We start from the raw sequence: 70,523 nt of genomic DNA on the forward strand, positions 1-70,523 counted from the left end.
TCTCTGAAGGCTCCAAAGTTCCGGTAGAGGGTGAGGTTGATATCGATTACGTAAATCACAGTGAAAGGCGATCCGGAAAGCTCCTGAATATCGATTCCTCGCATTTTCCAGCGAATGAGGAATGCGCGGAAGCAGACGATTAAGCCTTCTGGGGGAGATGAGGATTGATCCAAGTTATTCTCACGCATGTTTTCGCTGTTGAGTTCAATCATCGGGCAGGCGCCGATTGTACATAGCTGGGCAACGGGGACTGGCCGACGACTCGGAGTCGCTCGAAAGATTATAACTTGAGTTCCCGTGTTTTCATTGGACCGTCAACGACTTGCCGCTCCAAACCGTGCTTGGGACGCCCTTCATGTGGAGAGATCATCCGACGTGCTCGAAACCGATTCCCGAACTCGCGCGAAATACATAGTTCATCGTTCCTTGGAACGATTTCCTCCCTTGCAGCCTGGAGCTGAAAGCTATAAGATGACTGCAGAGCTTCCAGGAGCAGAGGGAATGGCTCTCGGGTGTCTGTCTGTCGGTGACCCGCTGCGGATCGTGATTGCGTCCTTCTCGACAGATGGCGGAGTAGCTACGCTTTCCACCTCAACCGGTACCTCCGACAGCGTGATTGATTTCGGGAGGAAAAACCTCGAGGCCACGGGAGAACTTCACGGATATGCATGGACCGGAGTGCGGTTGAGTGATCAGCCCGCTCAAATGTGTCGCTTGGACGAGGCTTCCGCTCTATGGTAAGCCCCTTCCCTGATTTTCTTCTCAAGGACCGAACACGAACTCTTCGAAACGCAAGCGGAGTGCTCGCAGTTTTTACTCGTCAGGAAGGGGTTCGATCTCCGATGCCATCTTGTGTGCATCGTTCTTCATGCGATGGATGCTGATCGAGTCCTTACTCGTAAGCAATGCTCGTCCGCTGATGTCTCGAACCTCGAAGTCTGGCTCTCTGAATGATCCTGCTCAGAGACGGAATCTCTACCCGAGCTTCCAATGAATGAAACCCTTTCAGATGACCGTTCTATTTCGAGTACTTTCTGACTTGATATTCCGAGTTGTGCGGTGTTATTGCTTGTCTTGTTTCTCAGTGTTCGTCCTTCCTACATCGGTGGTCGCATTGTGAGTGTTATCAATCGTCTTAGATCGTCTCAACAACGGCAATCATAATGTCTGTCGTTCAATTGCGGTTCTGCTCCTAGCGAACGACTGCAACAACAAAATATACATAACTTACTTAATCATAATCTTGATGATGTAACAGAAACCACGTCTTCTCCGCGATGATCTCTATCTCACCGATAGTATGTGATACAGGTATATTGCGATTCTTATCTTCATCCTTAAGCATTCCGATCGGCTGTGCGCCATCGGCTCAAACGAATGCTTCTCCGGGCGCCAATAGAAGCTTTACTCAAGCTCTTCCGTGACCCATCATGAGTTGAGTGACTCTAACCTCAATTACTATAGCGCTTGTCGCGACTCAGGTGGGCGATGTCCACCGTCGACGATCTCCGACGACAACTCGGTTCTCTCTCGAGTCGGCAGCAGAGGATTCCTTACGATGGATTCGCTCAATCGGATGGGGCACTGCGTCTTCATCGTAAAAAACTTTCTTCCACTGATCCAATATCTGTCGTGGCAATGGCTTCGCGATGGGTATGGCGAAGATTTCCTTGCTCGACGGGAGCTCAGAGTTCTTCAGTCACTTACTCCGGCTACAGTAAAAGCTCGTTATAACGACCCCCATCACAACGAATTCCTCGGTACAACGAACAAGGAATTTCTCCTCCTTTGGCCAGCCCGCCATAGGGAAAGTGTTGAGCGGCATTCGTTACAGCGAAAACTCGGTACAACGAACCAGTGTCGTCGGTCCCTTCGTGTTCGTAGTAACGAGCTTTTACTGTATATCTAATTGTCGGTGTTCCGGTCTCTGAACTCGCATCGAAGTTCCGAGATGCATTTCAATCCTGACTGAATCTCCTGGATAGCAGAAAGTAAAAATATAACGTCGCTCCATCGAATGTTTCGTGTCAAACTCAACTCCTGTTGCTTCTAATAATTACATTACGCGTAGGATAGTCTTATCTTCGTTTGTGATATTATCTCCCCCGTATCTACACTGCGCTAGTCTGATAGCTTCCATTCTGCGAAGCGAACTCACTACAGCAAGCTCCTTATTTGTAAGGTTGGAATACATCGGGAAATGTCTTGTGTGCTGTGCTCGATGTTCTTCGGGTATAATTAGCTTGAGCCTCCGCAAACATCCTTACTACTCAGGAACTCCGGGACAGAGCAGTCGAAGTGATCGACGGTTACGGAGGTCTGGGTTTCGAAAGTGTCCGGTTCGAAGCGGGTACTGAAGGAGCTGCCTCGATTTCGGCCAGAGATCGCTTTTCTACCCTGACAGCTTTCTTACCCTGGCGAAAACCGGCGCTGCCGAGATTTGCAGGAGGAACACGGAATCTTTCCCGACGATTTGATCGACTCTCGGGAACTCCGGTACCATGAGATGCCCGAAAAAAAAAGCGCGGTGGCAATCTTAGCATCGGACGAATGTGCTTCGTTAGTCCTCAAGATCACGAGCGCTTCGCTTTGCGCCTGTTGCTGTTGTATGGGACAGGCTTCACCTCCTATGAAGATGTTCGTACCGTGAGCGGTCAAACCTACTCCTCCTTTGTTGAGGCTGCGAGACAGCGAGTGGTTATCTGAAAGACGATTCATATTCCCGAGACGCTCTTCAAGAAGCTTCCGCTCAGAACATGCCACGGTAACTGCGGAGCTTCCTTGTTGCCTTGATCGCCTTTGCGGATATACAACCACCGCATACTGTGCAACTTTGGGAGGAATATTAGCCGAATTTCATGGAAGACTTCCTACATGCGGGAATGTCGACCGAAGTGGCGGAGTCGAAAGCTTTTCACGATATCGTTCAGCGGCTCTCAGAACTCGGGCGGGATTATTATGCTCCCCTCCCCCTCGATATACCGCAATTCGAGGAAATCGAGACAGCCGTCAATCTCGAAGAACACCGCGCGTTCGGGACTGAACGATATCAGCAGCTGAATCCAGAGCAAAGAATTATTGCGAATGCAGTTCTTAAAGCGATTGCAGATCGACGAGGACAATGCTACTTCGTTGACGGTCCAGGTGGTAGTGGAAAAACGTTTGTTTACACGACTATTTACCACTTAGCCTCATCCAAAGGGTTTAAAGTGATGAATGTCGCATGGTCTGGAATCGCCGCCAATCTTCTGCCTGAGGGCCGAACTGTGACTTCTGCTTTCCGTTTGATTGTCCCGAACAATAGTCGTTCATCCAGCATCAAAGGGCAATCGAAAGAGGCAGGCTTTTACGTAGCACGGTTGTCATTATTTGGGACGAGGCTCCAATGGCTCCCGAGACTGCTCTTGAAACCATTGATCTATTGCTGCGAGATATCATGAAGAATACCGCACCCTTTGGTGGTAAGACCAGAGTTCTCGGCGGCGATTTCCGTCAAATTTTGCCCGTCGTCGAGCGAGGATCTCGCGGGCAGATAGTGGCCTCATGTCTAAAGTATTCAGATCTATGGAAACGTTTCCAGCAAGTCCGCTTATCTCGGAATATGCGTTTGAGCTCCGATGACTTAAGTTTTCGGCAATGGCTCCATAAACTAGGAGACGGAATGCTGCCAGCGGACATGGATATCCCGGAGGACATGCGCTGCCAAGGAAATCTCGCAGATGTTATCTATGGTGACATCGGCGCCGAAAATCACGGCATAGATTTCGCCGAGCGGACGATTCTGACGCCGAAAAATGCTCAGGCATTGAAAATTAATGATTATGTCTTGAACGAACTAGCGGGCGAGAAGAAGACTTTCCTAAGCGAGGATGAAGCAATCGTGGAGGACCCGAGTGACGCATCTCATTTCCCTACAGAGTTTCTGAATAAGATGACGCCGGCAACCCTTCCGCCCCATGAATTGAACTTGAAAAGAGGATGTTTCGTTATGCTGTTGAGGAATTTAGACGTGAAAAATGGTTTGTGTAATGGTACGCGATTCATCGTTACGGAGATTTTATCTCGAGTACTGATTTGCAGCTTTGCAACTGGGTATAACAGAGGGTCATCTGTTCTAATTCCGAGAATTGACTGTTACTACGCTCATGCGACACTCCCATTCCGACTTCGACAGAGGCAGTTTCCGATTCGTCTGAGCTTCTGTATGACCATCAACAAGGCACAGGGCCAGTTGTTCTCTCGCGTTGGAATCGATTTACAGGAACCGATCTTCGCTCACGGTCAACTTTACGTTGCGCTTTCGAGAGCAACGAGTCGAGGCGGGATTTCAATTGCCTCACCGAACAATCGCATGAGAAACATTGTCTATGACGAAATTTTGCGGTTTTCATCCTTCATTGTCGACTGATATAGTACACCTCAATTCTCGGCAAGCGTTCGAATTCCGAGCCATACTCGACGCTGCCATCTGCCATTGATCTCATGTCGTTTCGCGGTCCCAGTGTCGGCTCCCCCGCGGTGCGGGTACCCCACCTCTACCACTATCGGATGCCCCGGCTCGGTGGCCGCATCCCGGGCTATGGTTTCCGGCCCCAGTTCCAGCACTTGCCCACGTACCTGAGTCCGACATTCGCACAGCCCGGAAGCGGCGCAAACTCGTACGATATGCAAGAATTAAAGGATATCGCTGGGCGATTCCTCGATCCGGTAGACTACAAGGCGATCTCAGCGCGTCAGGAGATGATCGATCGCCACAACAAAATGCTCGACCGTGAGAGGGAAATGGCGAGGCAGCAAGGGTTACTCGAGAGACAGATCGAAGCCGCGGAAATCCAAAAAGATCTCGACAAAATGGACCAGATGCTCGCCTAGATCGCCCAGCAGATCTTATCGGAGATTGTGGGGTTTGTTGCATATGCCGAAGTTCCGAAACGATACTGAAATCAGACCAAAGATAACAGTCATCTCATCAAGAATAAAGTCTATCCGAATGTTCTGTTCTAACGCGCGATGAGCGGGCACTCCGAACACATTTACCGTTGACTATTTCGAATCGTTGGAAACCTGCGTTCGAGGAGAAAGAAGTACGCTCAAAGCACTCTGACTGTAACACTCGCGGAGAATTCCACACTCAAGCTCACCATTCACCTTGGAAAATAGAAAACGTTGGCAAAATTACCTCCGTTGGTCGTTACCAGACGAAGAAGTGAAGTGAGTACGCAGTAACTGCGAGGTGCTCGAACTATGGTCCATGTAATCATATCAAAGACGAAAATCTACCCCACGGAGGACCTTCTTTTCGGACTCTCAACATCTTCTATGACTTCAGCAATGCATATATACATATGTATATAATTTCGTAGGCAAAATGTCCCTCTTCAAGTCGCACTACGAAGGTGATTATCCGCAACCACCATGCTCCGGCTCCGAGATGAACCTTCAGGATCGCAGATTCGTGGAAGTTCCGAAGACGCTCCGACGTCGGACCTTCACGAAGTGCAATCAAGAGAAGGTGTCTAAGATAATGCTGAACTTTATCAGCGAAAGAAAAATTCATCGAAGCCGCGCTGATTTACTGAATGTTCTGCGAAGCCATACCATGACAACAACAATCCCATCGGTGCCCGTTATCGGCTGGTGAGATGATATGAGTGGGCTCAGTTTGCGGAGAGATGAGAGATGACCGATTCGCATGCTACTTTCAAAAGGATCGTCGACTTTATTCGAGCAAATTATCCGGCGATGAGAGCTCCGTGACCACGCATTCGCCTTTGGAATGCGGGGCTCCTCGTTTGACGAAGGCGCATGGGATGAATCGATAAAAAAATAGGGATACATTTCGATAGGGTCGGGCAATTCCCGATTATCACAGTCTGGCAAACATTAGGTAGTCCCCCATGAATCGAATCGTTTCACGAGCTTTGAAAAACCTAAAAGATGATATATCGTTCGATTCTACTCGGTCATTACAACCTGAACACTCTCTGAGAGTCCCCAGTCTCCCTAACCACGATGCAGTATGATCTCCCCGCAGCAGTCATCAGGGATTTGAGGTTGAAGCTTCGAGCGCGCTCGTTTCGTCCGGCGAGGGAGGCTGTACGTTCAGGAAATACTCGTGTTGTAGAGCCTCTCTCGCGGTGAGCCTGGAAGGAACACATGATAGTGTCAACAAGAAGCTCCAGGCCGCTCCACACAGGGTTCTTGTTGATCGCAAGCGCGCGTTCGAGGAGGGCTGAGGATCGAACCTTTCAGAATGATCATACAAGAGCAGGCGATCCACGAGATCGATGGCGACTTTCGTTGCCACGTCGTGGTTCGACTTAGTGACGAAGTCTTCCCAAGCACGTTTTTGCCGGCTAGAAAGGAAGTCGAAAGATCAAATCGAGGTCCAGCCTCTTGGTCAACCTCCCTCCCTCGTCTGCATTGACCCACCGTTCGACCGATTCCAGAACAGCCGGATCGACATGAATATTGTACTTCTTCGCGTAGATCCTCAAATTGCGTATACCGAGCACCTTGACGATTTTCACCAGCTGGTCGTTATTGTCGGCGCCTTGGAAGAAGGGTTCTCTCCGAAAAATTATCGCGGCCAGCATACAGCCGAACGACCACATGTCAATCGAGTAGTCATAGTAAACATAATCCAGGAGAAGTTCAGGTGCTTTGAAGTATCGCGATGCGACTTTGACGTTGTAGTCCTGGCACGTGTGGTAAAATTCTGCTAAACCCCAGTCGATTAAACGCAAAATTTTCCGTTTGGGATCAATCATAACGTTGTGCGGCTTCACATCCCGATGCATGATGCCTGTGGAGCCGAACTTAACTCACTTGAGGGAAAAGTCACCTTGATTACCGACGCATTGGAGAGCAGGGACGCATTCATTTCCCGAATAATAATTTTTCCGAATTTCGGGATTACCGTGAGAGTGTGCGTAATCGAGGGCTGTCAGGAGCCGAAACATGTAATATTGGATATCGCTCGTCCCGAAAGTGGGATAGAGTGTTCTATGGTCAACGCAGTGGACGAGCTCCACTGCTAGGGCCGTATATTCACTTGCGGGGTTTTTCAGGACTTCCTGCAGTTGAGAAAACATATCAATGCGAGCCTATCTCGATAACTCTTCTCGATAACAAGCCACGCTTCACGCTCGATAAGAGCTCCAATCAATTCGACTCACGAAGAACTTGATGATGTTCGGGCCGTCGCGGAGGTTTTGAAGGATTTTGACTTCACGTTTGATTTTCTTCTTCTTGACAGCCTTCAGGACTTTGATCACGCAAGCAGCTTCCGTCTTCACGTGCACTGCTCCGAATACTTCCGAGTATTTTCCGCGACCGAGTCTCCGCACGAGCTCGTAGTCGTCGTGGTTACTTCCAGGGTCAGGAATCAATGAATCAGTGTTCGGCCTTCGTCTCAGCTAAGTTTGACTTATCCCACTGAATACGTAGTTCAAGTATACCTATTTGTAATCATCGTCACTGTGATATCGTCCAGTGCAAACCAAACATTCGGCTCGGTTCACGCTTCGTGAGGGCCGCGTCCCGCTCACCCGTATTTCAGTTTCATCTGCTCATAGTCCCAGTAGATCGCGGGTTTATTCCTAAGAACTTCGGAATACATTCTAGGTACGCTCGGGACGAGTGTGTTGTTGTTGTTATTGTTCTTGAGACTCGAAGCCATCGTCGAGGTTTTTTTCTGTTCTCGAAAAAACAAGGCGTCGATATGACGAATTCGAACGTTGCGTTGGTGGGATCCTACTGATACCTGCAATGAAGATACTCGCCTTGGAACACGGTGTGGAACTCTCCCCCTGAAGGAATTCTCTCAAGCGAGTCGGATTATTTGTTCTCGGGACAATGCTGTACGATTCAATGGAGTCCTTTCTCACCTAGATTGGAGCAGAGACGAAACCCGCCAGAATTCTTCACCGCAGTCTGTCTCCCACAACCCCAGCTCAATCGTTCGCGTCATATGACCGCCACATTCACGTCCTCTAGCGAGTTGCGTGTCTCCGGGAACACGATGCTGTTCCAGATAAGAGGAGCGTTAGTAGACATCATGGGCCTTATGTCGCAGAACTCTGCCATAAACGTAGAAACTCCCGACCCACGGATCCTTGGACTCCCTCGATGTTTCAGCATGACGTCGAAGTATTATACTTCCGCACATTACTTGAGGAGAATAATCTTACCCAGGGACGTTCCTGGAGAGAGTTGCTCTATCCGAGTCTAGAGCCGTCGGTCAGCTCTCGGATGGGAACTACAGGCTCTGAACAAGGACGCGAGACGTGAGACTTTGGTTCACCGCCCGAAAGGCGATCCAACATTGACCACAAAACTTTTCTTCTCCCCTTCCCCGTTCTATCGGCATCGGAACAAATATAAACAGCTCACCAAGATCAGTCTAAACATCGATTTGAGAAATGACGTTTGAATCCACTACGCTCTAAAGCGCGGGGCTAAGCTGAGCTCCCGCTTAGATTAGCGAAGGGATAATTATCTCCTTCTGTTGATCGAATCTCGAAGTTCCGGGATTCCAGCTTACGCGACATGTCGTTCGAGATAGATCACCCGGGAGCATCTCGCTCTTTTTCAGCCTTATAGGTACTCTCGCCTCACTGCTGCCATCTCAGTGCATGTACTCTTCCATTGACGGTTCAGTTTTTGGTTCATCCCGGCCGTCGGTGTAACGGCATGCATGCATCCGAGTGTACCACTAGAGCTCGTAGCCACGGTGACGACGTCTCCAACGGATCGCTTTCAGATGAATCATTCCAGTGCCAGATTCAAGGGAGAGTAGTCCTGAACGAGTGAAATTCACCGTTTGGCACTCGAGAACGCACCGGTTGTCTCGCTGGAAAATAGCTATCGCATCCGATCTCGGAACGAAGACCGTATCGCTGTATGATATCCGGCGGCGCGACGCCGACGTCGCGTGAAGCTGACTCGGTGATACATCCGAATTCGGGAGCCGGTCCGGTGACTGTTTCTCGGACGGGGATCCCGGATGGAAGCTTTCCGGGAGAGAATTCCCTAAAAGCGAATTAGGGCGACCAAGAAACTCGGTCGACGTCGCGCAGAGCTACCGACTTTGATTCTCCGACAAGGTAGTTTATGGAAGCTCGCCTTCACAGAGAAGCCTGTCGGAGTCGGATGAGTCAGATTGAAGGAGCCTTGACGTCACTTTAATGGGTACGGAAGCCATGGCGCAACTAAATGTCCCGTTAACGATAAGAGCGGCAACAATCGATAGATTCAAGCATCCGCTGCTTTTATCTCCGTATCTGAATGAGGAAATCCTCTCGAGAGAAACACCACCGAATCTGCCCCAAGCGTTTCTCGCACAGGCGAAGCCGACCTTCCGCGGGATCAGAGCGCATCTACTGGTCAAATCCTGAGCGAAGTCACGAGGCTTTGTCCGGCGGAAGAATTTGAGTCTCTCTCTCGACGGACGGAGCGTCCAGGAAGGAGGAACACGTGAGCTCTCGACAGGGTAAGCCCTAGTTTTCGGTATTCGTCCGGTTTTCTTCTCTTTTGAGAAGTTGCGACGATTCCCTGCGCAAACTCCTCTCATTTCCTTCCAGTCCACTCCCGCCCTGAAGGTTCGCGATCCCGAAACTCATTTTCCCGCGAGTGTCTTGAGTCCTAAGCATGGCGATCTCGTTCCTCGCGGGAATTCTTTTCACGATCTGGTTCAGCGAACGGGCCCCGTCTGCCCTTTGCGGCGAGCAGAGGTCGCTCGATCGACTCCAGATTCTGGTCCGTCACGGTGAGCGGATCCCTGTTCTCCCGATTCCAGAATTACGTGATTCAAAGGTGACTTGGAAAGTTTCCTCGGCTCAAAGATTCGATCCTTCCGCCCTGTTCTATTCCCACACTAAGCATCGATGATTACGACAACTTGCTTTTTGCAGCCCGGCTCATTGACGCAGAGAGGCCTACTGCGGAGCAGAACTCTGGGCGAACAACTCTTCTCGAGATACTCCGAGTTTTTCAAGAGCGATCCTGACCCGCGGCTTTTTGCCCTAGAGGAGCCCCGGTACATCGAAACTGTGATCAGTGTCTTTGAAAAATTCCGCATGGAGAAGCTCCCAGACATCGAGATCCTGACCCCGTTCGACATGGGTCGAACCGCTGACCGGGAACTCGACGTCGTCGTCCGCAACATGAGCGATCCGGATCTACCAGCTTGTCTGGAAGCCGCCAAGACCGCCGAAGTTGAGCGCTTGTTGCAGTCGTTTCCCACGAATCGCACAGTGCTCCTTCAAAAGCTCGTCGAGAGTCAATTTTTGGATTCCATAGATTCTCTCATGCGAATGGGTTACGGAGGATTCGCGTTCGGGGTGAACGTCTCAGCCTGTGTTCCGACCGGTACCGCACTATTGTCCGAAGATCTTTTCAAGCTTTTCGTGGATATTTGTGCGAAAACGTTCTGTAAGGACTTCCTTCGAAAGATGATGGAGGAACTGCAGTCTTCTTCCAGAGACGCTTCACCCTCGCGGAATAATGCGAGAACGAGTGTTTCTATCTATGGTTTGTCTGATGTGACGATCTTTGACTTCCTCACCGCAACCCTACCGCATTTGAACCACACGAGACCAACACTCAACTCATTCCTCGTGCTGGAGACACGAGGAAACGATGTCTCGATCGTGAGTGGAGCTGATCCTGGAAGAGAACCACTGCTTTTGGATACACTAAATATCTATCAGCTGATCCAGATACTCCGACGGAAAATACTGTCGGACTAGTTTTCTCTAGAGCATGATTCGTCGACAGCTTTGACATTTCCTTGCTTCCCGATGCATTCCTTAAGGCCGAGCTCATACATGCCGGGGAATGTCTCTAATCTCCGGTCCCTAGATCGTGACGGATGTCGAGCCAAACCAAGACGCTCAATCTGCATAAAAAAGCCGGAAACGATCCAGCCATCGATTCCATCCAGTGAAGGTCTATTATTCGTTGAAAACAGTGAGATCATTGCGGTCGCGGACCCTTGTCTTTCCTCCCGCGAGACGACAGAACACTTGGTTTCAACCTGTGGTAGAATTATGGCGATCAGTATACTACGAGATAGCAAGTGCGAAAGTACTAGAAAGGCTCAGACCCTGCTCCCTGCATATAGAGAATCGACCGGGTTTATCACGGATGATATCCGGAGTTCCCGAGAAGCACTCAGGAGCTCGGAGAAGGAGCAGAGCTTCTAGCTCATTCAAGCTTTCTTGGCTACATAGCCGCTGCGTCGGAGGAGAATGTAAAGCTCCCCCTTCTGACAATGAGATCCACACCGCAGATTTTTCCCCGACTGTTGTCGTCGTGCCACTGCAGGTACCCATCCGGAGAAAAAAGTTGATTACGTGCATGCACGTCCCCCCAGTGAGCTCTATGACAGAAAATGCTGCTTGTATTCTCTTTCGCACGAACATTAGACGAACATCGGGGATGAATATCCAAAAATAATGGGTCATCTGACAATCCGCAAAGTCGAGAAAGATTCTAGATTCGAGAGCAAGCTCGTTCCTCCCCGCTTTCGATGTAAATCCTCAATAAGGAATTTCTGCCTCTCGGAAGAGAGACGTGAAGGAGATTCGCTGGGTGATCGGTCGCAAGACCAAGAAGCTCTGTTTCGGTGGACGCGCGGAGATCGCCATCATTCTCGCTCTCGGCATTTGAGCCGCGTGAGTCTCTGGCTCGCACGTGGCCCTATTCGAGAACTATGGTTTGGATTCGCATTCGACATATTCATCATTTTATTCATTCCATATATTACAGCGTTCGTGTGCCCTTTTCATTCGTCGGCGATAGCTGAAATCACTTCCTCTATCCAACAAATTGCAGATGAAGAAAAATAACCGTCAGTTGAAGATTATTATCCGCAGATCGTTGCAGTCCACGAGTTGGAGGTATTAGTCAGTGGTTCTCGCCGCCTCATGCTTCCAAAAATAGGTTCGATCTCTCAGGGAAAATATCCATCAATGAGACGAGAACAGCTTATTGGATGACAGTTTCTATGGCGGAGGTGGTTTCAAATGCTTCAACAGAAATTCTGCAACGCCTCGTTTGCGCAATTGTTCATCAACATTTCAAAGTCAATTTTCCCGCGTGTTCAAGAATCACAAGAACCGCAAAATCCCGGCTGAGGCTCGGCCCGCAGACCTTCCGCGCTCATCAGATTGAACTACATCGAATATCCAAACAATCACTCGTGATGACTCGCCTCTGCAACCTCCGTCCCATAATGGAGCGAACTCTTGGATTATGCCTCTTTACAAAATAAATCTATGGGGACAATCATTAGGAAATACACAACGAAAAGGCTGTCGGTTCCGCGTGTTCGGCATCATCCTCATCGAACACGTGTTCCGACGATCAGCTGACTATGGGACGGTCTCGACGTTCCATACGGTGGTGGTGAGAATAGCTGCTGAGTTCAGCCGGCCTCTTAGATTATCATACATATACAATACGATTCTCGAGGATTTTTTTCGTACCATACCTTGGAATGGAATTTCAGCGGCTCCCGGAAGACTTTCCGTCTGAATAAATTATTTCCGAAATCATTCATGTCCCGAGAACCGTAATCGCTGTGCTTATCGATGGTCTACTCGTATGTACAGGAAATATGATCTACAAGTGATCTCCCTCAAGTCGAGGAGGAATCAGAGGCTCGAGCATGCCGTATAGCGATCCCATTGATCTGAATCGACGCCTTGGGAGGTCCTCAGAGTTTTTCCTCCGTTGCCACATACATTCGCTGACGATGCGTCCTCGGAATCGCGATTTTGGTGGATGGGTTCCGTCAACTCGATCTCTATCGCAGATTCCTTTGAGCCCTAGCGAGAGGTGTCTTCGGAGAAAAAGTCAGGCGGAGGAGTTCGGCACAAATTGAAGCCAAAGAGAGTCGGTGACTAAATTTGCAGAGCTTGAACCCAATTTGGAAAACGATGCTTGACTCTGCTATGTGTATATCTCCAAGGAATCGACTCATTGAAACCCACCACTTGGCATAAGGGGCACCCTGATTTCGGAGCTTGAAATGTTTGAGAACTTGCGGAAACTTAAGGGAGCTCGGCCCGCTCTTCTGCTCCGCGTATCCGCAAAATGAGCTTAGGCATTAATGGACTGCTCGGCGGGATGGAGCTCATCCGGACGAGCGGGGAAGTTTGACGACTTAGGGGGGATCTGATCAAGGGAAACTGGTAACTACATTTATTCTCCAGAATTGCTCGACCTCCTCGACTCAGGAGTCATTTTCGTGACTATCAGAAAGTTACCAAGTGATTCTGCCTTGAGTTGCTGCCTCTTTCAACAACCCGCCATACTTCTCCAGATCACACACCACGAAACAACAAATCGCTCAACAGTCTTAGCTAGAAAATTCGGAGCGTCAGAGAGTAAGAAAAACCGGCGAAAAAGACTTCGCTCTAAATCGATCAGAAAAGGCTAAAGATCGCAGGGGATCCTGGCGCACCACCTCAACTGCACGGCGACTGCACATGAGGGTTCCGAAAATTCTGCTTCCGAGTATTGGCGATCCTCCACCTACAAGTGAGGGATGGTTCCCCGATCGCAGGAAGCGGAGGATTCTCATCAAGAGGAACTTTCCAAGTGAACTGCAAATAATCTAGAATTGGTTCCATTCAACACTGCACAACAACATCGAACAGTATTTCTCACTCTGGAGCTCTGAGGGGAGCCTTGCCACTAGCCCAGATTTTGATGCAAAGATCAGGGTCGTCCAACTCGAGCTTGTTGCTTGCACAGAAAAGGGGAAATAAGACGCGCGAGCTTTTCCAACATGATCTAGATATCACGGAATCCTGTCGGCTCTATTTCAGCTCCATTAAAAAACATTAATATTATTATTATGTCAGTCGATTTTTTGATGATTTCTAGGAGAATCAGTGAAGACCCGATCTAGAAGGCGGATGCATATCGATCAGTTTTTCAACAGACACACGGGTTCGACAATAATCGCACAAACTTATTCGTCGGGTCCACTCGGACTGGGGTCTATCTTGCTCGCACGCTCATGTTCCAACATCAATCGACAATTCGGATGCATTCAGAATGGATTTTCCCCGCGCGATTCGACTCACTGCATAATTGCCGCCAACTCATGATCGATAAGCCCCAAGATCGAATTCCAGAACGAATTCTTGTCGACGAGCTTTAAAAAAATTATTTCTCTGCCGAGATCTCGCCTCCGTTGTTCGTCTTCCTCTAGGAGTCAACTCCGTTGGTTCGTCTCATCTGCTTGCTCCTCCAATAAGACGATCATCGGTCATTAACAAACAGCTGTTCCGAGGCGAGCCGTCGAGCGACGGAAAGCGCTGAATAATTATTTTCTTTACATGCTCACGCATCCTTTTCTATTCTGGCTCTGTTCAGCTGTGGATGCACCTCGACCTCACTCAATCTTTCACTGGCCACTTCAATGAGGAGTCTCTCTGTACAGATTGGGCTACTTTGACACTAATTATTTCTCGATCGAGCTCCAGCCCGTGTCTGAGCTGTTGGGCTCCGAGAAAAACTCTTCGGTCGGAGGAAATTAACAATTTCTTCTCTCGCCCAGAGTCGAGCGCGACGGAGGGATGAGTCTGGTTTGCTGTGTCCTCGACGACCTGCGTCTCGGAGAGGTCCGATCAACGGATCTAATGCCTCACAGTCTCGTCTCCCAACACCGGTCCGACACTGGCCGAGCTGCTGCTGCTGCTGCTGCTGTGGCGACTGCAATGGGTAAACTCGACGAGGTATAGTGAATTCCGGCCTCCGCAACATCCCCCGTGCTAGGAGATCCGCGACCGTGGTAGCCATTTCCGAGGCCAGGGCAGAGGCCATTCGTACTGCCGCGGCACGGGGCCTGTGACATTCTTCTCGAAGTAGAGGAACAGCGGGTACCACCATACCCGGCTGAGATAACTGACGGCCGTTTGCGACGAGAGATGGGTCTGAAAAACGAATTCCCTCGTTAGAACATCGGAGGTGCGCTACTCCTACGGGAATTCGCTCTATTCGCTCCAGCCGATTGGTCTCACCAGCAATCACTACCGCGAACAGCCTCCCGGATGGAGAAATGTTAACAATTCCAAGACGAAAAATTCGCGAAAGTAATGCGGCATTCCCCCAATAGCTCCGCTATAAGATTAGGCAGCAGAACGTTTAACAAGAAGAGCATACGGACACCTCATGGCAGAGGAAGAAATTCATGTCCGACTCGAGGACCCCCTCCCCGATCACCCGAACTCGGGATCGAGGGTCTCGCCAGAAACTTAGGAGTGGGAAGTTGCCGATAATAACGTCATCGACTTGGGAATTGTGCGAATTAGGTCGGGGCTTAGTCTTCATTGTCATCAGAAGCCGAAGGCGTTGCGATTCCGCACGTGGAGTCGACCACGGAGGCTTTTCATGATGCGAACTCGAAGGAAGAAATAGGCCGGTCTGCCGGGAAGGGTGCAAAACACTGAGGAAGCATCCATGATTTCTTTCTGATGAAGCATGGGCTCCATCCACTCTAAGAAACAGTGGGTTGAAGCCGTCGGAGAAGTCTTTCAGTAGACTCAAGCGGATCCGCTCCACCCTACGACTCCGCCCTCGGAACAAAATCCTCTTGTGCCCCTCGGCCAAGGTCGCTACCATCCACTTACGGTACAAGTAGCAGCTTTTGACAAGGCTTTGTGCAGGGAAAGCCCCCGCTCAAGCGTACCAACTTTAAATTTGTCCGACTGTTTGTTCTGCTTGGAGCGCTCTCACAATTCCGCAGACGCATTGGATCCGAGATTCACGAACGACTCTACTCGAGGGTTCCGGCTGCTCCTGCTCATCGTATGAGCCTGCCCGATGGCTACCTCTTTCGTGTCGAGGCTCTTGCATCAATCTAGATCCCGGATTCGATCACGGAACTCCGACCAATCCTCTTGCTCACACTCCAACGGTGAAAACGACACCCTTCTCTCCTTTCTCGACCACCGAATATTTCTGTCGACTTCCGTTTGCTTTCTTAACATGAATGCCCTCTACCGTGCAGCTCGTTTCGTGCATTCCCATCGAAATCTGGAGCTGCCGTCGATGGTCCTTTGGACCCGAATCTATACCCGCAAACATTCGCTTACAACCCAGAGTCAGGCGGACAGGCATAAGGTCATCTCGTCCGATATCTACGTGATGACAGCCACAAATTCATTGTTCTCTCCTCAAGAGAGCTCAGCCTTTATCGAAGGTCTATCAACGGGGATCAGGCAGAGTCGTTACGCTCTCGCAGCATTACGCTTGGCGAATAGCTTCTCTGCGGCCATCCGTAAATGGTTCGACTTTCACCACGGTGGACTTGAACGCGGAAACTAAGGACGGCCCACTTCTTTGTATTGTTATACTGCCGGCGCAAGCGTCTCCTCGAAAGAAGGAGCGGGAACAGGTAGCTCCCGGCCAAGAAGAATCTCCGATTTTCTTCAATACACGGGTGTTGCCGCCTTAGAGCCTGATTATAATTATCTTCCCAGTGTGCAGCGACAACTGTAGTCCCCCAGGGAGGGGGGGCAGATCCTTTCAAAGAAATTGTTGCCCAGTCATCCATGAACTCCCGCAAATCACTTCAGACCCCAGGTCCCGTCAATGGAGGTCCCGAAGCGAGGCAGTCCAGAGAAACTCGGGGAGAAGTTTCGCAGCCATCTGAAGAGGCGAAGGAGGAAAGTATGTATTTCCTGGATCGCGGCTCGTGGGTTTCGCACCAGGAATTGTTCGCGATCAGATTCTTTAGGATAGGATGGAATCAGGAGGCAGGACTGGGCAAATTGAATTAAGACGGAAAGGTGCTGCGGGAGTAGAGCTTGAATATTCCCAACGGGTCGAGAATGCCCGGAACTCCCTGCGATATCCTCTGGACCGCCTGCCTCAGTTATTTCAGATTCACCCTGAGGATGGAGGATTCCGGATTCCTGAGGAATTCCAGAGTCCGGCTCATGGGACACTTCGAGAATGTAACGGAGGGAGGAGAGAGGCCGTACAGATTATTGGGCGGAAGTATTCCAAGGAGAATCAATTCAAAACCCAAGTATTTTGAGTTAGGAGGGGCAAGGGGGAGGTTGGACAGAACATCAGTCAATCAATGCACGTCACAAGGGTGAAACGCACTCCAAGCAACTTTACCTCGTCGTCGCGTTCCGACAGCGAGTCCAGAGCATTCGGTCTGTCGACATTATCTGCCGCTATTCGAGCTGAATCGTGAGGGGGATCCCGAGCCCCCTGATATGTCGCCTCGCCCAGATCAGGAGGCATCACCGAACCGAAAATCTGGTTTTCCGTTCTCTCACCGCCGTTGCATGCTCTCGGGAAGCTGCTCAAGCCCAGGCCACCGCTCCGCGAGTCGCTGCCTGCCGTCCGCTCTGCGGTGTTGGGTTTGACAGAGACCCGCTCTAGCTCACTCACCTTAGTCGAAAGCTGGCTCGCGCAGAGACTATGGTAGATCCAGAAAACCCTTGTCGTGACGTAGTAGCCCAGAATAACGTCGATCGTGTAGTGGCCTCGAGCGAGTAGAACGAGGAATACGCCCGTACAGGACGTGCAGAAAAAGAGAATGTGCAGGATTCGGCATCGCTGCGGCGAGTATTCCTTGACGATTAAGAAGCACATCGTGAGGATCAGTGTGTGTCCCGAGAAAATGTAGTCGCCGCAGTAAGTGTGCTGACCGTTGATCGACAAGCCGAAGCCGGTGTAGAGTTTGAGCACCCGCTGGAATATTACCGACAGGCTCGTCGAGTTCGCTTTCGGCGAGCAGAAGTACGTAGTCGACGCTACAGGCACTTGAGTCACCAGCATGGTTATGGCACGCATCGCATAGAGCGAGCCCATGATGATGGACACTCGGCGGAAGACGATCCATCGGTATCGATGCAAAATTATAAGCAGTATACATGTCCATACAGATGCGATGATGATGATTTCCGACACATCGAGCGCCCGATCCACGACCGGGAATATGTCGAAGAAGATGTCCGGCAGCGGAGCCACCGTTCGGGGCGGCACGCGTTCATGGATGTACGCGAGCACGAACAGGTTCGCTATGAGGCATAAGCTCGACCAGAGAAACGCTACGAGCGTTTTCAACTTCTCGGGCTTGTAGCGGGGCTCCGCGCGTTCCGGCGCGGGCAACGGAATCTGTATGATCGCCGTGGTTCCGTCTGAGGCGATGTCTCTACGTGATATAACGCTTGTCGAGGCCGGTTGTGGAACTTCACCACGGAGTAACGGCCGCTTCTCCTGATTGCCGTTACAACACAGCGGTTCTCCTCCAAGCGAATGGTTCGCGTTCAGAGACGACATTGGCAACTCTCACAGCCTACACCCTCTGCACTCAACAAAAAAAAGTCGAATGGACTCGACGAATCTGGCTTCCTACTCCTCGACGACATTACAGGGTTTAACCTGGAAAAAGGAAAAAAACGAGTTAGAATCCAGGTCGTGAATCTCGCCCCAGCGGAGCGTGTAGGGGGTTGGGGTTTCGGGCACTAAACGACCATGTTTCATCATCAGACTGTTCGAGAAAGTATTTTTTCAAGCTTCCATTTGATTCCGGAATATCCTTCCGATAAATAGCATAAGGATAAGATCGAGCGCTCGATCCCTTGAACTTTTTGAATGTCGCCTGGGTGAGAGTGAAATAAGTCTTCGCTTATCAGGGGAGCAGGATGATATCGATCGATGCCGATCGAGCAACCGTCATCCAAGGCGAGTATTAGCTAATATGATTTCAGATTTCGGAACAATCAAGGCGACTGAGCTATCGGTGAAAACTCGCAACATCTCTTTGGCGGACGGAACGGTACCATATTCCGTTCGAAGCATGTATGTGTTCGCGTCACTCGAGACTTCTGATGAGCTTATGTGTCGGATCGGAGCATGTCCACGGACGCCGTCCGGAGGCCATCGACGACGGAACAAGAAAAAAAACTTCAGACTGCCACGGAAGCGTCTGAGCGAAGTTGTCAGATGTCTCTAGGGCCGAGCCTGCTCCGACTGATGAGAGGAATGCTCCGTCAGCTCATGACGCGCTCTCGAACGCTCAGAGCTGACGTTGCAGGCGGCGCCAGGCAGCAACGGTTCTGCAATCCAGAGGGAGGATTGGAAAAAACAGAGCTCGCACCTGACCGAGCGCGGCTCAGAAACTGTGAGTACCCGCGTCGAGTAACTCCGCATCAGTCAGATTGAAGGAGGAGTTCGTCGCTTGTCAGCCAGTCAATCGGTGCTACGACTGTACGCCGATGTAAATTCAGGCTTTTTCCATCCTGTACAACCTGCGTCCGTACTCGGTGGCGAGTTTTTAATCGGAGTAGCTCCGCTCCCGGAAAACTAGCCGCAAAATTTTCCTATTTCTGACCCCGATATTCGGGAATCCATGATCCGGCGGGAGCTGAATGCGCTCGATCATGATCTCGTCAGAGGGATGTACTCTGGGCTAACAATACAACAGTTAGAGAAACGCAAGTAGCCGCTACGCCGCATAGTTTTCCAATCGGTACTCCTTCTTATCTCCGACCGCTGAATCAAATTTTCTGATCCGGGAGCTGTAAGCACGGAAAAATACGATACAGCTGTCAGGTGGAGGGAATGACGCATCACCGGCGTACTTTACAACAAGAGTCGAGTCGCTCTATCCTATTGTCACAGCACGGCAGAGCCCGTCGAAACTCCTTCCGTGGAAACGCCCGTGATCTCCGAAGGCTTCGATAAAGCCAGCACCGGATAAGGTTCGGATTTCGAGAATCATGACTGATAATAATGCGTCGAATAAGCCATGGGACTATCGGCAACGAATCTCAATCGCGACGATTTATCTTCTCAATTCAAATGAACTTCCATTGTGATCGCCACAAAGCAGACGACGACAAGAGAAACCTAATCTCAGGCCTTGAATACCCACGCGCGAACGTAGGTGTTCGCGGACTCGTCGTGAGTTGGTACGAGCAATGTGGTCTGTCGAACGCTCAGTCCCAAATTTTTCTCTGATAGTCGAAATTGGGTAAAAACCGGTTCACCGGTGTACTCACTGGATCTGGAAGATAAGAAACGAGTGGATCTCTGGCAATCGAACCAGCCTTTCGACCTAGGCACTTCCTTTCGAGCTTCGTAGAGGAGCGCTCGGCGCTTTTCTCTGGAGAGCCGCTCACCTCGACCGATTCAAACCACTCTTACACACACAGACAACCGACTGTCAGGGAGACAGACAGACACGCACGGACACAACCAGAGGAACTGGCAGTGGCACGGGCAGCGTATGGAGAGCCGCTCGGGGTTTCGGAACCGTACACGGAATTCCGAAACACTGCTCGGTCAGGTGGGAGCGGATAACGACTACAAGGACTTCTACGCAAACTACTACTTCTACGATCACACAACCAACGACACTAATGCGTCAGGCTCTGTGTCAGGCACACACAGGCCGCTAGGATGTCAACGTCGAAATGGAGAGGGCAGGACGACCACGACGACAACGACGTCGGCGGTCTATTACACAGAAACCAGGCGTCAGGCGGCGGACGTTTCCGCAGAAACTTTCGAGTTTGCAGGGATCGAGTTTTGACCAACGTTAAGCCGCACCGAGCTTTCGCTGCGATGACTCCTTGACATCTCCGGACATTGCGGAGCCGAGGCACTCGAGTGGCGCCAAAGCGGGACCGATAGTCTTCCCTCGGATACTCGTCACTCACCATTGTTCTTCGTGCACGCTCTGCGGATTTTACGCGAAGTGTGCTCACGAGGCGTCCTCAAACCCGATGCGAGTCCCGCAACAAAATCGAAGAACAGACCGTGATTGTCACTTGGAGAAAGGCACGTTCTTATTCGAAACAACACAACAGCACATGGCTTTATGATGCCGAAGCGCGTAGACCTGACTTGAAGAGAAAGGAGGCGTTCCGCGTTACGTCACCGAAGAGAAATCCAGAATCGGACACGAAATTATTCCGAACTCATCCGCTGACTCGGTTTCTCTCTCGCTTTATCCTCCTCGGCTGACAAAGACGATTCACCGAGAGAATATCGAAGACCAAAGTTCTTCATACGAATAGTGATTCAAATAAACCGCCGCGAAGGTGAGTCATCGAGGCATACGACGACGATGACAAGAAAGTCCTCTCACTCTCGAGAATCTATGTACATCTTGATGACGTCGGCGCGTCACCGACGCTATCAGTGGATTCCTCCGATGACTAATATTAAGAAAAGGATTCGGATTATTTTTCCGCTCTCATTCGGGGCGCATATGACTTTGATCGATTCGAAGCCGAGTGGTCCGCCCCAGGTCCTGGGCAGTGTCATGCGTCCGTCGGGATGCCTTCAGGACGTCTCTCCCGCGAGGTCAGACCGAACATCCTATTCTCCTTGCCTCGAGGAGCATGCGAGGACATTCCCATACAGGATGTCATCAAACAGCTTGTATTCCATAAAGACGCTAGCTTTCCTCTTCATCAGGATACAAGAGCCACTCCAATTAAACGATCGGACTCGCTGTATCTAAGTGAGGGTCGGACGACGAGCACAAGATGATGTCAGGCAAGAATTGGTTCACAACGCGAATTTTCCATCCCGATTTTTCTCTCGATTCCCGGACCCGGGGCCATCGATACTAGTCTGGGGTTCGCATCTCGAAACTTCAATTTCGTGTGTTTCGCTCATGCGGCCTCGTGTCGTCATTATTTCGGAGTTTCTCGTCGATTTCAGAGCGAATCTATGAATCGTTGATCGAGCATCGTCCAGATCGGGATTCGGGGAATCCGTAATGTATGCGATGTCATCTCCTGGGCCCGCGCTCCCCCTCGCAACGTCAAATGTCTTAGAAATTTCCAACTCATTCCGATCGAGGCAACAGGCCGGTCAGACCGTGTAGCCAGATAGACAGATTCGTAGAGATTTTTTTCCTCACAATGCTGCCTCGCAGTTCCCGTCGATTCCGCGTTTGTCTGACGGCAGTCCAAACAACAGAAGACGCTTAGATTCCAAGGACGAAGCGCTTGGATATCCAGACAAGCCTCGCATCAGCCTGGCGTCGCGGCGGCGGTTCTCGGCAGCTGTGACTTTGGACCATCGTTGGTCACAACACCGGATCAACGGCGGGACTTCGGTTGGGAGCTCGAGATCGGAAAACCCCCTGCCCTCGACCTCTGAGAAGGCGAATATACGGCGGCCCCTGCGAGTCGAGTAGAGATCCGAACTCTCTCGGGATGTGTATGAATATCGTACCTGTCTTTCCCCAATTCTCAAAGCGCTTGCGATGCGGCATAGTTTCGATCCGGAGTGTTCTCTCGCCCCTCCGGGAGCGGACATAAATGGAAAGGAGGAAAATAGAATGCGCGCGTCTGCTCGTAATGATGCCGGAACCGAGCAAGCGACGGATCGGCGAACGGTCGAGTCAAGCTGACTAAGAGCAGATGGAATTTCGTTCGTTTTTTCCGGTGGCTGACGGCTCACCGACTCACCGGGCTACATTCCGATTGGCCCGATCGGAATTCGACTCGACTGCCCTCGCGATCTCTGCGCTAATTGACACGGTTTCGCATGATGATATGATATCTTACCGCAGATGGATGGAATCGATCTTTTGTCTCGCAGCACCAATGGATGGCTGGGTTCGCCGTATACCTCCAGGACCCATCGTCGGTACGATGAGGGATCACCTGAGCCTGTCATCTCCGACGAACTGAATGAGAGCTGGATACTCTTTCGGAAATGATGCATGGACATCCAACGCTTCGCGATTTCTGCCGCATTATCGATCGAACTTGGTCGTCTACTCGCGTTATCAGGCATTCCGCGTCTGTTCGGTTGAGATCACGGAAACAATATCAAAGAGCCCCTTGAAGAGTTTTCCCTCAGAAAACAGGAACTTTTTTTCCCGCAAATATTCATAGACGACGGTTACGTGGAAGATCCAGAGGGAGATGAATAATGGTCACTGTCGAGCAAAATTCTACTCGCAGGGGACCCTTCGCGACCTTGAGACGCTGTCCGTGAGTTTTTCTGGGCCAGGGTCAATCGGAGCTGCGGCGAGACGAAGCTTCGATGAAGAACAGAACTCCCGTGAACCAGCTCGGCAGCGTTGCGGGCGAGGTGACTGATAATGTCGTCCGAAAATTCAGGATTCCCTTGGGACACATTCAAGCTATGATGGAACAGAGGGCTCATCGTCGTCGACGATCAATGGCCTCCGACGGCGATCCTGCTGAGACTGCACAGCGACGTCGCTGTGTTTTCGATCTCAATCTCCGGAGAACGTTCACAAACAATTAGCGCTGTTGTTTTGGGGAGGTTCTATAACTTCCGCTCACGGATATAAGTCGACGATTCTCGCGCGAGGAAAAAGCCGTGATTGGATCTTTCGAAGAGGCGAAATATTTGCTTATGGTCTAATCCCTTATTATAACCACGATTTTCACAGCGGAAACTTCATGAGCTCGGCCGTCTAGGACACGCCATACTGTTTCGAAAAGTCGATGGAAACGATAGTTCGACGGAAAATTCCAGGATCTCTCTCGACTAGCTGTAGCTTCGGTTTCCGCTCGACGCAGAGGCTAATCGCCAAATGCTTCAATAACTTTTGACGTGTTGACTCAATGTTTGTTGCCGATCCGCCGTAACACTTTCTTGAACAAACTCCAGAGATTGATATTGAGGCCTCTAAGGGGAATCGCTCGTATTTCAAGCTAGTCATTTCGTCGTGCTCAAAGCCTTGGAACACGGCGGAGGAAATTCCTTCGGATGACTCCGCATCCATGAAGCGCTGACGAGGTTCGGAACCACCCCGACAGATATGCCGAGATCATCGAAGTCTCCTCAAGAGAACTTCCACTTTGGATGAGTTATTGCTGACAGGAGATCAATCAGTCAGTCTCCTTTCCAACATCAGTGGCCGCGATATCTGGTGTTGAAAACAGGAGATACTGTGGTGCCATCACCGATCTGGTACCACATTGAGGATTCGTTCGGGTGTAAAACAGCCCAATCTGTCAACTACCTAATTGAATATTTCATTCAGTGGCTCGATTGAGCTATGATTACGACTCGCGCCGTCGATGTCGGTGGGATGAATGGTGCCTTCCCCAGTCAGCTGAACTCTTGAAAATCAAGTGTGGAAGGATGCCCGGACTCGCGGAACCGACCTTCAGAATGACAACTTTCTCACGGATCCAGGAATAGATCTAATCATGAACACTAGCGGACCGCGGGAATGCCTCTTGTCGGCCACAAAACACTGATGGTTTGCATACGGGATGCGGTATATGGAAACTTCACGCGCGGAACTCACGGATCGGAGTGCATTTCGATCGACAGAGTTAGCTGGTCGACGGACGCTCGTTTTCGGATGCAAGTGCGGTTGCACTGCTAGGAGCAGACGGAACGCTTTCGAATAGATAGCTACACCTGGGACCCTCGTGGACGTCGACCATCGGTCGATCGATAGATGGATAAGTCGGCCTCCCCGTTCGCTCGGCCCGCGTGTGCCCGCCGGACTTCATACGATGATTCTCACTAATGACTCGGCACAAGGCTTTACCGCGAACATGCACTCCTTATTGATGACGGGGAGCATGCACGACGAGCTCATTTTCATAGAACCATCTCAGTGCCAGTACAAGACTATCCGGCTCTACTAGTAAGCACGTGGAATGGGCAGACGGATAGGGAATCGATGCGCAACAGCTATCATGGTCAGAAAACAAGTAATCCCAAGGCCGACACGCAGTTTCCACAGTCGGCGCCGCCGGGCCTCTTATCCGTACGAAACCCATCAAACATTCGATAGCGATTAGAATGCTCACATGATTTCTCCTGGAAGTGATGCGCGGGACCCCGCGAATTTCGGACTGTTCCGAACGATCGAAAAACATCAGCGAAATCAATGCGCGGACGATCGTGTGCAGGAAGGTCGAGTGGCGAAGATCCGTCGCTCTCTGAGCTGTCAGTTGCGTACCTTTTGAAATATTCACGACATTGCGTTCCGCTTTAGTTCTTTAAATTTTCTCTGGTCTACAAGCAACGCGCGTCACTGTTGTGATTGGCCGTCAGTTCGATTCGAGGGGCATCCAGCAGCGTCAGCAGAACCTTCTTTTCCCGTTGTGGTCGGTCGGTCGGTCAGTCAGTCAGATCTTGGTCAGCTCGCCAACTGACCACAGAGCGGAGCTTCACAGAGGGCGGCAGAGCTTGTAAGCATACTTTCCCACGAACGCTTACAAGCGGAATTCCACAATTTTATGATCAGATTCGTATGTGCGGAACCTTCCGAGATGGGGAAAGGTTAACAAACTCGCCCTGATACTCGTGAAGTACTCTGGTCCGGTGTTCAGGCTCCTGGTCTGCATCTGGATTCGAATTTTGAACAATAGCCTTCTTTCCCAGAAAGCGTTCTAACAACTTCGCAATTCCGTCCGCGCAATGCCTTCCGGCACCGGAGACCTCGATCGAGAGGATCCCGTTCGCGTATCCGAGGGATTGACTCCTTCGACTGTCATCATCCGGGCCGCTCCGAAGCGATTCCGAGACAGGAACTCGATGGCATTTGGACCGGAGAAAGATTGCTCGGAAAGCGTCGTCGGATAGAAAGCCAAAAACTGCCTCAGAGCGCTGCCTGTCGTCCCGGCGATGCTCCAGCGGGATGAGCCGTCATGACGTCGCGAGGGTTCAGATGAGCGGAACCAGGAAACCAGGTTAGTTCTCCACTGGTGGACTCACGAATTTTCCGCATGTCTTCTACCCGTGGGATCGAGTTCACCCGTAGTTCGGAGTACGCTCGTGCTCCCCCTGCGGCACGTCCGACCTCGTTTCAGAGCTTGCAGTGCTCACGGAACATGCCGGAAAATTTCACATTACAGCTCGAGCTGGCCGCGGTGCTGTTCAACAGCTAGTTACACGGAACGATCGATAACGCGATATGTCATCACGGGATGAGCCAACGCTTAACATTCGATGCTATTACAATACGCTTGGTTCACCTCGCGGTTCCCCGAGGTCAGACCGACCGTTTGCGACAAAATTCGAGATCTCGGTAAGCCCTCTCGGTATTGTCTCGCTCACACTCAGCGGTTCCGGAAACCCGGTTCCCACGGAGCCCGGAGCAGACAGTCACTCCGCGGAGAGTCGGCGTCGTCGTATCGGAGGATATTCACGCTGGGAACAGATGGATGGATAGATCGACCTTTTGGCACAGTTGGTCGATCGGCGTCAGATATTTTGAATCATCGGAGAAGCGAGAACGGTGAACGGAAGTCGCGCGAGCTGCAATGTGACTCAGTCTACCGGGCCGATCGTAATGGTAGCAACGACGAGAGCGGAAGTCCAAAGCCCACTGATATCAAGCGCATATTTCTAGCGGTTATTCCACAAAACAGAGGAAGGCTGTCTAAATAAGGCCCGAAAGGGTCCGCATCGAGAGATGAGCTCAGAACTCATCGCGAAAATCATTCCATGATAATGGACGATAGCAGTTTTGTTGACGCACCGAGCTCATTATCCAACATGGCCTCGAGACGTAGGAGCTTGTATTCGAAACAATTCTCGAGAGCATCTCGGAAGTCGTATTGACATGCGAGATCTCCACTATCCTTTCTCTTCCCCTTTACAGCGTTCACAGGGTGAGTCATTTCTAGATCAACACGTTCCGACTCGTTATCATCGTAGATAGGCTCGGAATGTTTCTAGCGTTACTGAGCGCGCTTTCGATTTGACAATGAAAACAAACACGACTATGAAGCGACGAAGGTGATGTCGCCTCAGGTCTAGAAATCTGGCGTGACTCGCCTCGCACACGTGACATGGACCTAATCTCAGAGCCCGTGTGAGGGTCACCAGATGAACATCAACCTCGACGCTGAGGAGGACTGGGCCCGCAAGGTCTGACCCGTACTCGATGACTTCGCCCGCCTAACGAAGACCAGATTCCGGGAAACAATAAAAACTCAGCAGCCCGTCATCTCGCTCTGTGATCATGAAATTCAGTCCGCAAATCGTTATCAGCACGATTCACACGGCTCTGAGCGCAGTAGACGCGCCGCTCAATAGGACGGCTCTTGAGAAGGGCAGAGCGATAGGAACTCAGAGTGCTCCTTAACAAATCTACTGACAACACGCCGGACTGGCTCCTAGCTCAACTGGCTGAGTCAAAGATTCGTGTGGGCCCCTCATGACTCATGACTAATCTCTTCCAATTTATCAGATCCACGGATTAATCGGGAATCGTCCCCCGCAAGAACAACTTGTCGCGGTCTGCCCGGAGGAATGTCGTTGTGTGCTCTTTGAGAATACCAGCAGATTGACGACTGCTCTGTCTCCGAGCAAGCAGATACTATTCGGTGAACGTGCCACTTGTGCCAACTACTATCGAAAGATCGGCTTCGGCCTGCTCGCATGTCGATCGGTACGAGATATGTAGAACATGTAGGAGCTTGGCACAAGGGGGGAATGACTCGAGGGGAATTACTTTCCCATGTCCCAAGTAAGTTTGGGGCAGATCGAATCCCGGAGACCACGTCGAGAATAGAACGTTTCTCCCTTCCGCTTGAAAGTACACTTTTCGACAGCCGGATCCGGGATTACATCAGAAGTTGTTTTCGACACGTCATAAATAGAAACAAGCTACATCACATATTCGAGGCGCAATCGTGAAAGGACCTGGTGACGAACTTCGTCATGTGTAGGGGATGGCTAACCGGAGAGCAGCGCGCGATCGGACTGAAGTACTGCTCTTCTTGTCGGTATTCTTGGCTAGGATACTGATCTCGGAGACGCTGCGAGAGAGACCGCCTGTCGCCAATTAGGAAAAACAGACTGGGACGTCTTCGTTGTTTCGATCTGCTTTCGCGCGGAATCGAGGACCAGCAATAATGTGATGAAACGCTACTTCCGAAAGTAGAGTCCAGGTCACTCCGAGTCATCAACCGGAGTGCACATGGATTCGCACGCTTCATATGCTCACTCATTCTCGGAGGCATCAGACTTCTAGCAAGGCCTCTCGGAACACAGATTGGAGCGGTTCACGTACAAGACGTGCGCTAAGCGATCGACGTCATGGTGACGACATTGCGCAGGGGAGAAACTTGAAATATTCGAAAGATAGATACATCGGTATTCAACTGGAACCAAAGCAGACTAGCGTGGAAGTGACAGGCAAGTATATATACATATATGACAGCGTTCCGACTGCGCAGTGAGCCGTTTTTGAACAAACGGAGAAGAGCTCTGCCAAGATTCGAGCATAACTCGATCGTTGAATGTAAGACGAGCTTTACCCGAAGCCCATCGTCGGAAGAGTTGTAACCGCGAACGGTTGCATAGAGGCGACCGCTCCATTCACTGATTTGCGGTGAGTTCGACGTCCACGGCGAAACGCGCTAACTTTCGCCTCACGAATCACACAGACTCAACTCGGGAAAGCGACGGTCGTTCGGGGACTCCCTGAGATCATCTTCCCTCCGTGGGGCGAGAGTTCACGCATACAGAAACCTTTTCGAAATTGATTAATTTCTCGTTCGAGATTCTTCTTTCCCCTTTACCTGATCGAACAATGACGAATGAACTCCTTCATGTGAGTCGGCGCGATCCCGTACACAGAGAAGCCCCGGCAACTAAAAAGGTTCCTAGGCTAAGAATAGGTCTGCGGGTAAACACGGGAGACGACAGGGAGCGGAACAATCGTAGTCAATGATGTCGTGTCGACTTCATTTCTCCGGTCGAAGCGTAAATATATTTATGGCGAGCCAATTGCCAAACAAAGGCAAAAACTCCAATGTCAACAATGAGGCAGCTTCCGCCAACGACAACCATGCTGGTGAGCCGGTGATCTCCACCGGAGGGACCTTGTCAAGGCTCCCTCGAGCCTCCAAGTACTCATCACCTGCTGACAGCTGCTCAGGGAGCCTCGACGAGGGCCAGTCATCGACTAGGAGTCGAACACCGCGAAACCTCATCGTCGGATGCAAGCATTTTCGGTCGGGGACCATGTGGTAAGCGTCGATGGCCATGCTCGGGGCGATAGAGACAAATCTTCCCCAAGTTCTCTCTTGCTGTATCTTCTCAATGGACAGGTCCATCGACACCAACATCGTAGTCGTTGAGCAGGAAGACGAGCGGGCGGCGCTCTTTCAACAAAGCCAACAATGTCAGTTTCCGGAGACGCTCGCTCGAACGAAGATCCGGTTGAGCCAAGATAGTGGGCCTAACGATAGTTTCGAGTAAAGTGAAGGGTAGCTCGCGTGTCTGAGGGAATTATCTCACACACTCGGTTATCTCTCGAATCATTCTCCACAATCATAGGTACTTCCCGTATTTCCGCGTCCTCGAATATCGCCAAAGCGTTCGGACCGGATTCCGGGAGACACTGTGCACGACGAGCTGTCATTACCTTAACGGAATCGTTTCCGGCACGACAGAGAGTGTAATCTGTCGAATTACTCCTTGTTCCAGTGATTCGCCGATTTTGTCGAGGCCGTGACAGAAGGCTTCCGGACGCGCATCAAGATTGCGAGAAGGGTTCATTCGAGTCGGCGGCCGGCATGTTTCTGTAGCTACAGCTGTCTTAATTATACGTCTCGTACTCCAGCGCCGTATCTAGGCTATCGTTGTTATTGTCGTCAGGCGGACCACCATCTCGTTAGAGTATTTTTTTGTCCAGCGAGCCTCGCTCCAGCTGTTGCAACAGGTAAAATAATTGTAGAGCGGGGAGCTTGCGTCAATTGTTAGATCTCCCATCGGAGAGCCCTTTCGGCCTCCTCTTGCAATTCAAAAGTGGAAGGGTTGGCGTTTTCCGAACAAGACCGAAGATGTATCGTCCCCTAACCGAGCGGCCATCAAACCTCGATTCTCCATGAAGTCATCATGGGACACGCTAGCGGTGGTTCATCGACTCGATCAGGATAGAGAGCGAGTCGATGTGATCATGAGAAAAAGATCCACGCGGGGAGCGTAATGCAGCGGCTCTCACTCACTCAGTCTAGAAGCACTTCTCGGCAGTCGTCTACGCCAACACTTCGAAGCGCCGTTCCTTCTGAATATCAACTCCGAACCAATGAACCCACCCTCAAGACGTCGACAACGAAACCGATGCAGATGATAATGATGATGCCAATGACAGCGGCGCAAGCGACAAACGAACAAACGAGCGGGCGGGCGACCGACCGTCAATGACAAGGGACGAGTCACTCATGCAGCAGGACGTTCATCTCTTCAAAAACACTCGATATCCTCGTGGAAGTAGTCCCTGTGGCAGCATCTGTCGGAGCAATCACATCGCCAGGAAAAACACTAACTGGCCTAGTGGACGGGCTAGCGATGCTTGGAAGATGACTTGCGGGTTCGACCGATCGTCCGCGCAGAAGTTTACTGCGACTCAGGGAGTCAGCAAGCTGTCGAAAGCAATACGACGGCTTGTAAAGTATCACACGGCAACCTGTCAGCCAGTTCACCAACACTCCTGGCTGGCAGCGGCATCATGTCTTGAACCGTCAGCTCATGCCCTAAATGCACGATTACTGCTTTTGCCCGCGTTGCCACCCGGCTCTGTTGCCTCAGTCGGCTCCAAGCAATAACACTACGTGAAGCGTCGGCACGAGGAATGTACGGACGGGTGCCGATGCTCAATCACAACAGTTCTTCTATCTACGCGTAATGCGGCGGGCGGACGGGAGACGGAAAAAAAGAGCATCCGATGCGTCTGCGCTCAAATGTGTCTGGTGACTTATCGATTGACGGACTGATTGCTCCAGACGAGCTCCCGATTTGTTCCGAGATCTTTCCTATTTTCAAGTTCTGCTGAACTTCATCTTGTACGATCACGACATGACGTGACTTCACAATATGTAGGAACATTGCGCTTCAATCGAATCAACTCGCCGTGAGCGGTGGAACAAAACGGACCTCTCAAGTAATGTTCTGCTGCTTCTAGAGCTCGTTGAGCGTGATCATAACCGTCGCGTCGACGAACATCCCCCGAACCAGACGCAGCGTTTCGTTGGGGACCCCAGTTTGTCACAAGATCAGATGTCCCTAACAGGATTAATAAATTCCTTCGATCCCGATCGATGAGAGGGTGTGAGAAAATATTCAATCAAGCTCCGATTGCTTCACAGAACGACTTCCAGGGTCGTAGTTGCCGGGCGCACACAGCGATACAGTAATTGTGAAGCTCAAGCAACGGTGACGAGGAAAACGAGCTCTCAGCGACTACGCGGCGTGTTTCCGCCAAAAAGAGGATCCAGATTTTCCAGTGACACCATGGAAATGTTGGCATGGAACCTAGTTCAGCTGAGCGGTTCACTTACCGACATGCATCCTCAGCTGCGATGGTGTCGCGTTGTCCGGTAGCTCTTCAAGTCGTTCGGCCTTCACGTCGGTCACTTAACTAATCCCTCTCGGAGCTTGTAGTCGTCCTCTTGCTTCTCTTCTCCGGGATCTTCCCGTCGCTCCTCTCCTTAGCAGTGGATGGGGACTGCGGTCTGACAAATTCACGCTAACGTCCGGCTAACCGTCTCTTCATCGTCGAGGATCGTTGGACTCCCTCGATTTTGCCGCTCCGGGATCTTTTGATTCACCTCGAGCTCGCTAGCCGCGAGCTCACTCCGGTTCACTTGCGTAGCAGCGAATTACGCTGCAGTAGAAGCAGCAACAGAATCTTGAATGAACAGGCAGACACACATCACTCTTCCACACTCGCTCAGAAAAGCAGCTCGGCCACCTTCACCACTACCACCACCACCAGCAGTGGCTCCGATTTTCTAGAAACGTACAGGAACTCTTATGTCAGCCGTTCAAGTCGCTCTTATCCGAGAGCACGGCCTTCCCGGTTGATGGTTGTAGCGACAACGACGACGATGGATAATGTTTAAGCAACAACACACAGACAGACAGACCAGTAGTCGTCGTCGTTCGTTGTCCGACCACACATACACGCACGGCACAGCAGTTCCTTGCATTACCGATGTGAGACGCCAGGCGGCGCTCGTGTCAAAATATCTGGCGCCATTTTGACCGAACCGAAGGAGCGGGTGTATTTGAATCCGCTGGTAGCCTCGCGAGAATATTATGTGAAAAAGGGAATTCACATCGAAGGGGCCCTCCCGTCGACCTCTGACTCATCGAGAATATCGCGGAGAGTGAGCAATAAGGAGGATATTATCCTTGCCGAGTCTGAGTCGGGCCACGCACAGCGCGGCAGATTGGATTTAGAGCGGCTTAAATCGCATGTGCACGCGTACGAGGACGAGCTGATTGGCGGCGATAAGTGTCGAGCAATTATCTAGATAAGCCGCGGGAAAAGAGGCGGCAGGTCCACTAGCGTTCTAAAGGATTACAGGCCATTGTTGGTGATAAGCAATCAGAAGTAAATAACCTTGCAGTGTTTAGAACGGATTAACCCTTTCCCGGACTCAAAAGTGATAGCGATACTCCCCGGAGCACCAAGTTCGCCACCTCTGGTGATCCTTCTATTTGAAGACGAATCCAAGATTACGATTTTCTCAGCCTATGCGGATTTGTCAACAGCTCATAAATGGTCTCCTCGTCCTGCACAGACACCACGTTCGAAATCTTTGGAGCGACAATCTCCTCTCGAATTCTTCGGAGGGCCACGGGTCGGGAGTGTAAAAAAGGGGGGAAAAAAGGAACCCGTCCAGTGCCATGGTGTGGCCTCAGCCAGCGAACGGCCGTCCTCCTGGAACTGGAAGGGATGAGTGAGAGAAACTCGAGGAAGTTTCCTTTGTACTTACGGAATAATGAATATGGTGATGGCGAATTCTTAAGACCATTTTCGAAACTAGTCACCGCATTCGGGATAGAACACTAATGATCACTATCCGCACTCATGAGATATCGGTCCCTGCCGTTTAGCTGCCACTGAGCCGCATGGGACATCCAGGATGTTTCCCGGGAGGCTTTTGGCGAATTGCGTTCTTTTCGCGTGGGGTCTGGTCTTGTTTCGCCACATGACGCAAGATGAGATTGATTTCCACCCGGATGGAGCGCAACGGATGCAGTTTAAGACTGGATACTCGGCATGACCTTGCGTCGAGGAATCACCTGTACATCGAAACTGGAGTATAGAGGACATTGAATAGGCGGGGAAGCTTGAGGTTGGGGCTGGCGAGATCCCCGCGCGGACTGGCGTACTCCGATCTAGGTCTCCACATGCAGACAAGGCCCGTCGCATTCCGGATGAGGGTCACGTACGTGAATTCAGGTGGATCTGTTGCGAGAACAAGTGTTTAAAAGCGAGCGACCGAGCTATCAAGGCGTAAAGGCTCGCCATCCTTCCTGGATTGGGCCTTCTATCCTTTCCGGCGTGGAGGATTGATATACATGAAACTTCCAAAAAAGCTATGTAACTCTCATCTCAAGGTACAGTGAATTATCTATCAAAGACACTCCAAGTATTTATCACTGTGGGGACGAATCGATGGGTACATGAATCGATCCCGCCCAATATGAAGTTGCACTGCGAAATTAGAGCTCTCTCCTTCAAGCAATCAGCCATGGTTAGGGACGGGGCCGGAAAATAGTGAGCGCCCGGGCATAGGGGCTCTGATCATTGGTCGTAGTGGCAACGAGCCGAGGTCGTGAACGGTCGAGTAATCCGTGGGATGCAACGTCTTTGGAGATACGACCCAGCATTCGAGCATAGGGCGATGTCGCAATGTAGCGACGCCGACGCAGCGAGCGCTCAGGCGGGATTCTTAGGACGTCTCATATCGCTCACACGTCGAATAGTTTCGCCGACATAGGATGAAGACTGTCTGATCTCGCCGCGACTGGGCCCATTGGTGACTCATCGAGGGATAGGTTCTAAAGAGAGCGCCCTCTCCTTCATGCAGGGCTGGGATCATCCGGATTAGGCATCGTGCTTCTTTCTAGCAGGAATCTATAGAATCCACACGTCATCTTCTCCTATGATCATACCGTTCATCGCACCTAGGTGCGTAGCTTGGTTGCGGTGCGGTACGCTTCACTCCCCAGAGAACTTGGTGGGAGTGTACTAGTGAATCGATCGGATAGTCGGATAGGATATGATGACTCACCCACCGCTGGTGATGTTCTATCCCATTGGTGGGAACAGTTTGCTTCATTCTCTCGGCGCGGGATCCCCATTTGAGGGATCGCGATGGAGGTACCGAATTCGCCGACCTCTGATCGCCTCTTACCGCAGTCCTGGATCCTGATTTCGGCTAAAACAGACCAATGATCATTGGCTCGCCCACCAGGGGTGATCCGTTGCGGTTCCCATATACTGTATTTTTTTCACATCTCCCCATATGTATATATTCATACTGATGACTTGTCTATAGCTTGTACTTGGACTTGTTTTGGAGGAGCGCCTCTCCACCTTCGATAGGCTCCTGGCAGCAGTCACTGCCGATTCCGACGACGGAAACTTGGACCCAGCATTTTCCAGCCTCCAAGGAGGCCGGCTGCTCCTCAATCATTCGACCGCAAGGATCCTTCCTCTTCTCGAGGAAGTCGAAGCCCGCGTCCGCCTCTTGTTCGACCTCGCGAAATGTCCATGTTTCCCCTCGTCTATGCCTTCTCCCGGGAGAGCGCCAACGTCTTTCGTCTGAGAAATGCGATATCGGAGCATTCCGGGGTCTAGGAGTCAACTTCGCTCGCAATGCGACCGGAGGTAGGAGCACGCATGCGAGACCTCTCCTGGTAGCGATAGCTCATTCGTTTGCAGGTAGGATGTGTAATTTCCGACTCCTATGATCACTGTGTCTTGTGGAACGGAACCGGACAAATATTGCTGAATCGCTCCCGCAACTTCGCTCTACGGCAGCATTTGGGAATGCTTGAAGGTATGTCAAGATGTTTCGGTCCTCTCAGAGCACCAGGTGACGGGACTAAACTGTCAGCTCTGACCCAATTGTTCCTCGAGACAAGTCGACCGCCACATGTCTTCGTTGAATGATCGGGCCCGCGTAACACTAATATTTGTCAAACGAGGCTCGCGGATCGAATGATGTGTCGGAAATGCTTTGGCTGTCGAATACAGAGAGCGTCGTAATTCCGCCAAAGTTCGAGGCCAACCGATATGGTCCCCGAGCTTACTCCACATCTTCCCGCAAACTTCCCAGGCGATCAGCATTTGCGACCGCTCGCTGTATGAACCTCGTCTGAGAGGGCGGCAGCCTCGGAACTCTCACCTATTCGCGGAGCCGCTAACCCCGCATTATGGCGGAGCTCAATTTTGGTCTGACATCGATAAATCAGAACCCTTCGATAGTAAAATCGCAACAGGTCAATCGATTACCGTAAGCGACCGGGGGTGTTCGCAGTCGGATACGATCTCTCCCCGAGGGCCATTCACCCCTAATCCGGGGCTTCGGTGTACAGAGGAACTCCAGCATCCACCCACGACTGACCTCAACTCGCTCCCCCCCCCTCAACCACCAACCGCACGAACGAGTCCCCCGGGGCTCAAGGTCCCGATTCGAGGGACAGCTTTTCAAAAGTTGCGCGAAACCTCTTGACATCCCGGAGGGATGAGGTTCGAGCCCGTGGGGGCGCTGTGGCTGGCATAATGGCCCACCTCTGGGGGGCACGCAGAGATCACAAGCAAGTGAGGGAGCAGGCGCCATTTTGACTCCTCTCCCTATTCCTCTTCTGTAGAACGTTATTATCAATAATACAGCAAGTAAGCGAGCGGGTGAGCACGGAGTGAGCGAGCAACAACATTCACTGCCAATCCATCCAGGTTGTTGTGTGGTCGGCCCCCATGTCCGAGCGGGCTCGTTCGTCGAGTCCTCCGGGCTTTCGGGAGCTCCCAATCGAGAAGCAGATCTTCGAATTCGGAGCCTAGAGCGAGCCAGCGCACTCGGGCAGCCATCCCGCCAGCCAGCCAGCCAGTCACTAACGTCAGCCGAGCCACCGTTCGACCGATTAAGCGGCCGAGCGAGCTGAACGGGGTGCACCGTGCGGATAGGAACTGGTAGAAGCACTCGTCTGTGAGCCGTCCATGAATTTCTTCGTTTCGAGTGGTTCTCGTTGATTTGACGATGATGAACTCGCCAATTCCTGAGGAGGAGAACGGCCACGCTCCGATCGTTCCGTCGCTCAGCTCCACCAGACTAGCCACAATGTTCGATGTTGCCGCATGCGAACATGAACGCAACATGCCCCCCATGTCATAGTCGAGCTGTGAGTACGGCTGGGCTACGACGGGAACGAGCGCATTCATCTGCATTGAAAGGTTTTGCTCTCGTCGGGAACAAGCCCCGGAGCTCCGATCACGGCAGAGCTGCTGTTCCTGCATCGCTTTCCATCGGAGACGCGACGGCCACGATCGCGACAGACGAAGCTGATTGTTCGCTGTCGTGTCCCGGGGTCGAGGGAGGCGAGACCTGTTGTGACGGCGATCAGTATGCCTCAGCGGTAACTCTGCTGTCGACCGACGTACGGAACGTCGGCTCAAACCCCCACTGGGCGCCCAGGTGTGAATGGAGCCCCGAACCACGGTTGTGCATTCTATGAGTACAAGATTATACTATTGAAATCATCATTATAAACGTATACTCCGCTCCTGCAGTAAGTTTACTATTGCAACCAACTTTCCTCCGACCTTCTATCTTCTGTTGATGAGTGATCCTCGTGCTTGAGTCGGCTACGACGACAACAACGACGACAACACAAAGAGGAACGGAAAACTCGAACGTATATCGGAGCGTATCATCCACTACACGTGCAGTTCCGAAGAGCATCCGTCTGTTTTTCTACGAGACGAAGAGAGAAATCAATTGGATACGTCACATCGATCAATCAGTCGATCCATCAATCAAACAAACAAAGAAACGAACAACCAATCTCAGACTTGCAATCCGTGGATTCATCCCCCCGAAGAAAATGAACTCTCTCGGAGCTGACGCACTCGAATGAGAGGGGAATCCCAAGTGCATTTGTAGAGGTGTGAAAGCAATCACCCGGAACCAAGTGATCGAAAAAGAACAAATCTCAAACACTTGTAAAGTTCAATCACGGAAATCTCCAGATTCCACCCACATCAACGAACTCCGTCGCAGGGATCCGGTTCAGAACGGGCTCTTAGCAAACTTCGACTAAACTACCCGGCCTGAGATCGGAGAGGAATCGGAGCTCTTCTCTGGAAGCATTCGTTCAAGTCACCTATATTTCGACGTATCGACCATTTTTCTAAAGCTCATCCATCCCTTCATCGATTCATTTGTCATCGGTGATCTCCATTGGATCGTTCTCTCACGAGCCGCATCGTTTTCCGTGAGATGGGAATCAAACGTGCCGTTGTTCGCTGAATGCATCTCCGAAATATCCTGCTTGGTCCCCTGATGTCCCCCGCCGTCTCGTACTGAGAGCGCTCTGTTTAAGCCGCATCCATTATCCGCTCAGCTGCCGGGAACTCGGTACGAGCGCCGGATCCGTCACCAAGAGAAAACACACGCCAATCGACTCGGCCTGTTTCGTGGTCGACTGTTGAGTGAACCTCCACACGGACACGTTCGATCCGAGGCGATCGGGAAGCGATGGTCACTACTTGAACAAATGCAACAGCGACCTCACCGTAGAAGCTCTCCGGGGGATACGTCTTATTGATAGTCCCGACGAGAATCTATATCGAATTCCGGAAAAAAAACTCTCGATTCGTTTGGAGGAGCCCCGAGTTAGAGCATACAGCTCGGGAGATTTCTTCGGCACATACCCATTGCGAGCGAATCCCTCGACGACGGCTGATCTCTCCTCGCAACCTTCTCGGGCGTCCCTATTGTGCTCCTATTGCGGAAAGCCGAGAGGTTCCGCCTTTTCAGATACTCGGACTTTACTCGAGTAGGATGCGGAGCCCGGACAGCGAATAAAACTCGAGTCAGAATCCGCCGAGAAGACACGTCTCATCAAAGCTCATATTCAGCGTTCATCGCCTGGACACGAATCCCACGACGAAACTCCTGAAATTATTCAGCAAAACATCGCGGCGAACACCATTAGAATTAGCCGGAGTCCCAAGGTTCGAAGAGACAGAACGCAGTGAAGCGTAAAAAGAAGCCGGCCGTAGATACGAAGACAAACTGGCTTCGGAATCCGGACACCATCGTGATCCTGCACCGTTTAACTGCTGCACCCCTCCCGCTGTCGTTGCCGTGAGGAGGTCCTTCGGACACCGGCGTGTTGCTCCCGCGTACTCGAGTTGTGCAGTGCTGCACGGCGCCCTGGATTTTTGACGGGGCTCCTGTCATGCACAATGGTTATGGCCCACCCGGTTGGGCATCCTCACTCACAGCCGCACAACCAGATCTCGTCGGCCCCGTCGGACCGCGAGAGAGAAAGAGACCGTGCGGGTCCGTCTGGCCAAGGACTGATTCGCCACGGTAGCTCGTGGTTTCAGAAGAAGATCAATCTACGGCCACAGCACCGTGGAGGCCATCTGATCACCGACGAAATTCTCAAACAGGTGCCTGAAATTCAACAATTCGCCGTCGGTCTCCTGCACATTCAAAGTGAGTTCAAATCCATGTTGTCTCCGTTGATTCGACGGCATACTTTAGAGATGATACAGTCTGCACTCGACTCAGTAAATAAGCTCGGGACCTCGAGATTTGTTCACTATTGGTTCGCTGGATCGAGAGGGTTCAACGTTGGGCTGCCTACGATCCGGATCAGGACAATGGTCCACTGAATCGCGTTTTACTAAATAGAGCTTTCGCTGTTAATTCCTTTCCCCCAAGAGCTCCGCGCTGTCGGGGGGCAACTAGCCAGACCGGATCCTTGTACAGTCACGCTGGGAGATAGCTGACCGGACGGATGGAACTCAAAATTTTTCTTTTCGGTTTTCAGTAATGCATACCTCAGCTAGCCTGGCTCTCAATGAAAACTGGGATCCCGACGTTCGAGACGACGTCGAGAATTTCATGAACAAACTTGTGCCGGAAAACCTCCCCTATCAGCATTCTTGCGAGGGACCAGACGATATGGTGAGTAAGAGCGAGAGCACGCTGCTTTGAATGCTCAGAGAGATAGATCCCCGCCCTCGCTGTGTACGGAGCTATTCATGGTGTGCGAGTTCGCAAGCTCGCGTATTCAAATGAACATTCACACGCGCAGTAAGCCGAACAGCTCTGCCCCCAAGCACAGGTCGAGGGCGCACTTCAAGGTCGACCCCGCCTGCTCGCAAACGTGCATCACACCTGAACGCCCCGTGGGTTTCACGCTGCATAGACGAGATTCGAAGACATGAACAAATGAATAGTGACTCCCGGTCGGCTAGTACGGCAGTGCCCCGGCGCACGAGCGGTTTCTCATCCAGGCCCATGGGTGAAACCGCAATCCCATGGAGGAGCGAGCCTCGGTTGTGACAAATAACCACGTTTGGGGGACCAGAATGACAGCAGACCACGCAGGCTCCCGAGGTTTTCCGAGAGGGAACGTTTAAGATTCGGAGGGAGCCGAAGGATCAGAGAAGAGACGCGACCTCTCTATGACCCATTCCAATTCTCCGACGAACCTCCTCCCTCCCGCGCACTCCCCCGATTCTCCAGCCGACAGCCCTTGAATTCTCGGGCCGGGCGCGATAGTTTCAAGATGTCTCTCGTTTTTCTCCCTCACCTACGGAACGCATGAGTGCTCCGATGCGAATTAACCTCCGTCTCTTTCCATTCCAGCCGGCTCACATAAAATCGCTGCTCTTCGGTTCCTCGTTATCCATACCAATAACCGACGGTCGGTTGAATCTGGGCCAGTGGCAGGGCGTCTGGCTTTGTGAACACAGAAATAGAGCGGGCTCTAGAAAACTAGTTATAACTATAAATGGATCTTTGAAGGACACTTAATCGACGTTCATCCGAATGGCGAGATATTGCATAAGCCTACCTTACAAACTAATGAATTTGACTGAGAGAGAGCGAAAGGACGAGCGATCGAGAGAGAGAGAGAAAGAAAGAAAGAAAGAGAGAACAATACTTAGCATTGAGAGGACGCCGCGTGATATGCGAAATATGGTTGTGAATGCAGCGGACACACCGCGATCTAACGGTGATTCTTACTTAGTTAGATCAAACTCGTGTTGTGCGTCTCGGAGTGATCCACGACGAACCGTGCGCCAATGTTTTCAATTGACGAGCACCTGGCTGTTACCTAAGTGAGGAACGGTCGACCCCAAGGAGCCGATCGGACGGAGGCGCTCATCATCTCTCGTCCACGCATATTTCGACCTACTGGAAGGTCGTTGCGCGCGCCGGTGTTTTCTACGATGCTAATGGAAGTATGTAGTCGAATCAGGTGTTCTTAGTAGGGAGGTAGACTGAACGAGACGAATGAGATATGTTCAAGTGGGTTGAGCACGAGACGACTTTTCTTGGTAGCGATATTGTTAGGGGACATGATGTGCAATACCTGAACATAGAGGCGCCTTCTGTTCTCCCTGTATTATCCCCAGAACTCCATCAGTTTCTCGGGGGAGGTCTCCACAACGATCGAATGAGCTTTGTGCGGCCTTTGCGAAGGGGGAACGTGCTCGTGCGAAAGCGCGTACCGAGCCACGGTAGGAGAGTTTCTATGCAACGAGAACAAACGGAAATTCCGCGCTGACTGAACCAATCGAGTAGAACTTGCGCTCTCCTCCGAACGGCCCAAATTTAGCGATGATTGACGGGGAGAGAAAGAGAGAGAGAGAGTGCGAGAAAAAGGTCAACAGAGTTTGAATGAGGATTCCAGGCGTGTATTTCGAAACCAGATGAGGGTCGGAGAAACGAGTGAAGCCATTTTTCCGTTCCGGATTCATTTGCTTTCCTGTTGTTAATGGCTAACGTGGTTGTGTGAATTGCGTTGTGATGAACGTTGTGAACTTTTGATGAGACAAGGAAGTTTTTCTCGGGACAGCTGCTTCCCATTTTGTAGGTTGGGGGCCAACCCACGCATGTTGGACCCAAAGTTGGGCGAAGTGTAAGATGGAAGAAGTGCAGGAAAAGATGTTCCGGAGGGGATCGACCTCTGTTACGCTGCAGATTGATTGAGGTAGACAACTCGATCGCATACTAAGGATGCGAGTGTCCTCACGGGAGGTGTTTGCGTTATGAGACTTTTCGTTGCGGCCGCCGTCAATCTCGCCCACCCATTCTGATGACGATCCACCTAGAATCCAGTTTTTTTCGGACTCTTCTGTTTGTATTGAGGGATCGATTCCATCGATCGGAGTTTCGTCGCGTACATTTCTCCACGCACGCTATTGTCCCCACCTATTCTTCTCGCTCCCACGTCGGATCGCACCTTCCACGAGACCTCATCCACCGAACCCTTCTCACCCCCGCCCATTCCTTGTACCACTGAGAAGCCCCATCGCACCAATCCCATGGGAAATCCCTCGTTCGCAACCCACCCACTCATTCTTTCCCTGATTAGACCCCGAGGTATTTGAGCACGATGGATCTATCAAAAGGATTTCCTACCTATCTACCTGCCTGAAACTCTATTTAACCAACCATGTGACCTAGCGAACTACACACCTACATCTGGGCACCTAGCGAGGTTTGATTGACGGATGCCTAAGGTGCTGAATTGATTCCATAGTACACCGAGTGGTATTTGTTGTCTTTTTGTATGTTCCGCCTCCTGCAGGCTGCGCTGCAGAGGAAGTTCGTTGAGAATTCGACAGAGTAAGCCTGACACTTCGAGCGAAACAGCGGAAATGGATGATGGAGGAGATACGACGGATACTTGCGGCCGTTGCTCCTTCGGAAATTGACTTGACAGGTTTTTTGTCGATCGACCCGCGGATGATTATTATCATCATCATCACGATTACGGATACGCTAAATTTCTAGTCCACTCGTATTTACTACACGCTATACCAATATTTGTGAGGAGAGTATTCATAACGATGATGACAATGATCGGTTGCAAGTTTGATTATTGAGGCAATTACTGTAATTGATAACTCATTGGTTGATTGATATGATGATTGATTATTGTAATTGAATATAATAATGAGCAATATTAAAGTACCAAACAGAGTGAGTCCTGGACGGAATACTTGAATTTCTGAGAAACGCTGACCACACATTCCTGACAAGTGGTGGTTTGAAGTTCGTGACGACGCGAGAGTCGATTTCAATAAATTTTCCGCTGAACCCGTAGCTTTTCTCATCCATTTGTCTGCGCGGGCTGCAGTACGGAAGACGAATTCCTCACCTCTCCCCGGCAGCCATGGATGTGTGTTCCGATTTGGGAGCTCCAGGGTTCCAGGGAATTCCAGTTGATATCTTTCCCCGGTGGGGATCCGGATCGGAAGAGAACCGAGGGGAGATCGGCCCTCGCGATATGAGGCCAAGTCATGCGAATGCGCTACACGTATATGACGCCAAGCTTGAGGCAGGGAGCGCTCCCGATCTCGCTGATTGAGAAGGCAGAGGGTCTCACAACAAGGTGGTAGCTGTTTGTCGATAGGCATTTTTTATTATTTCTCTCATCTTCATCACACATGTTTGCTTCTCCTATTCACCGGGCTGTTCTGCTCAATTCTCTTTCGGGTTTTTCGGACCGAGTTTTTTACGTTTTTTTCTTCATGCATGCTCCACAGGAAGCCAATCAGCGAATCCGAGACTCAATTGGTCATGCAGCAGCAAAGATCTGTCGAAGGTCGAACGAGTAACTTCTGACACGATGAGACCGACAGGTGAGAAGCGAATATTATCAACCTCGATCACCGAGAGAGGCTCGGTTCCTTCAGCCAAGCTCACACGACTCGAGCATGACGTTTCCTGGGCGGCCTCATTGAAAGCGGAAAATACTGGAGAAAACGTTGCAGAACGGATAACTCGCTCGGGCTTCGCATATATTTACAGCGTCGATACATGGTTCGCAGATTCTAGGTTTGATCGATTGATTGCCAGTCGAATTCGAGTCGCTATTCGATACCTATCTTTACAAGAGGACGGAGGCAAAAAAATATACACAAAGATATACAGCTACGATGCATGATAAAAAGGAGGGCAACTTCGAATGAAAGGGCCACGCTCCCGAACAGATCAATATCTGCCGTCAGCAGAATGCTCTGGTGCTCTCATTGCCACGGACGAAGTTCCCGGCGAATCCCCGCGAGGTTCTCAGTGCTTACCGGGGAAGAGAACTTCAGCAAGAATCGTGCTGATTGTGGCGACAGCCAAAAAACAAGCAATCCGACGTCACGCTTTTTACACAGATTCATCGCTGACTAGGCGCCATCGGGGTAACGGGGATGCGCTTGCTCTTCATTGATGCTCAGCACAGCGTACGTCGTATTTCGCAAGACAAATGGGTACAAAGACGGTCTTTGGGCATACAATTCGATTATCCCCGGACTTCAAAAGCGTTCGGCGGCGGCAGTTTTGAGATCGAAGACGTGGAGATGAAGCGAAGAGGGAAACTTGAAGTCGATATATTCTTCCGGGATCGAGTGAAATTTCACGTCAGGGAGTTCTGTACTTGGCCAGACTACGTTTCTCTATTCGCTCCACTATTTTTCTCAGAGAGAAACTTGACCGATCCAATGGAAAGGAACTTTTGCTTCACGAGCAGACGATCTCAGTTGCTCGCGACCTCGCGCTGGAAATGAGTCGAGGGATTCCGTTTCTTGAACGATCCAAAGGATCCCGAATTCCGGATTCTGATATGAATAGATCAGTCGTCAAGAGTTTTCGTCCCGGAACGGACCGGCACTTAGTATTAGAACAAGCGTGACATTGCGGAAGGTTTTTTTTCACATTTTCTCATTCGGCGAGTGCTCCTGATGAGACACCAGAGTTAGATCCTCCAGAAACTCGCTCAGCAAGGAAGCCGGCTTCTGCCGCAGTTCATCCCTCATCTAACAATTGGTTATCAAATAGTACACGGGATACAATCATCTTCCCTGTCCTGCTATAGTTAAAACACCTACGGCGTTGCTCAAGCCAAACACGAGCAAATATCGACCACCATCCCAGGAAGATTGCCGTGGTGAATCGTTTTCTCATCAGTCATGTAAAGCATGTTGATCGATCGTAGACTCTTCGGAGTGCAGCACGGCTGGTATTTTTTCCGTGCCATTTCCTGTTGTCCTCTTCGATGTAGAACATATGCTGACGGGTGTTGACAGGTACACGACATTCTCCATAGCAATAGTAAGCTTCGTATTGTCGAGGCGCAATAATCCACTCCCAGCCGTAATCGAGGAAGTTGACCTCGAACTTGTATCGACAGCATTCTTTGTACGGCCGGACGTGCTCACAATTGATACCCACGTACCTCCGTTTACGGACTTTGCCGTCATCTCCCAAGACCATCTTCAAGAACGGCCGCTGAAAGCGAAATTCCCAGTAAGCAAGGTTCCAACCTCCGCTTCCGCTTGCTCGCTGACGAGGCGAAACCTGCTGAGGAAGTGGAAGCGGGAATGAGAGACTTACGAATTTTCCATCATTGGGCAGTCGCAAGCTGACTTCTTGGCCTGTGTGATCGTAGATGCGGAATTTCAGGCTGTTGCCTTCGCCTCCGAGAGAACTGAACCATGGGGCTAGGGCTTCTTTCTTGACCTCGATCTGGATCCAACGACCATTGTGTCCGCAGCGATGGTTCCTCACATCAATGGCACCGGCCTTCGGGAAGAGAGCACCGAAGTGAAAGTTTGAACCCCATCCTGCTGCGTTTATCGAAGCTTCCGAGAAATCATAGGGAAGCCTCGCCGGAACATCGACGACGATCACTGATCCTCTTCAGAAGGCTCGATTCTCAAACAGCTCTGGGACGCTTAAGCTTACCTTTTTAGTTCGATAACCGTCTTTGTCGCGTACTACCGTTTCCACGACAGCGGTGAACGATTTGAGGTCGTGGAGCACACCACAACTGAGATGAAACTGAAATTCCGCTCTCCGCAACTCGCGAGTCAGGAGCGCGGCATTCAGTTTGAAGTGGAACACATTCTCTGGGGCGACCCACTCGGCGATCTCCACGTATTTCGGGTTGACATCTGGAAGAAACGCTCATATTGTACTGCAGCGCTGAGAAAAGCTCGAGGACTCCCAATCTATCTCATTCCTAACCTTGAAGTTCCTGAAATGCATCAAGCTGTTCTTGACCTGGAAACCAGCGTTTCAGCCTAATCTCCGAAAAATATTCCATGCGCGAGCTTTACGGAGCATACAGTGGAAAGCGGCAAGAACAGAGTTCTGGAGTCTATCCTCACATATCTCGATGGACGATTTGTGAGCGCTCAAGGCCGTCTGTACCGGAGAGCAGCTTCACTGACAAGCTCGGCATTTGGAAATGTAAATTACCATCAATGACCTTCAGGAAAACGACATATCTTTCAGAACTCATTCTCACGCTGCGCCTCGCTCCAACCGGTCGAGTCGTTTATTCACGACCGAGAACTCAGTGTTGCGCTCGCTTCCAATTAAGATGAATACGGACCGTTCACGCGGCCCTGCCCTCAATATCAGAAGGTCACTGTTTTGTGCTTTTTTTCCACAGCAATAAACGAGGCGATATCCGCATATTTCTCCGCTCGAAGACGCTGCTCCGCGCTCTCGAGTTCAGGATGCTACCTTACATTGTGTGGAATCCGTGGAAGCCCTCGGGCTCGCTGCACTCCATACGAGGCCTGCTTGAGGAAACGGAGCTGGGAGAAGTTTCCGCGGGCATAAACCGTCGGGCGATCAGAACGTGATTCGGGACTTTCGGACAGAGTATGGAACCCGTACTCCCGGTGTTCACAACTCACTGTGCCTCGGTGACGTTTGGCAGAGTGTTTTGGTACGGCACGACCATAGGCTGTCATTCGTTCCGTTCGATTTGAGGGATTGAGGGTTTTCTACGACACAATCTCATACAGATCTCTGCGTATTCTCGTAAATATGCCTGAGACCTCGAGCTCTCGTCGCCAGAACGAGACAGTAGATGAATACTAGCATACTACTAGAGAAGAGCTCCATCATGGCATGGCTAAGCTCGCCGGGTCGAATACCGCGGATTTCACTCCGTCGAAGTGAGCTTTACGACATGCTTTGGTTTTGAAAACAAGTAACTCGTCGCACTCATCGTCATCGCAGGGCGCGGGAGTTTCATTCAGACTTGCAAGAGTCGAGAGGTAAAGGAACTGATTTAGAAAGTCTGAGCCGCTCTCCAAACGAGTAATAAAAATATTTTGACGAGTCTGTGGTGGAGTCGGATTTCGCTCGTCGCCGCCGCCGTCACCGATACTACCCGACCGCTGCCAGGACACTACTCGTGCTCAGACCTGAAAGCCTGCATACCGTTAAGGGCAGCCGGTACATGCCTGCGTACACGGACGCATCTGACGCATGGGGAGCAACAGCTGTGGAGACCAAAAGTGGAGAATAGGTCGGTGCCGGTCATCGACAGCCTCCACTGACAGGGGCGCGATGTCCGAAAATCAGTAAAAATAAATGACCGGCTCCGGACGGGGTTGTCTTCCGACCGTGCAATTACAGCTCTCGGCGTTCCGTTCGATGCCCCGCTTCTTCTGGTCGGTACGCCATCATCGTCATCGCGAATAACACCTTAAGTTGGACTAGAACCGCGGTACGCATTCTGTCAGCGGAGAAAACAGGGTTTTCTGATGATGCATGCTTTTTGGAACGGCCGGCAGTCCATTCTAGTCGCTGCTGTCGTTATCGCTCGAGGGCTGTGTGACGACGACGACGACGATAATAATAATTGCAGAATCAGAGGATGATGGCCTGACAGGTCTCGATCGTCAGTATAAGTGACAGAACGAGTCGAGAGTATCGTGAATTGTCGACGATTAGTATAGGACCAGAAGAACAGAGACTAGAATTCCGTGATCGGCCTCCGCCGCCGGACGGAAGGACAGTTCTGGCACGTCATGTCCAGATAATCGGGAGCACGCTCGGCCTCGGCGTTGAGGCCAGGCGTACTGTATCAGAGCTCGCATGAGCGTTAAAAACTCAGAACGTGGCTAATCTTTCGCGAGCTCTAACCTAACCAGGAGTTCTGCTGACCAAACAACGCCGACCGGCAGTCGCGTATGCCGACGGGTCAACCAGAACACCTTTCGCTCCTCCGAAGCCGGAACTGCGATTAAAGCTCCCGGTCGAAGTCTGTGAGAATCAATTAGGGAACTCCGAACAATTATTCTAGAACAATCGCTCTGACCGGACATCGTCGCGAGTCGCTCGTGAAATCGGAAGGAAAACCAGCGATACCGCTGTTTTGACGGTAGCCTACGTTGGCTAGTGCATCTCGTCGCCTGTCGGAATCGGTAGCGGCGAAGGCTGCCGCATCTTCAACGCCTGACGCCGGCACGTATCTCTGCATATTCAAATGAACAGGGTCAATAACCCCGATCGGATAAGGTTCCATCTAGATACATTGTTGGAGTGTTGTCACTTGGCGGACTCCGCCAGAGACTATACCCGTCCGAGCGTAGTACACGGCGACAAACGTACTCTTCTAAAGATCACCGTAGCATCCGTCCTCAATCATCAATCAACGCGGAGAAGTTCCATTAAGGCTACAATGTCATTACCAATCTGATGATGATGATCCGATCATAGGACAAGATGATGCTATCCTTCTTCCACGCAGATCGTTTCACGGTCACCGTGGCCAGCGTGTGCATGTGAACAGCTTGCGGCATCCACGGCATCGACGGCTAATAGCGGAGGTGGTCATTGCCTCCATTATGCACAGAGCGAAATAGACGGAGCACGAGCGACATTTGACACTTGCACCGCTTTGAGAAACCAGGCGTGTGTTTGGAGAAAGTAATCTTCCCCTATTCGCTCTGTGGCTTCCTGAATGGACGTTACGCGATTAAGGAGATCGGTCAGAGTCGCGCACCCGCCGGCTATCGGGGTCATTGTCACGGGCGCTGAGGAACGGCATGACATCGGCTTTTTCTTTTCTTTCGAACAACTGGAAATCCGGAGCGCTCTCCGAGTCCGAGAAGTCTTCCGATCGAGTGCAATCCTGGCTCGGTCGGAGCTCTCGCGAACGGTCCGAGGGAACGAGTGAACGAAGAAGGCCGGCTTTAACGACTCGCTTCTGACATAAGGCCCTTCTCTTCCCGAAGAAACGAATGATAAGAGGAAAAAGCTGAAGATGATGACGAGCGGACTCAAGAGAAAGAATGAGAGCGGAGCAGAAGGTCGACCGGACCAATGATTGAGGGCACCTATTGGGTGCACTCAGCTCTCCGGAGTCCAAACCTTGTGGAATAGAGAGAATGCACAATGACAAAGCGCGAAGCTCGCTTATGTGTACGCAGCGCTCTATCACCTGGGAGTCCGCCATCTGGACGGGCGAGCCCGGGTCACCGCATGGTCAACGGTTTGCACTAAAACCGTTTGATCATTTTCACCCAAGTGTACCTCGATGGAGGACAAGTCCAGGACATGAACGACAGTCCTCTAATGAACTATGCAGGCACTTGAGATTCAACAACGGAATTTCGATCGTGAGTTATCGCGCTGATCGTCCCGATCCTGCTGGGTTCGATGGACGGGTTCTTCTATCAGAAAACGTGCTGGATTCGCTCAATTCGAGATCGGGGCTTTCGTCTACACGATGGATTCCAAACATCAGAACGGACTTGAAGAGACGTCTGGCATGCCGAATCCGCGGCAGGAAACCGGCGAACGACGCCGTATTTCTGAAACGTCAGACACCCAGACGGTTCGATACCCCAGAACAATTCTAAAGGCGGGCGCGCGAGCCACCTCAGACAGCGTAACTGAAAGAGTTAATGTAGGCGCTTGGGCCAGTCAAACATCCAGGTGGACGGACCTTGAACTACGAGGAGATTTCGACAACAAATAGCCTTGTTTCTGCCTCGTCAGACAACAATCGAAATCGACCGAAGAAAAATTTGATTCTCATGGTCATGGCCTCCGTCAAATCTACGGGGAACGTGGGGAAGGAAAGGAGGCCGAAGTCCGAGGAGGGAGGTTCCTTCTGCAGATCTAGGATTCCAGTCAACCCAGAAAATCCTAGACCGGCTTAGTGGACAAAGAATAGCCTCCAGAGACTCCCAAAATGACTCGAAGAGAATGATAGCTCCACGAAATCGAATGTAATCATTGGATACCTACAGCTAGAGGTCCGAGACCCGAGACCCATCCCAATTATCCGATCCGAACGCAGATCGGATCATTGGGTCGGAAAGAAGTACCATGATCAACGGAGGGCCAGAAAAATTTGTCAGAGGGTTCTAGTTGTGGATCTCTGGTCAAATGTGAGAGTTCGGTTGGCGTTCTCCAGAAGCCAAAATCATCAACTCACCGGTATCCGGGAATAGAGCTGCTTGCTCGACGTTGACGTGGAATTTGTCGTCCTCGTAGTAGGTGTTCTCTCCCAGGGGTTCCATCGGCTGATCGCTGTACATATCAGAGCTCAAGCCGAAGTCTGAGATCAGTTGATCAATGGGTGGCAAGTGCTCGAGATCTGCACTGGTGATGTTGGGAACCCTCGAGAGACGGAGTTTCTCGAGAATCGTGTTCTTGACTTCGTTGATGCGCATCATCTTCACGAATTCCAGATCCTCTGAGCAGCTCGGACATGTGTAGTTGTGATTATCTGAAGCGGTGACAACTCCCACTGATAGGAGGAGGAGTCCGATGGGCCAGGGCATCGTGAACGAGTCAGGAGCGAGGAACTTGGTGAACCAGCGGCGTCTTGAAGTTTCGTTCGTGAAGGTACGGCAGACCTATGGCTACGTCTCCGTTTTGACAGCGAGACTGACTCAGCCGCGTGTCGAGAGGATATAGTCCTGGAATTCCTGTGAGCTGTCAGAGACGCGCACAGGGGGGCTAGCACAGGCAGGACCGAGTTTTCCCTCGAGGACGACTGAGCGTCGGAGTTCGATGGCCGGACGGATGAAGGACCTGTTGTTTGACGTGAAACTCGTTGCCTAATAGCAACTGCTTCGATGATGTCGTGAAGATATCCTGTGGGAACGATGCTGCCGCCAAAGTATTCGTTCTAAGGTCCCGCCCATGAGAGAGGGTTTCTGCCTCCTATTGGATGAAACAGAGCGCAACTTTTGAATCTATCGCAACCTCCGCCTTTTGCAACTTCCTGATTTCCGATCTCCATATTTTCAGGCTGGACAAAGTCGCTCGAGAACTCGGGAAATGGGGTGATTTCGTTCTCAGGGCTGGCAGGTCACGCTCCCACGCACCCTCAGGGCGTGGGAGAGGAGCGAAGTCTAACTACAGTGAATCCTCCGGATTCTCCGGGGCTGAGGCAAAGTCGTTTCTCCCAATGAGAGTCGATTAACTCTGAATTCTGAGAACATACAATCCTGACTACTCTTCTTGACCTTGACAACAGCTCGATCATCCTGGATGTCGCCTCAGGAAACGTTTCTGTGGACATGAGTGAGAGGAAGATACGAAGAAGTTCCGAAGAAGATCAACACTGGAACTTGATCTGTCGATCTGCTCCGGGATCGAACCATTTCCAGGAGATCCAGAGGCAGACTCTCGAGATAGCCTCACGCGGTACCGAGCGTCGCGTCTCATTATGGCAAAGCCAGCTTGGCCCTCCGAGAGCTGAACGCAGTGAGCACTCAGCCATCCCAACAACAGAAGTCGTGTGAGAGCCGAGATTCAGCGTCGAAGGCGGAGGATTGTGACCTCTCGAGGGCGAGATCAGCCAACGAGATCAATCGAAGCCCGAATTCAAATGGAAACGGTGCCTTTCGCAACTTGCGCGGACGATTTCCGGCGCAAGATTTTCCGTTTGAAGATTCCAATGCCCAGGCGAGTAGCAGAAATCATCATCTCCGTTCATGTCCAGGAATTGCTTCCTCCAGACATTCAGTATTCACAATATCAGCGTGATCAAAAAGAGAATAAATCCCGCGTCTCATCGCAACGCTTGGAGCTGGGAAGGATCGCGGCTTGGCCGTGATCTCTTTCGCAGGTGCTTTACCCGATGCAGCCATATCAAGTTGCGCTTCGGATGCCGTGTAACGGTGTAACCTTCCGAGCCATTATCATGCGTTCCGGGTGACTCTCTGAGTCAATCGTTAGACTTTCTCCCCGAATATGGAGGTTAACGGAAATTGTCGTCAACGGCTGGCAGTCTCGAGACTGAACCCCCTATCGACTTCTCAGGATGAAGTCCTACACCCTTTCCTCCGGGACCCCATGTACTTATAGTCCAGCCCGCGATCCCCGCAAGAGACGAATACCACAAGCATGAATTCAGCGACGCGGCGGTCATCGACTGATTTGTAGAAAAGAAAGAAAATCATCCAAGGCGGCGAGTTCCGCAGTTCAACTATACGCTTGTGTGGCTCCGGCACTTATTCGTCTCTCCTCAGCATTGCTCTCCATATGGCTCAAAAAAGTCTTCAATCCTTCCACGATAGTTCCCAGTCTGCCCGCATTCAAATTGAGCAGCCGAGAATGATTCCGCGCGGAGAAGTAGAACGTCAGATGATTGGGTTAGCATGTCCGTTGTCCTCGTTACTCATGGGGCTGCTTCCCTCTCCGCTCCCCCTGTAGTTAGTTCTGCCTCGTGCATGGCAGATGCTTGACCTCCAAAGAGATGCTAGAACATTCTTGTACTAGAATCGTCCATCGATCTATTTCTGGAACAGCTCTCAGCGCCTCATCCTAAACAAGCGACTCGAATTATCATCAATTAAAGTCTCTGCATGTCTCCTCGAAAATGTGATATTTAATCGATGCTCACATTCCGTCTGAGAGTTGCATGGGACCGACTGCGTCAGGTCGAACGTAGGAGGCGGATGTTCGCACGCCCGTTCATCTCTGACCGCAAAAAAAACGTCTTCGAGAAAGTAACATTCTTGTGGAATGACTTAGTACCTATTCTGGTCGAGCTCATCTTCCACCTTTCGATGGATCTTTGACATCGGACACGCAGAAAAAAGTCGTGTATCAGAAAAACAGAAAAGAGAGACTAGCGTTATCGTCTGCATGTAGGCTATGAGGTATGATCCGATCGCAAGAGCGAGAGCGAGTATAAAACCTACGCATCTGACAACTTTAGATTCATTCGAAACCGGAGAAGTCTACAATTTGAGCATTTCCCGTGGCGGAAGCTTTGCCAAGTTTCATCTGAAGCTCTTCCGCCTTACCCAATTTAATGATCACGGGGTCTCTGAGAAACTAATGGAGGGCGAAACTATCGTTCTCGTCGACTGAGTGAGCTCAAGTCGTTAACGGGGCGCTTACGAAGAAAATGTAGCAGGTATGGACGTGTTAGGCGATTTCAACAAGCATGAAAACGCTCCTCTGAAAATCTTCGCCTTCTTATCGATCGGTTCGAGCCCCAGCGCTTCTCAGAACAGGTTACCCAATAATTCGGGGCTTGAACAACACCCGTGTCATTATGAGACATCGCCTGATTGCTTATGCACCCATTCAAAACTCTTTCTCCCTCCCTTTTCGGACACCGCAGCTGCGGTGCGCGAGCGATAGGGAGCCTCTTGATTGAAACCTCGAAGGCATGGGCGGGCTTTCCAGACATACATATGATATGGAGGCGAAATAGATGTAGGTACATATCAGGAATACATCTCCATTGAGCACGCCTTCAAGACTCCAAGACATCCCAATGACGATCTCCATGATCCGGTGGTCATGAATATAATTTGTTTCATCCACGCCGCAGCATTTTAGACGACAGGCACGCTGATGCGGACTGAGGATCTTCGAGCGCTCCGACGGAAGAACAGAATTCGCCCCGAGGATCCATCATACCTGCCCCCGCTCCCCATGAACCTATGCATGCTCGAACTACCGGTAGTGGAGGCTCCGGATATCCCGTCGGCCAAGTCATCTTCGTCTGATTGATTCTTTTCCTTGATCTGACAGTCTTACTGGCCCAAGACTGGAGCTCAGACTGGGGCTCGGTTCCCTGTCTCGATAGAAGAGGAACCTTCGAGGGGGCTGGGCGGCAGCTTTGGGAATCCCGGGGCGGGGTGAAATTTGATCTCTCAATTACCGCAACGACATGCCATTCCCCTTCCGATACCGGAGTTCCTCCAGTTCTCTCAATTGGATCTCCGTCTTCCGCGAACGTTCGATCCGGGAATATTCATATGCTCCCGGAATTTCGCAGGGGGTGTGCGTGAACCCCCAGATCTGGAACGTCTGGATTCGCTGAAACATAATTTTTCAATGCGGAACTCGAGATAGAGACGCTCTATCTGACTTCAAGGGCTCCGAGCTATTTCCCGATTCACATCGGAGTTCTGAACCAGGCTTAATTTGATTAGACAGGAATCGTTTCTGCCATCCTCGGGCGTGTAATCTAAAACATCCTGTCATTAGATTGCGCTAAATGAAGGACTGTATATCGGGAAAGAGACACGTTGCTGTGAGACCGCCAGGCGGGCCGATCTGCAAGGGCATCTCTCTCAGAATCCCAGCGTAGTCTCTCGGAGTATAGGCGATCGGAAATTCGCGCGCGAGTGAACCTCAAATCCTTTCGATTAGCTCAGACCGGAAAAAATCAGAGCTCTTCATCAAAAATCAAGGCTCAGACAGGTCTTCTCTGGGGATCTTCTTCGGCTTTCTAAAGGCGCGCGTCGATGATTGCTCTCACCGAGATGCAGAAGCCCCACGGGATGAAAAGCTACATCGAAATCAGGATCGAGAATTCGAGGTTCGCGCTTCCCTCCATTGGACGCCGCAGATGAAGAGGTTTCTAAACGTTTCGAGGCTCTCGCAATGGCTCACTCATCGGGAAATAATTCAGGTGTGTATGGCTTCCGGCGCTGCGTTTCCGATCGTCTATGGTTTCCAGCGTCACGATTTCTGTTCCATATCGACGAATCCCACCTTTTCCCTCCCGTGGATGTTTCCAATGACGGAGATCGTTCTCCGCGCATTCTCTCTCTAGCCGTAGTCATGATCGGAAGCCGCCGTGTACGGTCTCAATGCTGGAAGCTGTTGTCATGCTTGGAGGTCATAGTGGCAAGAGGCTAGGTCAAGCGCGCAGAACGTCTGCAGCTCGTCGTTTAAAACCTTCTCGTCTCGCGGTATTCATGATTTGCGCTAATGAGGCATCTCGTAGGTAATCAAGCGTCGTCGCCGTCGCCATGTGGAGACTGTTGCCCTGCAGAGGTCAATGGCGTATGATCGCTGAGCGAATTCCACGTCCGGGGCGTTTCAATAGCGTCCGGCGGACCTCTCGCGGTCGTCTATGGACCGTCAACAAGATTGCGATTTCTTCCTTTCGTTTTTTTCGTTGTAATCAGCGGCAAGGCCGGGTTGCAATCAGGCATGCACTCAAAAAGCGTTCACAGGCGGTAATTCACCACGCGCCGCTATTCCATCTGCCTCATCCGTTCCTCTCTGACTGCCGGTTATCTGTCCGAGACTTCGCTACGCGGATATCTCATGGCAATCGTCAATGTCCGCTAGCTCGGAAATGAAAGGAGGATCCCACGGCCTTCCATCAACCCCAGGTCCGGTGGGGAGAGGAATTTATTCAATTCATCGCATCCTCTTGGATTCTAACAAGAACATAGTGGAGGAATCGGAAGCTTCTCGCCCAAGACTTTCCAACCTCCATATTTGAAGCTTGTCGGGCAGTCATGATTGTGCATATTTTTCGAGGAACCTAGGCTCTCCGCAAAACTCCTGCTAAAGGGGCTCACTCCACAGGTGCTCCTCTCTGAAGGCTGTCGCCTAGAGACAGCCCAGCTTGTATAACAGGGGCACCTCAATAAGTCATTAAGGCTCCCCGAGCTTGTCAGAGCTTGAAGCGGGATTTCTCTCAGCAGCGGGGATCGGGGCCCTCCCGGAGAGTGCGCCTTCTCCCACGTCAGCTCCCTCTGGGGCTCGACAGGATTAGGTAGAAAACATCCGCCCGCATGGACATGCCGATGAATTCCGTATCAAAACAACGGATCAAATCTCTCTAGAGTCCACAAGAAATCGAGCATTCGGGATAAACCTCATCGGGAGCGAGTCTCGTACAGGCCAGTCGGAGGAAGATCGCTTTCCGAGGGGTAACCCCTCTCCACGAACCTCGAGTAGAGGATATCACGAGTCATCGAATGCTTGTGCCCCTCCAGTGAGTCCGGGGGAGGCGATGTGGAGCTTCGCTTCGCGTTGCAGCGTCATGAAGATGGTGATCTCCATCTCGACCGGCTTCCCTATCACATTTCTCGGATACTTGGCCGCCATACCTGGGTAGGGCTCGGTTTCCCTGATTGGCTGCATGCCGTTATAGTCTGATCATTCAAGCGGACTGCTCCAGTGGTGCAAAGATTTCTCTTGAGCTTCTAGGTTTGTAGGACGCTCTCATCCGGTGACCAAGCTCCGCTCGGACTGCGATGGAAATTCTACATCACGGCTGCTTGGATACATTCACCACAAATGTCTTCTCCAGAAAATGACGATACCTTGAAAGCTTACGCCTTCCCTGAGGGTATCTCGCCCTCGAGAGGTGTTTGGTATTTAGCTCATTTTGTTTCAAGGTCTGCTCCTGAACCCGCCAACTTAGACTCTGTATGGCATTATATTGCATATCGGTTGATGTCACGGTCTTCTCCATGGCTCCCCGTTACGATCAATCAACTCGAAATTGAACGACTTCTCTCAGCTCTTAGTTACTCGAAAAGCACAGGAATCTTCGAAATTGCTCTGTCCGGCTTCGTCGGAGTCCAGACAGGTTTCCAGTTGACACCTTCGAATGGGAAAGAGGTCTTGCGTCCTCCGACGCGACGCGTTTACGGATCGAGTGTCCGTCATGTTCCCTCCGAATGTCACGGACGCGATAGTATTCACAAGGTGGAGCAACGCGGTGTCCTCAGAGCTCCGAGCCTCTATGCTGTCCCGACCAGCTCAGGGCATCGCCGATATCCAGCCACCGGGGAGAACCCATGAGATGAGGTCATCTCTTCGATTTCTTTTAGTTTCCGGGAAGTTCAACTCTCCCCGGAAAATTGCGAAGAAGAGTCTTTAAGCTGCCCGGCTAATGCATATGTCGCTTATTTTGACCTTATGCACCGTTGGAACTCGCCTCCGAATTCCTCCTGTTTCGCAACGGAATACAAAACAATTCAGGGCGGAACCGAGTCCGATCCCATTTTACGGAGCTTCCTGACAGTTGCGATAAAACGAATGCCTGATACGAGCTGCCTAAGGCATTAAAGGTTTGAGTTAGTGAGACTCGTTCCGCGTTGACCACCACTAAACACTCACGTACAATCACGCCTGCTTATGTTTGCTATGACAACTCGAACATGGTTTCCGGCGCGACCTCTTCGTCACGCAGCGCGATCGAACGTGTCACCTCCGAGGCTCGCTCGGACTGAGTAGGGTTCCAGTCTTCCGCTCTTCAGACACCGACGATTTCATTCAATTCAGCAGCGATCGCTTCTCACTCTGCGACGTTACATAGAGCCCATACGGATAGCGATGTATACTATACAGAATCCCCCCGTTCCCCCAAGATGTGCGCTCAGAGTGGTATTTAGAGAAGTCAATTGTTGCCGGCTTATCTGGACGGCGCCGTCTGTCCTCAACTCGACAAGTTGAACAAACTTGAGGTCAATTTGATCGTCCGCCAGTCCACTCGCTTACTCGCTGCGATTGTTCTCGACGTCAGAATGGGAAGCAAGAAAGCGGAAGTATCGAACTTTTCCGCCTTTCCCCCCATTCAGTGGGTCTGTCTAGACGAACTGATCGGATTTAGTTTTTCTAGCAAAGTTCTGATGGGGTCACGGTACCGTTGAGGGAATCGCTCTGCAAAACAGCTCGAATACAAACCATTCGCTCCCTCACTTCCTGGTACCCTCCCAGCTCGTCTGGATTCCAATCCAGGAACGGCAAATATCGGAGAATTTGAACCGTAGTGCGGACGCACGATCTCTAGTCGAGAGCTTCGTCGGCGAATATAACAGCGTCTGCGCATGCATTATCTTCGCGTGGGCGAGGGGTCCAGGGGAATCGGAGCTTGAGGCTCAGCTTTCCGATGAATCCCCCGATTGCGATCCGGCTGATGCTCTCTGTCTGATTCGATGCTCCGTTCGCCGGACTTCCAGATCCGAGAAAGAAGGTCGCGCGGACAGGGGTACAGCCTCCGAAGGTTGGTACGTCGTGGAGGCTTAGAATCAGTGGTTCCTGAAGTTTTTCGCACGCGGGCCCCCGGCATCAGCTCGTGGCACCCTGTTGACCCCCGGTCATTGGAGCCTGAGGGGACCGGAGGGTCGCCGTTGACCTCAGAGGGTTTCATATCGATAGCCTCGGGAACCATTGCCCAAGATATTTTTGGGTAGCGCCCGAGCGGGCGTTCTTGGGGACGAAGTCCGCCAATGAAACTCATTCTTGATGTGCCCCAGCGGGAAATCGCTATCTGTAAGTTTGAAAAAGATCGACGAGGTACAGCCAGTCGCGCATCCGACTAGAGCGAGTTTCTACACTCCGACCTCCGAGGTTATCGGTTATACGCCGGTGATCATCCGAACCCGCTCGCTGGAGAAGCGCACTGTATTCACAAACGATGCAGAGCGATTTTTGATGCTTGGGTGTACTTATATTGACCGTCGCTCATATGAAAGCCTTCATAGGGGAAATGGGACACATGGGTATTTTGGGCGGAGAATCCAGTTCAGTGGCGCTCATTCCAGATTATCCTCATTCCGGCCGAGGCGCTTCAGTGAAACCCAGCTCCGCCAGCCCGGGTGGAGGAGGCTCTATGTTCACGTGTTTACTTAGAGTTTCCAGTCGAGGCTCTGAGGTAGGTGGATCCCGTCGCACCGGAGGGGGCGTCGCGTTGGGAAGCTGACCGATGGTGATTTGGTATCTGACTGATGACGCGCCTTCTCGAGGCCTATGCTTGAGTACTATGACGGCTTCATCTTCGAGGAGACCATGATGAGGAAATATTTGTCCGTACATGCCAGTACGAGCGGCGTGACCCCGATGAAAGTTAAGAAACAATTAGGAATTTGACGTTCTGCAAACGAGTCGTCGCGAATGGCCAATCACACTATGAATAGCATTCCGAGGAAGAGTTGGAGCGACGCTTCGGAACTAGGGAGAGTTCTGAACACGAGGATTCGAGGAGCCCAGCTAAAGGCTCTAAAGGCCATCAAGCAAAAACTCTCAGAATGGACGATAATAATCAATTATAATCTCAGCGATAAAGTTGAATTGCTATAAGTGATAGAAGTTATGATGATCAATGAGGTGGATGGTGAGTACCCGACCCATCCCGATTCGCTTCCGTTAGCGCGTCGGTCCCGCTCCGCGTGATCGACGACCAGAGCCTTGCCGGAGAACTGAATCTCCACTTCCGCCTTTTCTCCGATCCTAACTTGTTTATGAGACCAGAAAATCCGACTTCATCCTAGAAGCTATCTCCGGAGTATGGCTGGCTTCGCTATGGCCTTTCTCGTTGCATCTCAAGTCGTCTTCTTGCCTGCTTATATGACGACAACGAAATACTCGTACTGCAGTATCACCACCGGGCAGCTTGCATTCGTACAGCCCTGCCCCGTTCGGCGATCCCGTTAGATTATGAAAACAGAAACCAGATTCTTGCTACTCGATGATAAGGATCTTTATGTTTAGAATAGTCAAGCGGGACTGTCAATCGGCGCGATGCTACGGAGCCTATTGATCGGCTTCCGTCGCCTCTTCGGGTCAGATAGGAGGGCACGCCGATGTAACGGGTTGAGATAAGACGGGTGAGGTTCAATCATGTCCGAGCAATGCTGGCCGATACAATGGCTCGGCTAATTGTCCGGCTTCTGCTATTCGGTCAACTCTTGTGTCTGGTTCGTGCGGGTCAAAAAGCGGGTGGAGATGGACAGCGATCACATGTCGCGCGCTGCATGGGAATATATAAGTGAATATTTTTTTCAACATGTCGAGCATTCATCTGGGATTCGCAGTTGAGCTGGTCACTTGGGCCAGTAGTGGAATTGGCCCGTGCGACAATCGCACCGAAAGCGATTGCGAGTTCCGAAAGCGGCTTCCCGTCCACCTTGGACGCCTCAATATCTGGATGCGACATCCCTCGAGAAACTTTCCTGGTCTGAGCACATCGTGGACAACAATCCAGAATCATGCGCCTCCGTCTCGCTGGGGCCTCCACGGACGATCCGATTCTTGTGCTTCAGTCACTGCCTCCCTGCATCTTGTCGTAAGCTATTCCTTGGTGGGGAGACTCTCGAGGGGTCAGGCATGACTTGAGTCGACGTTATCCCGAGAAACGCAATCACCAGAGCTGTCCCGAGTCGCTTCCGGGAGCAATTGATCCGATCTGCACTCACAATACGGCCCAAAAAAGCTACCTGGACTCCGGATCACCAATCTCGCTCTCACGGTAGCGCATTTTATTTCCAATGGTCACTAGCGTCACTTCGATTGCCTACTTCTTGTCTTCCCCGCGGATCCATGGCGTCAGAAACCCAAAACGGTCGAAATTGTTCGTGTCAAGCTGCGAGATGCAGCGTTGAATAGCTGGTCAACCCGAAAATTGAGACACTTCAACTCCTTCAGCTTTAGACAGACGTTTCGCTGTCAAACAGGGAGCAAATCGAGAACTCGAGCTGAGACAAAATGGCATGCGATATTTACATGAATCCTGCCGCTCACTCCACTCCACGTCTCAGGTTACATTCTGTGGACCCTGGTCTGTTACTTCAATGTGACGGATACTCAAAACGCGCAGGTCTAGTCGTATACATATACGGCTCTCATCATGAGTTCGCCAGGATCTTGAGTGACTCTCGCAGCTGCTTAAGGGCGTCAATCACTCAAGCGGAGCCTTAATCCTTGACTCTCGATAAGCTCGATCTTACCCGAGTAGCACCGAGATGCAGCTGAATCCTGAGCCTTCCTCGCAGTGACTGAGCATCGGTGTTTTCAGCTCCGCGACCCTCGTAGATTGCCCCTCCTTCTCCAGCCACGGCACATGGCTGCCGAGACCTGACGAATAGGAAGCAGTATCGAGACAGCCCGGGTAGGAGAATATGTTCCTGATTTCATACGATGAAGGCTTTCCGAAGCTCATGTTTCAATTCTAGCTTTCAGAATTCATCGAGAGTCAGGTAATATATCTTAATTGTTCAGGAAGCTCCCACCCCAGAATGCTTCCACGCGCGATTGCTCCTCAACGGTGGACCTGCCCGATTCACAAAGAACCAGCCCGCGGCTGCCTTTTTCTCGCAGCTGCCCAGACTCCGAGGGGCCGGGAACTTTCCGCCCAGTTGGAGGCATTCATATGCATCGCACCGATTTCAAGGAACCCGAGGATGGATTCCATTTTAAGCAGTCAATGCTGCCGTCAGGAATTAGTATTGATACAGGAGAATAATGGGCGACAGACGTGACAGCAATTTGACGCGAACGGAGATTCTTCTGCATATTCCTTGCAGGCCATGCCGATCCGTTTTTCCACGATAGGGTTCGGTTCACGTTGGTCGCTTTTCGTGGTGATGACGGAACAACGGAATCTTGAGGAACGTGTATCGACATCGTTATGACGCCTTCTCACTCGGCTAGCCACCGATGAGGCTGCGTGAAATCTTGAAATCCGCTCGAAGTCGTATGTATGGTTTCGCGGTTTGGTGTATGGACCCTAGCGAAGGGTCCTAAATTTCTGTGGCCTTCGGAATCCCAGCAGAGTCCCACAGAGTCCTACACACGAGTCTCGTACCATGCTTCTCCATCCACAAATATCACTTCGCAGAGCTACGACGGCCGCCGCATGACGCTCACATGGTGAATCTGAGCGCGGCAAGGTGCTCGAGTCCACTGCATCTATCTCCATTCGCTTCGATCCGGAATGAAGTGGAAAGCCCGGGAGCTCGGGAGAAGTCTAGCGGTCTCATGGAGCCCTGGTTCGGAGACACTTCTCCAGCGCATGGGTCCCTCGGTCTCGCCATGGACTCTTACGGGACGGGTGTAGGTCGATGATGAACCCACATTTGACGCGATACATTGGGAGCGCGATCCAAACTATAGAGAAGAGGAACCTTCTTCTGCTGTATGGGCGCTTTCAGGAGCCCTTTATTGCGAGTATTGGGAAGAAGCGTTGAGAACGCCACTAGGAACGAGTCAATCAAGGATTTTCTGTGGAGCAGCGACAGGACGGTCTCTTTTCGGAAGGTCTTTCTCACACATCCTGACCCCAGTTTATACGAGCCGCCCCAGAATTCCGTCCGAAGGATTCCTAGCACATACTTCCATGATGAGTTTATCTCGTTCACGAAAACTTGGCATCTACGAAAAAGACCTGATCGCCATGGCGGGATCAGAATCGCTTTCGATGGGTTCCCCGACCGGATAGATTTTTACGAATAGGCGGAAACCTTGGTGCCGCGATCGACTGAGCTTCCGACACCGAGCTTCTATTTATGAGGGGTTCATCCTTCATACTGAGTTCCCGCGCGGCGATAAGTCGCGAAACGGCGACGATCCAAGATGTTGAATCCGAGACAGCTTCTTTCATCTTGACCGGCATCGGGCAGCTCTGAATCACTGGAAGCAACCTCACCGGAATCCTCTCTGAAGATAGATGAGTCTATCCCGCCGAGAGCCCCGCTCTCCGACGACCGCAGAGCAGCCCCGGCGCTCTCTGGGCCTCAGACACTCACGGAGATCGATATCAGCTTCACGGAAAATACATAGTGGTTCTTCGAGAAGATCGAATTGGACTGCCCCAGAGCGTAGCTAAATCTTTATCGGTATCAACGAGACCAATTCAATCGTGGTCGTTTGCATATTCTGGAGCCTCAGCATTGCCGTCGAGCTGAGATTTGGGCGCGTCCATCCCTAAAGGGATATGGAGCTCGTCTCTGGTGAAAACCATCCCGCCATCACTTCTTGTAAACAAGTAGGGTGCGCTTCTGCCGAACTCTCGGTCGTGGTTGGGTTTTGAGGCGCTACGGGTTCTCTATCATCGATATCGACGGATGAACAGGATGAAGTCTTCTCGCCATCATGTTCGAAGATCGGAACACCGTCACTCGGGTGTCGGACTCCAGATCCTCCAGAGTCGATTTCCGCCTCGCAAGCCCTTGGGTTTTCCCAGAGCATCATGCCGAGTTCCAAAATCACTGTAGTTACTCTCTTTCACGAGTGGACGCCCTCATTTTCATTGTTCTATCTTCCGCTCCGAGCGCTCCGGGAGCCTTCGGAACGCACTTCTTTTCCAGGAATCGCTCCTCTGAGCAGAATGGAGCACAAACAAGATCCCAGATTTCGTTTACGTGTCCAGTGGCACGTGTCGGCGTCACCTGTGACGTCAACAGAGACGGCACAATGGATCCAAAAGAACCGTACATTTGCTCTATTCGATAACGTGTCCAGAGTTATGGGGAATTCCGGACAACACGCAAGTAGCCGGAGTTGTTCGTCTGTAACGGGGAGATCGCGTGAACTGACGCCGCAGAACTCACCTAGGAGAAGAGCTGGTTGACGAATCGCGTAATGATTTAGGGGATGCATCGAGGTGAATACTTTTATTACTCTCACAGCTAAATTATGAATCCGGGATAATGAACTGAAGCTAATGGTGAAGGATTCTCTCCTCCGGGATAACATCAAGTTAGGAACCGGATCTTCTTCTACAATTATGTTTTTTCCATGGGTCTCAAAGAAATTGGGATGAAGATTGCTCAGGGATGAAGATTGCTGTTTTCGGCAATTTTCTGAAAGACCTTGGACCCCTCTGATAAACAAGGAACTCTTTGAGAATAATATCCTCGGTCTCCCATCCCCCTCCTACCGCGAGGAATTCGACTGGTTGCCTATTCTAGTTCCTGAAGTTCTACCAGAACCATTGAATAGCATGGAAATCGAAGTCATCGGGAACTACTAGGAATTCTGCCCGGTTTCTGACAGAGTGAATAACTTCATAACTGAATTCGAAACAGCATCGGAATCTGTCTCACGCGTGACGCGTGAAGCACCAAACGAGTGGCGGAAATCAAATAAAATCACCCGGAACACCTTCTCAATGTCTCCCGGAGTCGCAGCATATACCCACCGGTACATGCCCGTCGACCGTATTCTGTTAGGTTCTGATCGACGGATTTCACTGAATAGTTAGCAGTACATGAGAGGCAGGTCAGTGACGAAAGTGGCCGTCGGGGGCGCTTTTTCAAGACTAGATCACTGTCACTTCCCAGAAATGAGAAAGTGATCTGTATTTTCTGCCGTCTTGCGTAATTAGTGAGCAGATAGCAATCAGCTTACAACATCAATTATTATTGGCATGACGATTGGCTCCATCCGAAGGAGAGAAGCGCTACCCCATTCATGAGTACACAACTCGCTTTCGAAAGCGCCATCTCAGCCGGAGATTCGATCCTACGATCGGAGGTCTGTGGATGGCAAAGAAACCGTTTCCGTCCTGAACGTTGCCAGGATTTATTTCGGGGGTACCCGGGTCCTGAGTTCGTGGATTTATCATCCGGCACTTTTCCTCCCGACGACTGAGCCCCAGCCTTGAGCCGTAAATTCTCTCATGAGGGTAGTAATACCGCAATTAACGGCGACACCGCCACTCTTTTACACGGCGAATGTCAACGTCTCATCAATGAAGGTTTTACGGACGATAGACCCAGAACTCGACGTTTTGTTCGTGACCTCAACCGAAGGTACACTTCAAAATGAGTTTTTGTTTGTTTTTCGACAGCTCATGGGATGATCCCTGCCATACCGCTCGATCGCGACGCCCCACAGCATCGCATATTCATAATTTCTGAGCGTCACATGAGGAAGCCGAAAACAAATATAGATGGGACCGTTGCGCTCGTCCAAAGACCCTAGCCATGGACGTATGACACCTATGAACATCGACAATGTATTCATCATGAACGGCTTATCATTACGGACCACCAGAAATAGCGTCATGCCGGAAAACGGAACTACCAAGCGGCCCGAGGTACATAAGAATCTCTTTTGGGGAATCCTGTTTGACGACGGGTCCCATCACTGCTTATATATTCCATCGCGACGTCGCTTGAATTTTCTTCAGAGACTCAATTTCGTACGGAGGACCAGAAGATGTCAATCTTGCAGAGTTTGGTCTCCCGGTGATTTCTAAGTTTCCGCTAAGCTTTCCCTCCCGCCCTGTCTCCAAGCTCGCATCGTTCGATACGATCCTGGCGGGTCATGATCGACTCACGTGCATCCGATCCCTGTAAGAGCGATCGACTGCAGCGCAACGCGAATCATCAGCTCGGTCGGATACCGCCTCCGTATAGACCCATTCCTGGAGTGAGCCTGAGACAAGAAAGCCTGATTTAGAACGAATAGAGTGAACCACGACGCACGCGGTGTCTCCATCGATCGCGTGGTCACATTAGAGCATGCGTTTTTCGCAAGCTGACGGACGATTTCTGCTAGACGGCCTCCCGGAGTTCTCCGATGGGGCTCGAGCCGTCAGGCTCGGATATTGTGCCTGGCGCTCCTCGGCACACGGAAGGCAAGCAGACGAAAACTGATCTCGATCATGGAAACCTTGGAAACCTGATTTTCTCCCACCGGACTCCTATGTCGTAAATGATATGATCATTCATGACGAGGACCTGATGAAAGCCGATCTTTCATTTCTTGCCTATGCACGTTAGTCCCAGACGGATTCTGGGGAATTTCGAGGGAATTTCGAAATCGTATGCGGAGCAAACATCTCGAGGGTACCACCCCATACCTATACGACGCAACACCTGAAGATGTCTTTCGTTTAATGATCGAAACCTGAGACTCCGAGCCAAAATGAGTTTCAAGATGACGAGGCCACACGTCACGGTCCTCGGAAGCGCGAATGCAGACATGGAGCCCGTGGCAAATATTTACTCACCGATCTTGACAGAGTTCTACCAAAGCACAAACCCTCAGCCGGAAGGCGAGCTCGATCTCCTGGAACGGGGTGGAGATTGATCCTAACGTTCTGATGCCTTCCGATCTCGAGAAGATCGGCTTGCGATCGGGACGTGTTCCACGTTGAGAAATGCAAATCCTGATCAGATCAGAGAGAAATCCGCATTAGTCATCAGAACGGTAAGCCTTCAGAAGCGGGGACTAGGGGGCTTGACGTCTCGGGGAATTCTCTTTGATCGCGTTGTGGAGTGCGCGCATCCTCGGCGAACAGAGTCTCCCTGAGAGCGCTTCGCGCCAAACGATTGAGAGAATCGCGGCAGAAGACGGCCCATGGGGCGAGGCCTTCGTTTGCGAACAGTGTTGCGCAACAGCGTTAGTTTTCTGTATATGCCAGCGAACCCAAAGAGCCACTAAACACACATGAGTAAGCAGACAGACGGACGAACGGACGGACAACGTCAGTGTGCGCGCCTGCTCCAAAACTCTTTCAATCGGCCCTGTATTTATTTGGCATCGCCTTAGATGCAGTTGCCACCATCTTTACTGCTGCTGGTGTTGCTCTTGAAGAATTCTGTTATCCATGCACAAGATTAAGATTAGCCTTGTGGCTGCCGCTGCCGCTATCCTCAATTCTGTTGTCGCTATAGCTTATTCTCCTACTACCACTGTTACGGAATGCCGACGTGGGACTGCCGTGAATTTCTGTGTGACTCCGGCAACCCTATCTTGAACTGTTATATAACTCGCCGGGTCGAGCAGGAGCAGATCAATCGCTAGGCTTCGACTCAGAACTCAAGTCGGAGCTCGATATCGCCAGCCCAGGAGTTCAATTACTTAGTGGGAGCGATCGAACTTTGAATTGTTGCGGGTAAAATTCTCTCAGGTCGCTTTCTCCTTGAAGTTTGAAGTTTGCGGGAACTTGACGCGGCTGACGCGTATCGGCTATCGAAACAGCTCGAGAAAGTGATCGCAAGTGCGGTAACGCTTGTGAGAAGAGGGAAAGTTACGAATCAATGAAACAGATAAGAACGCTGAAGGATTCGGAGACTTCTGGTGGACCGTATTCCGCATCTTTCTTTTACTTGACTTCTGGGGAAACGGCATGCCTCGAAGCTCAAAAGCATTCACCCCGATTCTTGCTTTTTGAAGGAGCCAAAAGATCAACAATTAAAAAAAACTTTGCCCCCTCTCGAGGAAAGAATTCTGTCCCATCGAACAATGTCTGTCCTCTGCAGGGGGATCTCGCCGTCTTTTTCTCCTGTTGCGGCAGCAGCAGCAGCGGTGGCGGCGATAGTAGTCGACATAACAATGATGGGACCAGAGGTTAATAATAGGTTCTCCTCAAACGCGCCGCGGGCCGGATCGATTTGGGGGAATCTTCTGACTGAGCCGCGGTCGGTGATGACGGGTTTTTCCCTTGCACCGCGGCTCGCCGCAGCAGCAGCAACGCCGCTGGAACTAGTCGACGACGACGACGACCGAGTGAGCGATCGACGAATGCGACCTTGCTGAAGGTCGTAGAAAGCAAGTAGAAAACGCCACGTAGCAAATCAGAGACATATCAACTGAGTCACCAGCAGTGTATGGCGGCGAACGGACGAGCCAACCCAATCGGTCGGCAGAACTCCGTAGCCACCAGAAAGTGCGCTGATTCACGCAGAAAAAACAGAAATCAGAGCCACGTACAAGTTCATCGCGGTGAATCGCTCATGGAAGCGACGCTCTGACGTGTCATGCCCGAGAAAGCTGAGACCTCTTCGCGGTCGATGAAGAGGAGCCGGCATGCTCTGGAGGGAGTAGAGGAATGTATGACGGATCGGTCGGAAACTGTGATGGAATGCTGAATTTGCATCTTTGTTCCAAGCACTGTTCCGCACTAGCGTGCCTCCCGAGTTCTCTCAGAAGCTTCAATCCCCTTTCATTGCTTCTCGTTCTGAGTACCCATGTCGACTGACTGAATGCCGGTCTCAATATCTTGAGTCTCTGAAGGAGAAACGCTGGTGAGCTCGAAGCTCGTGACCGCTCCAGACGTGGAAAAGCCCTGCTGCGTATTACGTCCACACAGAAACATGTTTCCAGTCGAGGGAGTTTCTGCATTTTTAAGACGGCACTTCCCTATTTGCTCTACGAATGACTTGATGTTCAAACATTTACCAACAGAATCCATCAATCACACATATGCGAGTCAAAGTGTTCCTCGCGAACCTTGAAAAGCGCGCGCGCGGATCATCCGTGCGACGAGGACGGCGAAGAGCGCTCCCATTTCGCTCAGCTAGCCCTCATCCGAATAGGTAACATACCCTCCTATGTAGCTCCGAATTTCTGAGACGGAACTCTCGGTCACCATTCGTTTCGGGAAAGTCCGGCCAACTCGGTGCCGGTCGTTCGTGACGAAGAGATCTGCGACGTGGCATTCTATTATTATTCGGCGCAGATCTCAAATGAGAACGGGTGAAGAACACTTGGCAGGCTCCGGCTGTCGAGACTTGAGTCATTGCGCAACGTTTGGGTTCAGTAAGAATCGCGCGCGGCTTCAAGAGAAACGGTCGATGACGCATCGTAGACCTTCCAGAACGCTACGTGTCCATTGTCGGGTACGTATCCCTCCAGATCGAGCCCCGATCACTCATGGACGCCCATGTGAGTTGACTTCGGATCGTATCCTACCGTCAGAAGATTTAGATCAATAGATCAGTCGAGCGATGCCTAGCCCGAGTCTCTGCCCCGGATTCCCCTGACTAGCATGCACGTTCGCTTTCGCTTCGTTCACGGCGAGATGTTCCTCCTCTCCGCCTTCTCCAAAATTCGCTCGTACAGATCCTCATATAGCGGACGGTTGCCGTCTTCAGAGAATCAAATCAATAGATCTCGGTCCTGAGTATCGATCTCGGCGAGGAACTGAGCTCTCCAGTTTTTCTGAGTGCACGGAAGTTAGAAGTTGTCGGTCTTCTTGTGTCGGTTCGTCGTAGCTCCTTGCCGAAGTCAAGGTCAGGCAGCTCCAGCGCCGGGAGTAGGAGCCAGCACCAGACGAAGCCGGTGGCGAGAGAGTCAAGGTCCGGACTCCCTCTCCAAAGGTCCAATAGCCGAAGCCGAGCTGTGCACCTTCAGAAGAAAGTCTCTGTGGCACGCGGACGTATTTCGTGAGCGTGCGTGGATCGTTCCGGATTGGAAAAAGATACAAGTTTTAGTGGTTTCGGTCTCTCCGCCTCTTTGGACTAACTAAGTGCGACGAGCGTTTGACACAAGATCAGGTAACTATTCACCCAAATTGAAAACTCTTTCGAAATAATCGATCGCAGCGGATTTTCCCCGCGATCCGGACCGCCTGAGGATTCGCATGTGTGTCTTCCCATCGGATTATCTGCTCAGAAATTCACCCTGATCCCCTACACGAGTGGATACGTTCCTGCGTTAGTCTCATCGGCCGCTCGCGGCGCGACGAGTGCGAAGACTAATCTGTGCGCAGACGGAATAGCGGTTTTTGTTTTGCGGAGTTTCTGTGATTCTGCGATCCGAATCCTGCGAGAGCCTTGAGCCGGCCACACAGTCACGACCGAGTTGTTATCGAACCGAAGCCGGAGCCGCTTTTCCGAGCTCCGGCTGAATTGCTGGCTCGCCGCTCGCTGGAAGAGACCCCCGTCAATCCGGGCGCTAGGCCCTGGTCGAGACCTCGTCGAGTTCGCCCGCTGTGATTCGATCGTCAAACTACGATTCTGTGATCGTTCTGAGCAGTAGCGTATTGGATGTATCGTTTCCCAGCGACGAGCGACGATTTGTCCGTTCGGGGCCATATCGGATCTAATAGCAAGCAGTTGATCTGATGGCTTGACGCTCTGCGTTTCGACGTCGCGGTCGGTCCAGCTGGGACGAAGGCTGCTCGAAGACAGCCCGTAGAAGCTTTCGGATCGACGACGTGGTAGCCCCAGAGGGGCTTCCAAGGAATGTTGGGCCTCGCTCCGCTTCTCTATTGGTCGGATCCACGCACGAAAAAGCGTCAATGAGCTATCAGCGGCGCAGCAGGTCCGAGACCTTCGTATGCTGACGGAGGCGAAAATCTCAAAGAGACCGAGATCTGCGCGGTCGGGCTCCGGTTCGGAGGAACGTTGATGGGTCGGACGATCGCGACGCAGTGCGGTTTCTTTTTCTGTGGAAGCGCGGGATCATCAACTCGATCGCACTTCACGGTTTCTGCTCCGATCGCCGATTCGGATGGTTTCCAACCGGAGCGGTCGTTTCGTCGGCGACTTCCTCTGACGCGAGGGCTTCTCCGCGCCAGCACTCCGATACGTAGTTCCGAAAGTTCTTCGACGAGACCTGGGAATCGCTTTCTGGACCCTTGGCCACGAAGTTGTTTTTTGATCTTCTGGAAGCCTCAAACTGCCAAGCAGCCGACGACAACGTCGCTGCGCCGCCACCGCTGGCCGCCGCCATTAACAAGCTGTTTTTCGCTTAGATAGCTTTCAGCGGATCGACTTCTCGGTAGTGACGGGTGGCATTTTCTCTCTTTATTCTTATCGTGGGCTTCATTGCGCGTATATGTGATCAGTGCGCGCGCATTCACTACGGGCTGCATCGTATATCGCGTCGTGACGGTGCTTGTGGTGTTCTGTGCGCTGGGCCGGGGCTCCGCAATAACCAACCTTGGGCTACATTGACTTGAGTCAGCCACGCAGCCAACCGACGACGTCGGACCGACAGCTCGCCAGCAATCCAGACAGCGGGCTGCCTGGCTAGCCGGCTACGAACGAGCAAGCAGGCCAACAAATGAACGAACGAACGGAGGAACGAACAGACCAACCAGCAAGCAAGCCCCAATGGCCTTTAGAACATCGAGTCGTGTTGGCTCCAGCTTAAACACTACCCGACTGGATTACGGGCTCTGTCGGCCGTTCGGCAAAGTTGGCTGCAACTTATTTTCCATCGTGCTTCGGCTGATTCGTTCCAAGAGTTCATTCGCGCTGCGCCTCCTCCGGAGCCGCTAAGACTCACTTACCGATGCCTCTTGCACAAATTCCCGATCGTCGATTCGTTCGAACGCTTCGACCAGAGCCCTGTGCGAGATTCGGCCTCGCGGGTGACCTCAACCCCTATGAGAGACATAGGGGAGTCTGAGCTCTGTCGTCCGCTCGTTTTTCGGCCGTGTGGATGGGATTCATTGGGAACTGACTCACAACGGGAAAACGAGAATGTCTCTAGAAGCGAAACGCTTGCAGCGAGTTCGTCGGCCACGGGTTGAACGAACTCGATGCTCATCATCGCCGATCCCGCTTGGAAACGGTCGCTCTGGAACATGGACGTTACAGAAAGAAGGATCCGAAGTTTGAGGGATGGCTGACCCTCGTGATGGCGAAATCCTTCAATGAAAATTCAACAAGATCCTGTGGAATCCTATAGAATAGAATCGGAATGGGCAAGCGGGCTTACCCACTTATCGGGCAATTACGCTTTCCGAACAGATGGCCTTTCGAAAGTTGAAAATTCCCAGAGAGTCATTTTGCCACTGTCGTTTCGGGCAAATACCCCTCGCTGCAGTTCTGACTCAGAACGACTTCCAGCAGCATTCAACACTTCTCCGATGAAGGGCCCAACGTATACTTTTTGAGTTCGATCGCTGTCAATCCCCTGAGTGTCGCTGGGTGAAGTTTCCACTCCGGTTTCTAGAGCATGACCGGACTGCGAGAATAGAACTCGTTTTTTCCTCCGAAAACTTGGCCGACTTCCTCATGT

General features: G+C 51.3%; 5 protein-coding genes across 5 annotated transcripts in view; 2 read left to right on the top strand and 3 right to left on the bottom strand.

Annotated features, from left to right (window-relative positions):
* Positions 1-5,738: 5,738 nt before the first annotated feature.
* On the bottom strand, positions 5,739-7,965 carry LOC100902500 (casein kinase II subunit alpha). Its single transcript, XM_003743437.2, has 7 exons — positions 7,890-7,965; positions 7,551-7,765; positions 7,179-7,371; positions 6,920-7,076; positions 6,433-6,805; positions 6,246-6,356; positions 5,739-6,143 (listed from the first exon to the last, which is right to left on the bottom strand). The coding sequence occupies exons 2-7, from the start codon at positions 7,679-7,681 to the stop codon at positions 6,041-6,043; spliced, it is 1,068 nt and encodes a 355-aa protein (XP_003743485.1). The 5' UTR covers positions 7,682-7,765; positions 7,890-7,965; the 3' UTR covers positions 5,739-6,040.
* A 5,839-nt stretch (positions 7,966-13,804) lies between these two features.
* On the bottom strand, positions 13,805-20,416 carry LOC100900881 (phosphatidylcholine:ceramide cholinephosphotransferase 1). The gene is made up of 3 exons (XM_003743504.2): positions 20,043-20,416; positions 17,425-18,420; positions 13,805-14,951 (listed from the first exon to the last, which is right to left on the bottom strand). Exons 2-3 carry the CDS (start codon positions 18,316-18,318, stop codon positions 14,790-14,792), a joined length of 1,056 nt encoding a protein of 351 aa, XP_003743552.1. The 5' UTR covers positions 18,319-18,420; positions 20,043-20,416; the 3' UTR covers positions 13,805-14,789.
* Positions 20,417-38,174: 17,758 nt separating this feature from the next.
* LOC100901027 (UPF0047 protein YjbQ) lies at positions 38,175-39,812 on the top strand. Its single transcript, XM_003743505.2, has 3 exons — positions 38,175-38,483; positions 38,821-38,957; positions 39,645-39,812. The coding sequence occupies exons 1-3, from the start codon at positions 38,228-38,230 to the stop codon at positions 39,810-39,812; spliced, it is 561 nt and encodes a 186-aa protein (XP_003743553.1). The 5' UTR covers positions 38,175-38,227.
* Positions 39,813-43,899: 4,087 nt separating this feature from the next.
* On the bottom strand, positions 43,900-49,693 carry LOC100901166 (growth/differentiation factor 8-like). The gene is made up of 5 exons (XM_018639587.2): positions 49,252-49,693; positions 44,748-44,956; positions 44,397-44,585; positions 44,094-44,291; positions 43,900-44,043 (listed from the first exon to the last, which is right to left on the bottom strand). Exons 1-5 carry the CDS (start codon positions 49,598-49,600, stop codon positions 43,900-43,902), a joined length of 1,089 nt encoding a protein of 362 aa, XP_018495103.1. The 5' UTR covers positions 49,601-49,693.
* Positions 49,694-67,929: 18,236 nt separating this feature from the next.
* Positions 67,930-70,523, top strand: part of LOC100901307 (clavesin-2) — a 17,583-nt gene continuing 14,989 nt past the window's right edge. Inside the window, exon 1 of the mRNA XM_003743507.2 lies at positions 67,930-68,047. The gene's annotated coding sequence lies outside the window, so the exon portion shown is untranslated. The remainder of the gene's footprint in view (positions 68,048-70,523) is intronic.

Source organism: Galendromus occidentalis, unplaced genomic scaffold, assembly GCF_000255335.2.
Source record: "Galendromus occidentalis unplaced genomic scaffold, Mocc_1.1 scf7180000077446, whole genome shotgun sequence".
NCBI lineage: Eukaryota > Metazoa > Arthropoda > Arachnida > Mesostigmata > Phytoseiidae > Galendromus > Galendromus occidentalis.

Coding starts and splice junctions, on each gene's coding strand:
- LOC100901166 (XM_018639587.2), bottom strand. CDS start 49,600: ATGCCCTGGCCCATCGGACTCCTCCTCCTATCAGTGGGAGTTGTCACC. Junction 44,957..49,251: donor AGCTCTATTCCCGGATACCG/GTGAGTTGATGA, acceptor CGTTTCTTCCAG/ATGTCAACCCGAAATACGTG. Junction 44,586..44,747: donor ACGGTTATCGAACTAAAAAG/GTAAGCTTAAGC, acceptor CTCTTCCCGAAG/GCCGGTGCCATTGATGTGAG.
- LOC100900881 (XM_003743504.2), bottom strand. CDS start 18,318: ATGTCGTCTCTGAACGCGAACCATTCGCTTGGAGGAGAACCGCTGTGT. Junction 14,952..17,424: donor CGAGCCAGCTTTCGACTAAG/GTGAGTGAGCTA, acceptor TTCGTTTTTCAG/ACCCATCTCTCGTCGCAAAC.
- LOC100901027 (XM_003743505.2), top strand. CDS start 38,228: ATGGTTATGGCCCACCCGGTTGGGCATCCTCACTCACAGCCGCACAAC. Junction 38,484..38,820: donor CGGTCTCCTGCACATTCAAA/GTGAGTTCAAAT, acceptor TTCGGTTTTCAG/TAATGCATACCTCAGCTAGC. Junction 38,958..39,644: donor GCGAGGGACCAGACGATATG/GTGAGTAAGAGC, acceptor TTTCCATTCCAG/CCGGCTCACATAAAATCGCT.
- LOC100902500 (XM_003743437.2), bottom strand. CDS start 7,681: ATGGCTTCGAGTCTCAAGAACAATAACAACAACAACACACTCGTCCCG. Junction 7,372..7,550: donor CAGATGAAACTGAAATACGG/GTGAGCGGGACG, acceptor TGACCCTGGAAG/TAACCACGACGACTACGAGC. Junction 7,077..7,178: donor CGAACATCATCAAGTTCTTC/GTGAGTCGAATT, acceptor TCTCAACTGCAG/GAAGTCCTGAAAAACCCCGC.